Source organism: Ursus americanus, chromosome 20 (genome assembly GCF_024610735.1).
Source record: "Ursus americanus isolate L20-20 chromosome 20, mUrsAme1.1.p, whole genome shotgun sequence".
Lineage (NCBI taxonomy): Eukaryota > Metazoa > Chordata > Mammalia > Carnivora > Ursidae > Ursus > Ursus americanus.
In genome coordinates this window covers 45,390,812-45,462,900 of record NC_142146.1, presented here as the reverse complement: position 1 = coordinate 45,462,900, position 72,089 = coordinate 45,390,812, and the positions used below count along the sequence as shown (strand labels likewise).

The window sequence follows — 72,089 nt, the reverse complement described above, 5'->3', positions numbered from 1 at the left end:
TGAGCTCCTGTGGCCTTTTTAAAGCTCCCCAGGAGAGTCCCACATGCAGTTAGAGTAGAGAACCACTGATCTGGTCCAAACCCTCACCTTATTTTATTCTTCCCTTGTTTTATACCGCAGTTAAAATAAGTGAAGTGACCTACCAAGTATCATGAGAAGACTGTGGACTTTAGAGACTAAGCACATCAACATGTGGATCCTGATTCTGCCACTAATTTGCAGGGGGAGGCTTTTGGCAAATCACTAGCCTCCCTGGGCCTCAGCATCCACATTTACAAAACGGAGCTGACATCCACCTTCGAGGGTCACTGTGAGAAACTCATGCAAGGCCCAGAGGCAAGGAGTGTGTGCACGGCAGGACCCTGACCAATGGGGGCTTCTCCAACTGCCCGGCAGAGCACTAGGCCAGCAGGTGGCTGTGGGAGCAGCGAAGCACTGAAGCATCGAAATTCCTGCCCCCGGAGTCGTCTCCAAGTGTGCAGCCAATGTGTTAATATAACTTTTGTTAAGACTCTGATGAAAATGGGACGCCTGGGTGGCTCTGTTGGTGCAGTGTCTGCCTTCGGCTCAGGTTACGATCCCGGGGTCCCGGGACTGAGCCCCATGTAAGGCTCCCTGCTCAGTGGGGGAGACTGCTTCTCCCTCTCCCTCGGCCCCTCCCTCCCCTCTCATCCTCTCTCTCTCACTCCCTCTCTCAAATAAATAAGTAAATAATCTTTTAAAAAATACTGATGAAAAAGTGCAGGAAGAAGCAGATGAAAGTCCACAGTAAGTGAAAAGGGGTGTCCTCTTCCAAGTGCTCCCCACACCCCCAGCCCGCACCCCTCATCCCATCTGTTCCACCCAGCTGGTACCAGCAAAGATATCTCTTCTTTTAGTTAGTATTTTTCAAACATACAAACAAAAACCACTTTCCATACTGCTTGTTGACCTGTATTTACTAGAACAGGAAATAACACAGGTAGAAATAGCCCCTCTGGAGAAACCCCTTCACTGTGACGGAAACTAAGAAAACACAAAACATGGCTTTGCCTCTCTACCTGAGAAAGTACAAGGCTCAAAGAGTGTGGGAAAGGAAAGGTGCTCTCATTCCCGTGTTAGCAGTGGTTTTTTTTTCTTTTTAACTTTTTTTTGTGGTAAAATATACTTAACATAAAATTACCATGTTAACCATTTTTAAGGGTACCGTTCAGTGGTATTAAGTACATTCACATAACTGTGCATGTTTCCAACAGTTTTCTTCTTATACTTCCTTCCTTTTCTTCTTGCACACACCTACACAAACACACTATCTTCACGATATTGTGGCTTTGGAACGTTTCACATGTATAATTAGAAATGATCTGAAAAGGGGTCCCAGCGTGACATGCCTTTTCTTCTCATTGGAATGAAATGTATTTCGTGAGTGACAATCATCTGTCAGGTGCTTTCACATACTTTATTCACAACAACCTATAAGGGAGGGAGGGGTTACACCGATTTTTTACAGATCAGGTAACTGAGGCTCAAGGAGGCCGGTCAGCACGTACACAGCCACAGAGACGGAAAGGACTACGGCCAGCAGTCATACTCCTATCTGCAGGATTCCGAAGGCCAGGTTCTTTTTTCCTTTTTTTTAAAGAAATATTTTTTTATTGGGTGCCTGGGTGGTTTAGTCGGTTAAGCTCTGCCTTTGGCTCAGGTCATGGCCCCAGGGTCCTGGGATCAAGTGCCACATGGGGCTCCCTGCTCAGCGGGGAGCCTGCTTCTCCCTCTGCCTCTGCCTGCTCCCCCTGCTTATGTGCGCGCACGCTCTCAAATAAACAAATAAATAAATAACCTTTATTTAAAAATAAATATTTTTTATTATAGATTACCTCAGTTGTCTTAAAAAAAACTTTTTAATACAGAAAAATGTAAAAAAAAAATAAAAATAAAAATCACTAACAAACTCCTCTCCCAGAAATAATCACTGATCTGTATTGAGGTCTTCCTGTCCAATCCTTTCCGTATAGCAATACATTTACTTCCCTGGTGTTCCACTGAATGTGGGACAGGAGAGGGGGATGGCAGAGGGATGTGACAGGGAGGGATGAGAACTTCCATGTGTTTTTTCTCTGTATATGTATATGTTGCTTGAATCTTTTACAATTAGATGTATTCGCAAATGAATTGTGCAGTAAATGAATAGAAACTAATTGGAAGTAAAATCCAGAGGGGAAAAAAAAGAATATTGATCAACAAGGGAGACTTGTCAACCTAGAAACACTGAAAAAGAAAAGCCCAAGAGGCAAAGACTGGCTCAGAACCAAGAACTCCTCAGGGTAAACAATAAGGCTCAAGCTGATAGGTATGTTTCTAACATAAAGACAGACGCATCAGGCTTTCAAAGCAGGATGTCATTAAACCTCCCTACCACCTAGTAGTGCGGTAGTGTGGGTCTAATTCTGTGCCTGCCAGACAGCTTTCTGAATACAATTTAACTTCTCATGTAATTTGCTTACAGGGTGAGAATGTTCTGGGCAGATTATTATAAATTTTCCAACAACTTGATAGTTAAACCTTTCTGCCAATTAAATTAATTGGCTTTCAAATATTTCTTCATTCTCTGAGAACTCTGTTCATCAGTCAGCATCACTAAATTCTGTCAACCCAGGATAGTGATAGTTTGAACTTTCCAAATCCATAAGTCTGGACTTAATGGGAAAGGTCACCTGAAGGCCATTCCTTGGAGTACTTTCTAAGCTGAGGAGCAGGAGGACTGCCAACAGACATCTCTGGTCTTACACATCCAATATGTACCAGAAAATGCCATTATTAGCACCACTGTTACTATTCCTCAGGTCATGTGGTTAGACAGGGCCAATCTTAGGCCATTTAACAGCAGTGCAATGTGGTAGTAGGCCAGGGCAGGTTCTGGAGAGACAGACCCAGCCACGAACACTGGGGGAAAGCCCCATCCAGCAAGCACAGATGGTATCTGACTCAAGAGTTACCAGAAGTAACTACCAAATTCAACAAGCACTCGGCCTCAGGTAGTATAGGTAGGAGAGAGGTGACATAAGGGCTGAGAAGAGCAATGGGAGAAGGGAATCCAAGAGTAAGTGATAGGCAGGGATCCAGGCAGGTGTTGACCTCAGGTGAGCCCATCTGCAGGCATCAATAGCTGGTACCTATGCACAAGACTGGGTTTCCTTCCTTCATCCGTTCATTCAACAAATACTTGTGACATACCTCTTGGGGAGACACTCCTCTGTGGGACTCTCACGCTCCCGCATACCTTGTTCAGTATACCAGGGATATGAGGCCTGACTGCTCTTTACCTGGGCCATTTCTCAGGGTTGTGTTATCAGCAAGCAACCTTGAGGGATGAAGTAATGCCTTCCCTGGGGAGGGAGAGCAGGCTTGCTTACTGCTTGCTATAAAAGTCATGAATTCCCAAGTTCCGTGTTCCTCACCTGCAGCACAAACTCACTGCCCGGACAGTCTCCATCTGACCCCCATCATCTCTCCCGTGAGGACTGGAGGCCAGCATGCTGGTGCTATGCTGCTTGCTGTCCTGGCAGTAATAAACTCCCATGTTTCTGACCCTGGAGTCTCACGTCGCCTCCAACATCCAGGGACTAGTAAAAGGCTAACTTACTAGCTTGTAAATTGGGGAAAACCCAATTCCAGACTCTGCAGCACCTAGTGTGTGCTGGGCCCTACACTAGGTCTTGGGGATAAAGCAGCGTACAAAAACAGGCCCATGCCTGTTCTCAAGGAATGGACATTCAAGAGGGGGGACGAACAACAGATAACAAAATAAACAAGAAAACAGAGCGTTAAGAAGTGCTCTGCAGACACCATAAATGGAGTGATGTGCTGGAGATGACCAGGTGCCTACGCTAGACTGAGTGGCCACAGAAGGCCAAGGAAAAAGCACCTGGAGGGAAGCACCGAGGCAAGAAGAGAACGGCAAGTACAGAAGGCCTGCGGCAGAACCAGCCAGCGTGGCCGGAGCACAGTGGTCACGGGGGAGACAGTTTGAAGGCAGGTCAGTCAGGAGCTAGATTCTTGCCCTGTGAGGCCAAAGCTAGGGGTTTAGATTTCTTTCCAGGTGCAATGGGAAGCCATTGGAAAATTTTAAGAAGGAACATAAATGATCAGGTTTAGATTTTTAAAACTGGCTCTAGCTGCTCAGCAAAGAAAAAAATGGTTGCAATGGGCAAGAATGCACACATTTGGGTGCTAGTGCCTCAGTCCCGGTGAGATGTAATTATGGCTTGGACGAGGATGGCCAGGGGGGAGCTAAATAGAAGTGGGCAGATTTGGGCTGAGTTTTATTATTTTTTTAAAGATTTATTTATTTATTTATTTGAGACAGAAAGAGCAGGTACTGGGGTGGGGAGGGGCAGAGGGAGAGAGACAATTGTAAACAGACTCCCCACTGAGGACACAGCCCAATGTGGGGCTCAGTCCCACAGCCCTGAGATCATGACCCAAACCAAAACCAAGAGTCAGACGCTCCACTGACTGAGCCACGCAGGCGCCCCAGATTTGGGCTGAGTTTTAAAGGTAGAGTTGGCAGGAGTTGCTAATGGATTGGATGGGGAGACGGGGAACTGGGTTAGAATAGCAGTTACAGGAAGAAGAAAAAGAGAAGAGCCAAAGCTGATCATCCTAGGTTTCTCCCCTGAGAAACGAGGTGAGTTCCAGTTGCGGAGATGAACGAGACCAGGGAAAGAGGTGGTTTAAGGGAGAATCCAGAGTCAGGTGGGTGAAGGCAGCACCCAGACAGTCGCTTGAGTCTGGAGTTCTGAGAGGAGACCAGGCTGGAGGTATCATCTTGGGGGCCACTACCATGTGGATGGTGTTCAAGTTGTGAGGGGATGAGAAGACCGGGGGAGATAATCTGGATAGAGGAGAGTGAGACTCAGGCCTGTGTCGCTCAACCGCCACATGAGGAACCGAAGCCCAGAAATGGGACTTCTAAGAGTGGCTGCCAAGGTGGGGGAAACCCTTGAGGATTTGGTGTCACAAACCCCCCAGGAAAACAGCGGATTCAAGTAGAACAGAGGGGTCGGCGGTGGAACATCACTGAGAAGACTGTCCATCTCCAGTTCCCTGAGAGACAAGCCTTAAGTACCACCCACTTACTGCCTCCAGACCCTGTGACAGTGATACCGAGTAAGAGGCACGTTGCAGCTCCAAGGCAGAGTTTCCATTACACCAGACACACACGTGCGGCTACCGGAGTCCTAGAGTTACAGAGGCTTCTCCTGACAAGAAGAGATGTCCTATCCAGAGTGTGGCACACTTGCTGCCCCTTTCCCCAGCCAACCCACCCTTCTCCCCTGTCCCCTGAGGGACCGGAGGGCATACCTCCGGGTTTGTACTCTCTTATCTGTCCAGCTATGCTCATGCTACTCACTCTCCAAGGCCTAACGTGGTCCTCCTCATTCAAGACACACACATCAATCGTTCTGTGCTTCCTTCTGTGCTCTTTACATCCTTGATATAATGTAACTCTCATAAACACGCTAAGGTGAATATTATCATTTTCATGAACAAATGAAGAAAGTGAAGCTCAGAGAGGCTAAGTAACTTGCTTAAAGTCACACAGCTTGCAAGTGGTGAAAACAGGATTCAAGCCCAGGACTGTGGCCCTTGCAACAGACCTGCCTGCCTGCACATGTGGCGAGGATAGGGACCCTTAACAGTTTAGCTCCAGTCTGAAAGCAGAAGACAAAAAGGCAAATCACAATCACAAAATGTGCAACTACAGAAACTATGTCATTACAAAGTAAATGAGCGTCAGAGGACATACAAATTGCTATGGAGTTCAAAGGGAGATCAGAAATGCTTCCTGGAAGAGGCGGTGTGTGCAAGAGGCCTTGAAAGCTTGGCAGGATTTTGCAGGGCTGAGGCAGCTGGGAGGATGTGCGAAGAGAAAGGAGCAGCCTCTCCCTGCCCAACCCCAATGCAGTCAGTGCCTGAGTCCAGCCTTGTCCGCCTCACCATCCCCTTTACAGGGTTTTCCATCGCTCATATTTGCTTTATCCCTACACCCCAGCACCTAATCCAAGGTCATGCACACAGAAGGTGTCTAGTGAATATTTGTTGAGTTCAACAGTGTCCTGTCTGATCTCCTAATTCTAGTCTCTCCTTTATCTAATCCATCCCTATACCACATAAGTGTTGTCACTAACCCTGCCTACAATTAAACCTACTCCTTCTAGAGAATTTGCCTAGTTTCTGGAAAACTCCATAGGAACCCCCAATAACTCACACACCCACAAACTCACAAAGCTGGCCTCAGTTGCTATGACCTAACCCTAGGCCAGCCCAGTCGTTGACGGAGCAGCAACCAACCCGATTCTCTCGAGAGAGAGAGCAGAAGACTGTCTGTGGTGGGCACGGCACCCGCACAGTCCTGGGAAGTTGGGGTTGCACCAAGATGAGCCCAGCCAGAGAAGCAGAGACACGGGAGCAAGGGACCCTGAGAGGTGGAGGGAGCAGCCACACTGCCCACCCTTCCAGGTCCCAGTCCTCACCCCTCACCCACCAAGGCCCAGTGACACTCCTTTTCCTGTTTTTAGCTATCTGGGAGATGGCCCCTTATGTCTTCCCAATGAACTCCCCTAGTTACTTTTTTCCCTTTCTCAGTTTTAAATTGTTTTTATTGACTCTCACCCACTGTTACAGCAAGTAACACATGCTTTGTCTCTCTGATTTTCATTCTATGATTATTGTTGTCAAGATTTAAAATGTTTTTTAAACCTTTTATTATGTAAATTTTCTTTTTTTCCCTTCATTTTGTCTTTTTAAAATTAATTAACATATAATGTATTATTTGTTTCAGGGGTACAGGTCTGTGATTCATCAGTCTTACACAATACACAGGGCTCACAACAACACATACGCTCCCCAATGTCCATCACCCAGCCACCCCATCTCTCCCACCCCCTCCACTCCAGCAACTCAGTTTGTTTCCTGAGATTAAGAGTTTGTCTCCCTCTCTGGTTTCATCTTGTTTACGTAAATTTTCAAAAGAAGGAAGGGAGAACAATGTCATGAATTTGATGTACCATCACCAACTCCAACAATTATCCACCCTTGGCCAGTCTTGCTTCATCTATACCCTCACCTACATCCACGTACGGATTTTTTTTTTAAGATTTATTTATTTTAGAGAGAGAGAAAGAGAGTGGGGGGAAGGGCAGAGGGAGAGAGAGAAGCTTCGAGCAGACTCACTCCCTGCTGAGTGCCAAGCCCCATGAAGGGCTCAATCCGAAGACCCTGAGATCATGACCTGAGCTAAAATCAAAAGTCAGACATTCAACCGACTGAGCCACCTAGGCGCCCTCCACATGTGGATTTTTAAAATCAAATCCCAGGTATTTATATAGTTTCATCTCTCTGTATACCTCAGTCTAGAGTATCTAAAAATTATAATTTTATGTAACAATACTGTTATCATACCTATTAAAATGAATAACTCCTTAATATAATCAAATACCCAGTCAGATTTTCCTGGTTGATGTATTCTGTTTGAACCGGAATCCACGTGAGATCCTACGTCATTACTGATGAAATAGTTACATCACTCTTAATCTACAGATTCTCTCTCCATCTCTTTTCTTTCTCTGAAATTCTTTATTCAAGAACCCAGATTTCCTATAGCAGTTTCCTGTAGTTTCACTACATCTCCAGACGATCAGTTAATATAATCTTCTGCACCTTCTATTTCTTTTAAATCAGTGGTTAAGACAAGTAGCTTGATCAAAGTCAGATTTGATTCTTTCTTTTTTAAATGAGGCCGCTTCATAAGTGGCGGGGGTATTGTGTACTTCCATAACAGGAAGGACAAAATCAATCAATCGATCAATCTCTCTCTATTGGTTATGTTATCAGCCACTGATAGCCCACATCCACTTATTAGGGATTACAAAATGATGTTTCAAATCCATCATTCCATCTGTATTAGCCAAAAAACTTCTATAGTAAGAAACTTCCCCTTTTCAACTATTTGAAGGTACATTTCACAAGGGAAAGGTAAGATAAATGCTTATTTTCCTTCATGAGTTTACAAAACAGTGAGATGATTTCTTGGCATCGTCCAAAGTAACCAGTGAAGTAACATTTTAAAAAATATCCTTATGTATCATGGATTTAAACATTTTTTATGTATTTCAATCCATTGCAGTTATTATCCTTACTGACGCTGATGCCATTCCATCTTGGCCTGGTGAATGCTTATTCTGCGTAATTCCTGGGTCCTTTTGATATGAGCTAAATAGTAGTCTTTAATGTTCCAGACTCATCTCATTCTTTTCCTGCCTTCAACCTAGAATCAACTATGTCTCTGAGGGAATATCTTCAATTCTTTTAACGGGAAATTGTAATTCAAGATCACAGCCTAACGTCCACTGCAGCATTACAAGCACACCTCGGAGATACTGCAGGTTCAGTTCCAGACCACCACAATGAAGTGAGTTTCATGTTAAAACAAGAAGAATGAATTTTTAGTATCCCAGTGCATATAAAGGTTTACCCTATACTTTAGTCTATTAAATATGCAATAGCATTATGTTTTTTAAAAAAAGGCCATGTACGTAACTTAGTTAAAAAATAGTTTAGTGCTAAAAAATGCTAACCATTATCTGATCTTCCAGTATGTTGTAATCACTGATCACAGATCACCATAACAAATATAATAATAATGAAAAAGTTTTAAATATTGCAAGAATTACCAACCATAACACAGGGATACGAATGAGCAAATGCTATTGGAAAAATGGCACCAAAAGTGTTGCTTAACACAGGGTTACCACAAACCTTCAATTTGTAAAAAATGCAGTATCTTCAAAACACAATGAAATGAAGCCAATAAAATGAGGTATGCCTGTATTTACAATAGCTAAGACATGGAAACAATCTAAATGGCTATCGATGGATGAATGGATAAAGGAAATGGGGTATATATATACAATGGAATATTTATGCAGCCATAAAAAGGAATAAAATCTTGCCATTTGCAACACCATGGATGGAACTTGAAGGCATTATGCTAAATAAAATAAGTCATACAGAGAAAGACAAATACTATATGATCTCACTTATACGTAAAATCTAAAAAAAAAAAAAAAGCTCATTAATATAGAGAAAAAAATCAGTGGTTGCCAGAGGTGGGGGTAAAATGGGTGAAAAGGGTCAAAGGTATGCATTTCCAGTTATAAAATAAATAAGTCATGGGAATGTAATGTACAGCATGGTGACTATAGTTAACATGACTGTATTGCGCATTTGAAAGCTACTAAGAGAGTAGCTACTAAGAGAGTAAATCCTAAAAGTTCTGATCACAAGAAAAAATAATAATATCTAACTTCATATGGTGACAGATGTTAACTAGACACAGTGGTAATCATTTTGCAACATATACAAATATCAAAATACTACACTTTGCTCCTAAAACTAATATAATGTTATATGTCAATTATACCTCAATAATAATTTTTAAAAACTAAAATGTTTTTAAAAATCACAATCTAGGCAGTAGGAGCATTTCCTTTATTCTTGAACCAGTTTGTATGGATTTTATGCCAAATAGACTTTGACTAGAATTTTCAATGCTTCCACCAAAATAAATCACAAAAAAGCAAATTAGATCACACAAATCTGATTTAAAATCTTCCCCTGTTTTTAGACAATGATGCCAAGACAATTCAATAGGAATAGAATAGCTTTTCAACAAATGGTGCCAGGATGATTGGATATTTACATGCAAAAGAATGGTGCTGGATCCCTACCTCACACCACATGTTAAAATTAACTCAAAATGGATCAGAGACCTAAATGTAAGAGCTAAAACTGTAAAACTCTGGATATCAACAAACTGGACATCATCAAAGTTTAAAATGTGCTTCACAGGATACCATCAAGAGAGTGAAACACAGCTCACAATTTTTTTTTTTTTACAACTCTTACATCTAATAATGACCTGGTATTCAAAATACATAAATAATTCTTATAACTCAACAAAAAGACAACCCAAATTTAAAAATTGGCAAAGAATCTAAATAGACATTTCTCCAAAGAAGATATACAAATGGCCAATAAGCACATGAAAAGATGCTCAACATCATTAGCCATCAAGGAAATGCAAATCAAAGTCATGAAGAGGAATCATTTCACACTTCTTGGAAGGGCATAATAAAAAAGAGAAATACTAATAATCATTGGTAAGATTGTGGAGAAATTCAAAATCTCATACATTGCTGGTGGGCAGTTCTCCAAAATGTTAAACATAGAGTATCATATGATCCAGCAGTTCTACTCCTAGGTATATATCCAAGAGAAATGAAAACATACACCCACACAAAAACTTGTACATGAATGTTCATGGCAGCATTATTCATTATAGCCAAAAAGTACAAAAACTCAAATGTACATCAACTGATGAATGAATAAAATATGGTATATTCATATAATGGATTATTATTCACCAATATAAAGAAATAAAGCACGAATACATGCTATAACACAGATGGACCTTGAAAATGTCATGAAAGAGTGAAAGAGCCAGATATAAAAGGTCACATATTATATGACTCCATTTATATGAACTGTACAAGATAAGCAAGTCTACAGAGATAGAAAGTAAATGAATGGTTGCCTGGCACTGGGGATATTGGGAACCAGTGAAGAGTGACTGCTGATGGGCATGGGGTTCTTTTTAGAGTAATGAGAATGTTCTAAAATTTATATTAATGATGGTTACACAATTCTGAATACGCTAAAAACCACTGAATTGTATATTTCAGATGGGGAATTGTATGGCATATGAATTATATCTCAATGAAGCTGATATATATGTATATACATATATATATACACATACATACATACATATGCATACATATACGTACCTATATATACACATATATTTTTTTACATCTCCTCCTGGTAACTTTGTGCCTCCAGGACTTGAAGCAATATTCATTCATTCATCTGTTTATTCAATATGTATTTACTAGGCATCCACTATCGAATCATTCACTTATTCAACAAGTTTATATTCAACAAGTCTGAACTGTGCCAGGCACTGGTTCAGACACAGAGGATTCAGCAAAACATACAAAAAACCTAGCCTTTGTGTTGCTTCCATTTTCAAGGATAAAAACAGGCAATAAACAAAATACACAGGAGGATCTTAAACAGTGTAATACATGGAAAGTAACTGATGCTACAGAGGAAAATAAAGTGGGGAAGGCATAAAAGGAAAGCATGGTCAGTGGGGGACTAGCAGAGGGGAGGGGTTGCAGTTATAAATAGGGTGGTCAGGAAGGGCTTCACTGAGAGGATGAGACATTTGAGCAAAGATCTGAAGGAGATGAGGGAGTGAATCACCCAGACATCTAGAGGAAGAACATTCTAGGCAAGGAAAACAGCAAGTGCCAAGGTCCTGGGGTGGATGTGCCTGGTATGTTTGAGGAATATCTGGAGAGCAGAGTCAGTAAGAAGGAAAGTAGGCTATGAAGTTAGAGAAATAAGGAGAGGGACAAACTCTGCTATTCTTTTGAGGTAGAGCTGAGTAGAGTGTGTCCATCTAAGAAGAACAGAGATTATTCTGGAAACTGGTCCCATAAGGGGTGCATATGCAATCACTAAAGTTACAATCACTGGTGTACTGGAGGGGACACAAGTGTTGAGAGAATTTTTGAGGACTCCAGAGATTCAGTTGATAAACACAGCTATTATTAAAAATCAAATGTATAGGGGCGCCTGGGTGGCACAGCGGTTAAGCGTCTGCCTTCGGCTCAGGGCGTGGTCCCGGCGTTACGGGATCGAGCCCCACATCAGGCTCTTCCGCTATGAGCCTGCTTCTTCCTCCCCCACTCCCCCTGCTTGTGTTCCCTCTCTTACTGGCTGTTTCTATCTCTGTCAAATAAATAAATAAAATCTTTAAAAAAAAAAACAAATGTATAATAAATTTACAATTAAATAATGTTAAAAACAAAAGCATTAAGTCCTCCCACTTCCCCAATTATTTTGCTACATGTAACTATTATCTAGGCTGTATGGTAGAGACACTAGAAAGGGTTAACTGTGGTGCTCCCCATCTCAACTCTGCATTATGCTCCGTGATGGCACAGTAGCTCATTTGAAATGGGTCATAGCAGGAGCACTTATACCACAGAAGTCAGCAAATGCTCCACGTTGTGGCTTGATTTATTGTTTTGCTTTGTCTAGACTTTAGAAAGTGAGGGGAAAAAATGCTAGTAGTACAGCTTTAATGAAAAAGTATGTCATATTAGGAATCATGACATAGCAAACAGAAGAAAATAGTGAGGAAATATTTTTCCAGTATTTTGAAAACTGTTACACAGTTTAGCAAAGAAGTCACTCACACCATTAATGACCTAGATAAACTAGTGAAATTCTGACATGTGTCTTTGTTTCTTCACTCTGACCTTACTAGTAGCAACCCACACTTAATGTTGGAACTACACTTGTTCGTCAATTTCAACGTCAGGTTGGGGGGTAGGTGAGCTCAGCAAAGAGCAGTGAAAACATTGCGAGGGAATCCACTGACTGTATAGAATTACAGTAAAGAGTACTATACGCCGGGTGCCTGGGGGCTCAGCTGTTAAGCTTCTGCCTTTGGCTCAGGTCATGATCCCAGGGCCCTGCGTTGAGCTCCCTGCTAGGCGGAAGCCTGCTTCTCCCTCTCACACTCCCCTTGCTTGTGTTCCCTCTCTCGCTGTCTCTCTCTGTCAAATAAATAAAATCTTAAAAAAAAAAAAAAAGAGTACTATATGCTTTTCTTTGTAACTTGTGTGCTACAGGTCATTGCTATCAGTAAGATGTGTACTGTGTGTGTGTGTGTGTGTGTGTGTGTGTGTGTGTATTTTTGGAGAACTGGTTGTTAAGCATTTACCAGCTAGCTACCAGCACCGCTCTGGCTCCAATCCAATGTCATATCAGTGATTACAGATCTTAGGGACCCGACAAATAGAGCAAAGAGGGTCTTCTCAGGACAACCAACCGACTGAAAGGGATGGAGCTGTTTTGAAATCATTCTGTTCTGATATTCAGTCAGCCAGGCTGGAGGCCAAGAACTCTTTTACATTTCTAGGCATGGTTACCTTATTTACGGTAGGTGAGTATAGCTCTTCATTTATGGTAGTGATAGAGTTTGCTTTTCAAACAAAAACTGTTCAAAGTACCAGAAAAAAAGGGTCAGTTTCCAAAAGGAAAACATTCAGTAAGTGATACAGGTAAAACAGAGAAGGGACAAAAATTCATATGGCAGCCTGCAGTGACCACGCTTTGGGCAATGCTCAGTGCTGAAGAACCGAGGCTGTGAAGAGCGACACCCGGGCTCCCATTCGGGCATTCCTAACGACCCCTGACCCCCAGCTTCTTGAACTTACAGCCTCAGCGTCCTGGTCTGGACCACAGGGACCTGAGTCGGCGAGGGGAGGGAAGCCCAGAGCCTGGCACCCGTGCGGCTGACTACGGAGGGGCCCCGGGGAGGAGCCTGGGCTGGGCCGGGCCTCCTCCCTGACCCATGCCAGGCACCGCCTGCGACCTCCCATCCCCAGCATGTGTGATGTCCACATTCAAACACACGCAGCAGTTTTGCTCCGGTAATCGCCTGGGCGCAGCAGCCCCCGCCTTCTGGCCGTGACTCAGCACTCCCGGCCCCACGCCCCCTTTCTGCTCCGGTCTGCGGGGGGCCACTGCTGCTCTCTGGGGGCCGAGGGGGCCACTGCCCCCAAGGAGCACAGGAAACTCCCACTGACCCAGGGGCCTAAGTTTCCCTTTTTCATCTTCTGTGACTTCCCTAGGTGGGTGCTTAGACGGTAGTGTTTGAGTAGGTAAAATAAACTCTAATAGATAAATACAGTTGAACCCTGGTTGTAAGAGATTTCATCCCTCTGAATGGGCCGTAAGGGTGGGTCACATAGCTTGGGGTTTAAATAAAAAGGCCTAATGTTTCTCACAGGTTCCTTCAACCCTGGCCCGTCAGAGCCCTTGGTGACGCGGGCCTGGTCGTGTGCCAGGCACTGAGGCTATAAAGCCGAATGGCCTCAGTCCCTGCCCACAGAGTCTGGCCAGCCAGGGAGGGGACCAGCTGTCGACAGCCTAGTGCCTTCTGATTGCTGCCAGACCCGGTGCTCTCTGGTGGCTCTTCTCTGTGCTGTGCTGTTTGGTTTACAAGGAAGGGACAGCAGTCGAGCTCTGCGGTGACAGGCATTTATTGTCAACATCATGATGGCCGCAGCAGCTGCGTCAGTGGGCAATTGTGCCAGGTAGACTCCCCTGGCTGTCCATTCTCTCCCTGCCCTTCACCTCCCGCTTTGGGTGGCAGGTGGACTTCTGTGCTGTGTGTCCACCTCCCTGCCTTGTGCTTTCGCCTCCAATTGGGTTGGTCTTTGGGTGGCACGGGCAGGAGATGAGAGTGAGAAAGGAGAGGGCTTGGGGGTCTGTATGCCCTCCACTTCTTCCCTGCAGGGCCAACTGGCCCAGCCGCCCCCTTGTCCAGAGCCCACGGTTCCTGTCCCGCCACCCTCTCTAGAGACCAGGTGTCTGGTAACTGCTCCTTCCGTGCCCCCTCCAGCCAGGACCGGGAAAGGCTCCCTGCAGGCACAAGCCACGGGGGGCTCCACCATCCCTTGCCACTGTCCCTGCACCTCACCCACACCATTTGTCAAGGTCCCTTCCACTCTCCTCAATTACCCAACCGAGTGTCCTGCCCAGACCCACACTGCTCCCTGGTTACAGAGCGCTCCCTGTGCGCCTGGCTCCTCTCTGCATGTGCTGTGCTTTAACTCATGCAGTCGACACAGCAATACCACAAGGTGGACACCAATATTAGCCCGGTTTACAAAGGAGGAAACTGAGGCACAGAGAGGGCAATTAACCGCCCGTGTTCACACAGCAGTAGGCAGCAGGGCCAGCATACTGGCACCATTCTGTGTTGGGATGTGTGAGGGAATAGCAGCATAGGCGTCTGTCTCTGCTCCCGAGAGCACAGGCCCAGCCAGACGCATAGGCTGCTGGAGTCCGGGGCGTGGTTCAGAAACGGAAAGACCCCCCAGGCGACTCTGCAGAGCCGTCACTATCTCGCAGCTCCCAGTCATGCCGCATCACCGTGACTCAGCCACATTGCCTCTGCCTACCCTGCCGCCGGCACCCTGCTCCTCTCTGCTCTTCTCCTCTCTTGTTTAAGATGTTATTTATTTATTTATCTGAGAGAGAAAGTGCGTGGGGGGGGGGCAAGAGTGAGAGAGACAGAATCTCAATTTGCTCCACCCCGCCCCACCCCCACTGTGTGGAGCCCGATGCAGGGCCCAATCTCAGGACCCTGAGATCACTCGCTACCTGAGCCGACACCAAGAGGCAGATGCTCAATGGACTGAACCCGCAGGTGCCCTTCTGCTCTCCTTGTCTTGTCCCCATCGCTTCTGCCCAGGGCCTTCCCTGCGTGTCCTTGAATTCCTACCCTCCCCCAACTGCTGCTGACACCTGCAAGAGAGGGTCTGCTTGACTGGCCCAGTCACCAGTCAGCAGCTCCACTCTGAAAGTCACCGGCCTGGCCCGGGGTCAGAAACCGCGTGGTTACTACAAGGGGATGGGGGGCCGTGGAAAGCCACCAGCAGTTAGGAAGATTACTATATAATTACTATATAATTCTAACAACTCCCTTCTCCTCCAGAGGCGCGGGCTACATCCTGCCTCTCCTTGAGAGCACCAAACGGATGCCAAATAACCCTCGCGAAAAATGTACCATGAGCTAGGTGAGGCAAGACTTAGCTTCTGAGGAGCACCAGAGCCGACTGTGGCCCCAGGCCTGACCCAAGGGCATCCCTGTAGACATCCAACCCAGGAAGTGGCTACAGCCAGAGTGGGCCGGCCACCTAGTACAGAAGGACGAAACCAGGCTGGTCACACAGAAGAAGCCAGTCTGGGCCCCTTCTCAGAGCTCTCCGGGTGTAGCAAGCACCCAGATCCCGATAGACTCCTCTGTGTACTTTCCTCATGCTCCCTCCGCTCCAGTCTCCCCGAACTTTCCACAGATTCCAGACATAAAGCATTGATGACTTGAGGCGCCTGGGTGGCTCAGTCGGTGAAGCATCTGCCTTCAGCTCCGGTCATGATCTCAGGGTCCTGGGATTGAATCCCATGTAGGGCTTTCTGCTCAGTGGGGAGTCTGTATCTCCCTCTCCCTCTGTGCGCATTCTCTTTCTCTCAAATAAATAAATCTTATCTGCCCAAATCATTCCTTCAGCCCCAAAGGTCTCCACTTTCTTCCAGCAAATTACTTTCCATTCAAGAAAACCTCCCCAGAGACTCCAAACCGGATCAACTGTCCTATCGCCTGGGCCCCCACTTCTTGGTTCTCTGGAATAGCACTCACCATGTTCCACTGCCAGGTTTTAGCTGCCGGTCTCCTCTCTTAAACCACAAGCTCCTAAAGAACAAGGCTAGTGTCTGATTCACTTCTATATTTTAGGGCCCTTCCCCAGACCGGGAACATACTAGATGGCTCCCAAGTGGTATTAAAGAAATGAATAGATGAAGAGCCAGGAACAAAACCAGAAAGTAGCAAATAGGAGGGCGACTGTTGTTTCCCGCAGTGAATCTTGGTGAGGGATGGGGAAGAGGGGACCAGGCAAGGAGGGAAAGCCAGCACAGGGGTGCAAGGTCAGCTGGTCACCACGTGGGCGTCTGGGGTCTCATCCCGCGCTGGAGGCTTCTGAAGAGCCACTCAGAAGGACCTCAGAATTGCCCACCTAACAGACAGAAGTGGGGGTCTTCACCCTTCAGTCCCATTCCCCCATTGATCAAAGTCTGCCCCACAGCACAGCGGGTCCCTCACACATCCAGAAGGCAATCAGGAGACAAGGGTGTCCACACCGCGAGGTCAGGGAGACACCAGGCAGCAAATGAGTGATTCTCTGCGCTGCTTAAGTAAGAGCTGTGGGGCCGCAGGTGCAGAGAGCTGTCGGCCACAGCAGTGGCTAGAGCAGCAGCTGGGCCAAACGGATGCGAAACATCCCTGCGGGTGTCAAGAAGGCGTGGGTATTAGGGCTGGAAAAGCAGGGTGAAGGTTACACTGCAGAGCGCCCTGAAAATCAGCCCTTAAGCCTTAACTGGGTACACTTCCCAGAGCTGCTGCATGTTTCTGTGCACTGCAGAATGTAAATGGCAGCACCAAGGGTGGCTTGGCTTAGCTGTGGTCCCTTCCCTCGTAGGCCAATCTGCCCTCTCCCCAGACTTCTCCAAATAAACCTAGAATTCAATAAAAACCATACAACTGCTGGAGCCCTACTCCGATCAATTAATAGCCATGCCTGAGCCCCTCGAGACAGAAACACTAGGCCCCAGTTGGTGCTGCTGCCTCCCTCCTCTCCCATGAAGAAATCCCTCTATTTTTAAATTTTGACTTCTTTGCATATATCTTTAAGATCTAAAAAAAGAGGAGCTTGGGAACCTTTAAGAAAAAAGCCAGTCACAGGGGATTCCTTGTTGCACCCCATCGGGGTCTTTAGCTGCTAAGGAAGTCGTTCCATCCTAATTTCCAAAAAGGTTTAGAGAAATGACAGGTGAAAGGGAAAAAAAAAAAAACACTTTGATATTGGTAAAGAATCAAGAGGAATACACCTGGAAAATGCCACTACTTTTTCAACTTCTTAAACAATTCTATTAGGACCTATACAATGAGAGCTGGCCTTTGGGGTACCTAACGCTTATGCTCTGTAGTCCCTGCATTTCTCTCTTACCTCCGGACTCTGGGGGCACATTCATATGAATCTCCTCCAGAGTGGCTTTCTATGTCCTTTCGAGATAAATTGGATTTTCCCAAACAGTCCAAGATCAAAGGCAAGAGGAAAGATTAAGATTTATTTTCTTGTGTGAGTCATCGCCTGGATCACCAAACACAGAGTTCACCAAATGTTTTGAGAGGTGATGACGCTACGCAGACAAGATTACAGAGCTCTGGTGTGATGTTTAATTAAAACTTTTCATCTGATCAAGGGCACTGTCACTGTTGGTGACAGTGTAAATTACCCATCACCCAGAAATTCTGCTTCTGGGAATTTATCCTAAGGAACTAATAAAGAATGTGGAGTAAGATTTAGCTACAAGGATATTCACCAGACTGCTCTTGAAAAGAAAATTTAGAAATAATGTTAATTTCCCCAAAGAGGGGCATTAGCTAAAGATAGTACTATCATAGAGTGGAATTCTATGCTCCATGCTGCCATAAATGTAAACACTGTGTGTGTACACGCACGCACCGAGACACGTTTATGTATTATGCTCTGACATAAAGTGAAAAGAAATCTGTTGTATTCCGCAGGTTTGGGTAGATGGGATTGAGTATGTTAAATGCTCTCTTTGCTTGGTTTTTTCCATCCTGAGCATGAACTGCTTTTGTACTATAGAAAGAATAATTAAAGAACAGTCCTACTCAGGGGAGTCCCACTGCTCATGGACAAGATGGTCAGAATTTCCCTCTTTTTCCAGGCTCAGCTCATGGAATAGTTTAGTCCAATAGATATTTAACCAGCTTCACTAGGACATACCAAGCACTGCAAATTTCTGGGGACACACAGTAAAGGTGAGGTATGGTTCCTGGCCTTGAAGGACTCCTGTCAAGTGGGAGCACAGAATACCTCAACAGAAACTCAACAGGAACCTAAGGGGAGCTTAGGCTTTGAAGCGCAACTGCGCCCCCCACCCTCGAAGATCAGATACTACAGTAGAGTGCTTTGAAAGGCAGTGCTGTACTAACACAGGCTCCCAGACACCTCCCATCAGAGGGACCAGCTCACAGGGAAAGCTAAGTGTTCTCATGAGAGCCAGTATATAGAGTGTACAGAGCATGTGCAGAAATGGTTGTAAGCCTCTTTTTGGCAGGCATATATAGGCAGAATCTGAATAATGCTGCGGTCAGCCTTCTAGCAGCAATACCCTTCTGATATAGTAATATTTCCCTCCTATAGAAGAATACTACAAGACACAATATTAAAGAAAGAGGTTTCACTTTCCTTTATACTAGATGTTTTAGATCTGGTCTGAGTTTCAACTGTGCCATTTTTCTTTAAATTGCAGTTGCATGTCGCCCCCTCGTGTTCATCTATATTATTGCACCCTGTTGTAAGAAGGTGTGGATGAAGTGGAGGGAGGTCTGGGCCCTTGACCTCCCAGAAGGGGGAAAAAAACTTAGTAGATATGCGATAGGACTTGCAAAAGTACACAGATAATAGCCACTTAAATTGTAAAATATAAGCCATGGCTCTATTTTTTCTGTAACAATATAAAATCTTCTGGGTTTGGGTGGGAATAATAGTAGGTAATATTTAGTGTACACTTACCACCGTGTGACAGGCACAGTACTAAGTGCTTTGCGTTTGTTAACTCACTTAATGCTCACAACAATCCTGAGAGGGGAGAGCTATTAGTTGCTCTGAGCTCACAATTCCAGGGAGGAGATAGACATAAAATGTCACATCAAAACAAAGCAAACAAAGCCAAGGGGCCCATGCTCTGCAGAGAGAGCACTGGAATGAAGAGCCACATGCGATGGCAGGGGCTGTGTTACATTCATTGTCGTGGATTATATCTGGATGATGTGCTTTCAGTCTACCCTCAAAAGTCAACCATCCTGAGGCACCTGGGTGGCTCAGTCGGTTAAGTGACTGCCTTCAGCTCAGGTCATGATCCCAAGGCCCTGGGATCGAGTCCCACATCAGGCTCTCCTCTCTACTTCTCCCTCTTACCCCCTCCCCATGCTCACTCTCGCGTGCACGCTCTCTCTCAAATAAATAAATAAAATCTTTAAAATAATAAATCATCTTTTTCTGAACACCTTTACTCAGATATAATTCACTTACATAATTCACCCACTTAAAGGGGACAACTCAATGGCTTCTAGTATGTTCACAGAGATAGACGGCACCACAGTCAATTGTAGATCATTTTCATCACCCCTAGAACACCCCACATGTCCATTAGCAGTCACTCCTCATTTCCCCAAACCCCACTGATCCTAGACAACCACTAATCTACTTTTTGTCTCTATAAATTTGCCTGTTTTGCCTATTCTATATTTTATAACAATGGATCACATAATACAGGGTCCCTTGTGACTGGCTTCTTTCACTCAGCATGTTTTCAAGGTTTAGCCACGTCACAGCATGGGTAAGTACTTCATTTCTTTTTACTGCCAAATAATATTCCATTGAATGGATATACCACATTTTTATAGATTTTATTTATTTATTTGACACAGAGAGACAGAGAGAGAGAGAGAGAGCACAAGCAGGGGGAGTAGCAGAGGGAGAGGGAGAAGCAGGCTCCCTGCTGAGCAGGAAACCTGATGCAGGACTCGATCCCAGGACCCTGGGATCATGACCCAAGTCGAAGGCAGAGGCTTAACCGACTGAGCCCCCCAGACGCCCCAGATATACCACATTTTAATTATCAATTTACCAGTTTATAAACATTTGGATTACTTCCATGAATAACACTGATATGAACATTCACGTACAAGCTTTTGTGTAGACGTGTTTTCATATCTCTTAGGTATATTTCTGAGAGTGGAATTGCTGAGTCACATGGTGACTCCATATTTATCATATCAAGGACCCGCTAGACTGTTTTCCAAAATGACAGCACCATTTTGCATTTCCACCAGCAGTACATACAAGTTCCAATTTCTCCACACGTCTCCCAACACGTCTTTTTGACTACAGCCATCTTAGCGCAGGTGAAGTAGTAGCTATGGTGGTTCTGTTTTGTATGATGGCTAATGACGTTGAATGCATAAAACTATTTCTTTTTGATACTGGTAATATGGTAGCCACACAGGCCAAATTCACCGTAGCCTAGTCTGATTTTTATGAACAGTCTAAACATATTGATAAAATATGAATAAGGAACAATCAGAAGAGATGGAGTTGAAAATTCTAAAGGTGGCAAGTCATGAATTCATTCATGTATTGAGCCCCTGTGAGAGATGAGAGACTGTTCTGGGTGCTGAAACAGGGCAGGCAGCCACACAGGGATAGTTTCTGCCCTTGTGGAACTTAACATCCCATCAGGGGACACTGATCAAGCAAGTATCTACATAAGGAAGTAATTACAATCATGAACAGCTTGGCGAAGGAGAAGTAGCGGAGGCTCTGAGATATGACAGAGGGTCCTGACTTCGTCTGAGGGCTAAGGGAAGTGAAGTTTGAGTGGACATCTGCAGGATGAGCTCAGGGGCAGAAGAGGGGGTGGTGGCATAGGCACTGAAGTGGTGGGGGTCGTGCAGGGTGGGGAAGCTGAGCAAGCCAGAGGGACCAAAAGGTGTCCGGTGTGGCCTGTGGCCAGGGTACAGACCCCAAGGAAATGAAGCTGGAGACACAAGCCAGATCATAGGAGGTATTACAACTTGTGTTCTGGGTTTTGACCTTTCCCCCCAAAGCAGGAAGAAGCCACTGTTTGAAGGGCTTAATATGGGGAGCTGGATGATAGGATTGGGTTTGCACTTTTATTTTTTTAGAAACCTGAATTATTTTATTTTTTTTTATTTAAATTCAATTAACTCATCGAGCCTTACATCGGAAACCGGGGATGTACTGTATGGTGACTAACATAATATAATAAAAAATCATTAAAAATAAATAAAAATAAATAAAAAATAAATTCAATTAACTAACATATAATGTATTATTTGTTTCAGGGGTACAGGTCTGTGATTCATCAGTCTTCTATAACACCCAGTGCTCATTACATCACATGACCTCCTTAATGTCCATTCCCCAGTTACCCCATCTCCCACCCCTCTCCCCTCCAGCAACCCTCAGTATGTTTCCTGAGATTAAGAATCTCTTACAGTTTGTCTCCCTCTCTGGTTTCGTCTTGTTTCATTTTTTTCTCTCTTCCCCTATGATCCTTTGCCCTGTTTCTTAAATTCCGCATATCAGTGAGATCAGGTGATAACTGTCTTTCTCTGATTGACTTATTTCGCTTAGTATAATACCCTCTAGTTCCATCCACGTTGTTGCAAATGGCAAGATTCCATTTTTGCACTTTTAAATGTAATTTACTTTTGAGGGTAGACTCTGGCTGCAATTTGAAGAATGCAAAAATAAGAAGGAATGCAAGCAGACCTTTCAGGAAGGGATGTTAACTAATCCAGGCCAGAGACAAAGGTAACTGAAGTCTAGAATTGGGGACACTAGAGAGATTTGAGAGGCAACTACAAGATATTTTGAAGAAATTTAGCGAATGATTGGATTTGGGGGCTAGGAAGTGGAAGACGTCAAGGATGACTCTGCAGTTGGAGGGATGATGGCGCCACAGATTTGGTAATGGGAACCCAAGGGAAGGAGTAGGTTGGGGCTGGCGGAGCTCATGAGCTCATTCCAGAGAAGCTAAATTTAGGTGCCTAGGAAACACCGAGCGGAGAAGTGGCGTGGACAGTCGGATATACAAGTTCAGAACTCAGGGGATGCTCAAGGAGCAGGTTGTAAGTGTGGAGCCTTGGGTGAAGATGATCTGATTTAGGGAAAAGGTGTGGAATAGAAGAGGAGCCTAGTGATGAGGCGTGAGTCACTGCAATGTTTGAAGTCACACAGAAGAGGATTCGCCAGCAGAAGAGGTTGAGGAGAGATGAAAGAGGTAGGATGAGAACTGGGAAAGTTACTCGCGTCAATAGATAAGAGTTTCAAGGAGAGAGTGATCAACAATATTAGAAACAATACGACAACCACTGGATTTAGCAACAGAGAGGTCACTGGTGACCTTAGCAGGATCTGTTGTGCTGAACAGCAGCGGCTGAAGTCGGCTGGAGTGAGGTGAGGAAATCGAGAGGAGGTGAGTAGGCAACTCCTTTAAGAACACTGGAGGTAAAGGGCAGAAGAAGGGGAACAGCTAGAAGGAGATGTGTGGTCATGGGAGGGTGGCAGCTGAGGCATATTTAAATATGAAGAAGGACTCACCCTATTGAGAGAGACAGGAGGACGAGGTACAGAGGCGACAAAGCTGAGTGATAAAGAGCTCAGCTTCTGGAGCCAGACCACTTGGGTTCAATTCTATCTCCTCTATCTGCTGCCTGTGTGGCTTTGAGTGGGATGTTTCACATCTCTGTGCCTCCATTTCCTCATCTCTATAATGGAGGGAAAAGGGGCGCCTGGGTGGCTCAGTCGGTTGAGCGTCTGACTCTTGGTTTGGCTCAGGTCATGATCGCAGGGTCATGGGATAGAGCCCTGTATTGGGCTCCATGCTCGGTGGGGAGTCTGCTTGAGATTCTCTCCCTCTGCCCCCACCCCCGGCTCACACGTGTGCTCTCTCTCTCAAATTAAAAAAATAATTTTTTAAAAAAAATAAAATAAAATGGAGGGGGGAAAATGGAACTACTGTTGGAAGGGTTAAATAAGAGAACATATAGAAAGAGACGCGATTTGGAGAGAGTTACTTTGCCAATGCAGAACCACACTGATCTTCTTCACCAGTCTCCTGAGTTTTGCTCTTAGAGACCCCCACTAGCTCCCCCTTTAAATTCTGACAGGAACAACCAATTTCTGACTTAAAGGGGGCGATGGTCAACTATTTCTACCATTAAAAATAAAGCTCCAACAGAATGTGAATGTAGGCTCACCAGAAGTCATAGACTATAAAGTTCAGAGCAGCATGATTCATAATAGCTTCAAGTTGGAAGCTATTCAAATACCCATCAACAGAATATCAATAAATAAACTGGTATATTCAGACAATGAATACCGTATGGCAACAAGAATACACAATCTACAACCACCCACAGTAATACGCACGAAAGAAGCAAAAGAGTATATGTTGTGCGGTTCTATTTATATAAAGGACAAAAACAGACAACACTCATGGACACTGTTAGATAACAGGACAGGGATTTCCCTTGGGGGTGGGTAGTGACTAGAAGTGGGGGAGGTTTGGACAAAAGGGAGTTTCCTGGAGGGTTGCTAATAATAATAATTTTTAAGAAAACATTAAAGGACATATTTGGAAAAAATACTGCTTGATAACGCTCTATAGCCATCTTTCAAATTCAAGTTTATCGGGTAGGTGAAATAAATACATACATTTTGAAATGCAAAGCAACACAAGTTTTTGCATTGTTCCCACAAAGGCAATGACCCCAGACTCTATAAAAGGTTTTTAAAAGGCGCCCCTTTTCAGAGGAAAAAAACAACAACAAACCTCTCATGTTTTCTTAGGATTTGAGGTCATTTCCTCAGAACATTCCTGATGGGTAGCTTTAAAGGAAGCATCTTCCTGACTCAGCCTCAGGGACAGTCACTTTGTCTGACCAGGCAGTCTCACCCACGTGTTTGAACCAGCAACTAACTACTGACCTTCTTCTAGGACATGCTTGCCCAGAAAACTAGTTTTGACTGACAGTTACTTCTCATCTGACATCGAAATCCCTAGACCGTTCTGAGATAAAGCTGAGTTGCAGCCATAGTCCTACATGACCTTCTCCTTCCTGGGTCTCTTGACCTTATTCTTCTCTTCATTCAGAGTTTTTGCCTGGACTTCCGACAGAATGATTAGAGTGACCTAGCTCTGAAATTAGTATCAAGACGTTTACCAAATTTTCTCTGAAACCTATACCCTCAGCTCGTTTCCACCATATTGGATTCCCTATGATTTGAGAAAATAAGAACCGCATTGGATAAGTCACATGCTGCTTGGGACTTGACCTGAGTGGTGGCCTCTTCCCTGGGCCTTCTTTCTGTCTCTACTTGTCCTTCATTCCTTGTTCTCTTCATATGTGGGTTCTTTCCCCTTGTCCCCGGTGTGTCTGCTAATGTCCTGCTTGGGGCCAACTGTGATACTACAGGGTTAAAAATTTCCCCTTTCTGGGGCGCCTGGGTGGCACAGTGGTTGGGCGTCTGCCTTCGGCTCAGGGTGTGATCCCGGCGTTATGGGATTGAGCCCTACATCAGGCTCCTCCACTATGAGCCTGCTTCTTCCTCTCCCACTCCCCCTGCTTGTGTTCCCTCTCTCGCTGGCTGTCTCTATCTCTGTCGAATAAATAAATAAAATATTTTTTAAAAAAAATTTCCCCTTTCTCTTTCCCCTCACCTGCCTGCTCAGTGCCACTTGGAATCAGAAATAAAACCATCCAGACTTACCTAAGTTGTAGCTACCAATCATCAAAAATGAAGTCTACCAATAGATTCCTTCCAGTTTTTGTAATTTCCTCAGGAAACACAAATCTTTTTTCTTTCTTTTCTTTTCTTTTCTTTCTTTCTTTTTAGAGAGAGGAAGAGAGAGCATGCGGGCAGGTGCAGAAGAGGGAGAGAGTGAAAAGCCCCATGCAGGGCTCAATCTCACGACCTTGAGATCATGACCTGAGCAGAAATCAAGAGTCGGGTGCCTAACTGACTGAGTCACCCAGGTGCCCCAACATAATTATTTTCAAATTGATCTGCCTTTGTTTTGACTTCATTCTATAAATGAGTATATGGAAATTCAACTACCTCACTTAGCCGATTCAAGAAGGGAGGAAGCAACTAAATAAATCACATTCCATTTTGTCCTGAAGAACCAAGGCCTATATTCATAAAGTTCTCATTAAAATATGAATAAACAGCTATAAAAATAATACACTGCATATATCTTTGTGAAGTAAACACAGAGTGGAATCTGCTTATCAGAGATGCTTCAAGTGAAGGGATTTAAATGGCTTTGCACGACAAGGATGCCCACTCTCGCCACTATTATTCAACATAGTACTAGAAGTCCTTGCAACAGCAATCAGACAACAAAAAGGGATCAAAGGTATTCAAATCGGCAAAGAAGAAGTCAAAATGTCTCTCTTCGCAGACGACATGATACTCTATATGGAAAACCCAAAAGAAGCCACTCCCAAACTATTAGAAGTTATAGAGCAATTCAGTAACGTGGCGGGATACAAAATCAATGCTCAGAAATCAGTTGCATTTCTGTACACGAATAACGAGAACGAAGAAAGAGAAATCAGGGAATCCATCCCATTTACAATAGCACCAAAAACCATACGTTACCTTGGAATTAACTTAACCAGAGATGTAAAGGACCTTTATTCTAGAAACTATAAATCACTCTTAAATGGCTTTGCAAGATATTCTATCAGAATTCGGCTGGAGAGAAAAACAGAGCATTAGGAAAACAAAAGTAAAGTGGTTATGCTCATTTATGGTGAGGAGTTGATTTAGTCTAAACTGCTATCATCTCCTCAGTAATATAACAGTGAAGGATTCCAGAACGTCACAACTGAAAACTTGGGTTCAATTATATTATTATTGGTATACACACCTCTCTTTGTCGATTCCTACAAAACCAATCCAAGCATGTTGGCACAGACAGAGCACTCTCAATGTTTGATCCCCAGACCAGTAACATCAGCATCATCCACAAAATGTTAGAAACAAAAAAATCTCAGAAGCACCTCAGACCCACAGAATTAAAACCCTAGGGAATGATGCCCACCAACCTATATTTTGACAAACCTTCTAGGATATTCTGATGCATACTCAAGTTTGACTCGAATTCATCTTCCCCTAGCACACAGAAACACCAGGTACCCCTACTTTAGTGTGAAGTCATACTGGTGTCTCTCCTTGTCCCATTAGCCCACGTGCGTATGAGACTTCATTCTCTACCTCTCTTAACCAGGGCCATGATAGAGACTGCTGTCCTCAGGATCCATTCTTTCCTTATCCCTCTTACTGTTACAATCATTGGCCACCTCATTGCACCACAACTTTTAACAGGTCATTGGGCTTTCCAGCAAGAAATCACATATTCAATCGTCTCTTACCCCTGGAGATGACTATGCAAATAATTAGTTTGGATCAAGAACATATGAACAAAAGTGATGCGTTCAACTTCCAGATTATATCTTTTTAAAGATCCCAAACAACCTGGTTACCCTCCTCTTTCTCTCCCACCCCCCTCCGCAACCGAAAGCTAATACGGTTATTTGGCTCTGAGGATGAGGACCACGTTGCTCTAATGGAGCAGAAAGGTAGAGGACACCTGGGTCTGTGGATGCTCCTAGATCAGAGCTGCCCCAAGAACCTCAACTACATTCTTCTGGACGGTCATGCGAGAGAGAAATAAATACACTGTGATTTCACTTCAACTGCTATCTCTCTCTCTCTCTGTTACAACCTAACCTATACTTCTTTATCGGGCAGAGCTTCCCTTCTAGAGCTTCGATCCTATTTTCTTTCCTAAGGCTAAGATTTCATGCCTTGTTCCCATAAATCCACCTTTTATATATATTCCCATTCAAGACAATTGCCACTTGATATTAAGGACTTCTAGTCCTACCCAGGTTTGGTAATTTGGACCAACTTTCCCACTGAGGGCCTCTACAAAAGCCAGACACATCTCCTTAATTTTTGAAAAATCTACTTAAAGTCACTGAAGAGGTAACAAGGCAATTTAAATAAGCTAACAGAAAAGAGGGAAATCCAAAGTGGTCCATTTGGGCTTGCTCTTTCCCAGGGCATTTGCCAATTCTGGAAGAGGTGACTGAGAGGCTGAGCAAGATTTTTGACAGCCTTGAATGGGCTAAAGAAATTTTTAAAGAAAGAGAATCAGAGCCCACCTACTCTGGGAGAGAGGTGTTGCTAACCCCCACACTTGAGACTGGGACACTGAAGGCTGCATTCCAGCACAGGATGAAAGGAAGTAGAATAATCCTCACGGGGGATGCAATCTAGTTTTGAATCGGTAATCACCCAAAATTGGATTAAGGTAATCCTGGATTACGAGCTTTCCCAGGTTCCTTCTTAAAGCACATGTAATTCCTCTCCAGAGAAAGGTAATATTTTATAAACCTCAAATTACTTCTACAAATTTTTCAAATAACAATGTCTGGCACAAGATAAAAAAATAACCAGGTATCATGGTGACAGATACACTTCCGGTGAGCATAGCATGACATATAGTATGTTGAATCACTATGTTGTACACCTGAAACCAATGTAACGTGTGTGAACTATATAAAAAAAATCAAAAGGAAAAAAAAAACAGGTATTTAAAGAGACAAGACTACTTGAACAATAACAACAACTACAAAATAAGCAGAAAAAGAAACAACAGAAACAAACCTGGAGGGTTCTGGATATTGGAGCTACCGGACACAGGCTTAAAAATAACTGCGCTCACAAGGTTAAAAGAGACCAAAGACAAGACTGAATTTCAACAGGGGATCTGAAAATATTAAAAAGGACAGAACAGAGTCTATTTTTTTTCTAGAATTTCTAGAATTCTAGAATTTCCAAATAGAATTAGGAAACTGTGGGCTGACTCCTGATCATGGAGAGAGATTTTGGGATCATCCATGAAATGGGTTCTCCACAAGAAAGATGAGTAGAGAGAAGGAATGCTGGGCCACCATGAAAAATCACTACCCACCAGAGGGCTTTATAATGACAGTGACAGAGAGTGGATAGCTAATAAAATTAAACAAGGGAACATGTCAACTCTCAGAAGGTTCCCAAATTAAATTCATCCTTAGTAAAGAACTTTAGGGACCTACATCTTCCTCTATGCTCAGCCATGGTTTTTTTCCTGCACAGCCCCTGTCTTTTTTTTTTTTTTTTTTTTGTCTCTGGAAATCCCAGACCCCTACTGCTCTCCGCTGTTCTGCACTCAAAACCCGAGCTCCCACAACCTTCCCACTGAGTCATCCAGGGGAAGGAGCTTCTGAGTCAGCAAATGGGCTGATGGAACAAGCCCCTGGACACTGGCCCCCCAAGCCTTCCAAAGACCTGAAGTTACTTCTTCACCTCTGGAAACAACACAACACATTTCCACTTCTTCCTCCTCCTTCCCTTTCTCCCTCGGCTTCCCTCCACCACCCCACACCCACCAATGGACACAAGGAGTGAAAGGGGGCAGAGACCTTCCCAAGGCTGCTACGAGCCTCTAACATTTAGGCTTACAGAGAGGATCTTCTCCCATCTCCTGAGGGAAGGAAAGCGCCACAGGGCTGTTGAGAGGAAAGGGACTGGGTCCCCCAGGCCACGAGTTGGGGACATAATGGAAGTCCTCAGCATGACGTCAGTATTGATTTCACCAGTGATTAGGTCGAATCCATTAAGTAAAATCAGTTATTTGTGCAGTATCATCTGAATCTGCACGTATTTGAAATGTATTCAAATATTTTGTATTCTGGGGCGCCTGGGTGGCTCAGTCCGTTAAATGTCCAACTCTTGATTTCAGCTCAGGTCATGATCTCAGGGTCATGAGATCGAGCCCTGTGTCGGGCTCCATGCTGGACATGGAGGCTGCTTAAAATTCTCTCTCTCCTTCTCCCTCTGCCCCTCCCCCCTCCTTTCTCTCTCAAAAATGACTCTGGTGGTATTGTAAAAACATATCTATTGCAAAAACATCTATATAGAGGTATATACAGAGCTAAAATTAAAGGGCTTCTTCACACCCCCCCCCACCCCTCATGCCTATTCCCCAGAGGTATTTGTTTCTAAACTTTAAAAAAAAAAAAAGTCCTCTCCTCTATGTATGTGTATATACATGTGTGTATCTCCATCCGTACCTAGGATGCTACCGTCCCTGAAGGGTATCAAATGTTGTGTTTATTCATTTCTTTAGAGACGTTCCAGCTACTGCACTATCTAGGCTACAACAGAAAATCACTTTTAACTCCATTGTCATACAACAAACCACCGCATAACTTAGTGACTTCAAAAACAAACCAAAAAACTCACCATTTTATTTAGTTCACGATTCCGCAGTTCGGCTGCGCAGGTCTGATCCGGGCCAGCCGGTGGGTGAGCTGGAGCTCCCGTTCACATTCGGCTGACTGGTAGCTGGTGGGTGCCAGGGCCCTCAGCCGCACCAGCTTGTCCCGGCTCCCCGTGGCTTCACACCCTCCAGCAGGCTAGCCCGGCCTCATGCCACGGCGATCTCAGGGTCGGGGCCGCCACGCGCGTCGCGTTTGCTAATGCCCCATTGGCCAAAGCAAGTCACATGACCAACCCCAGATTCCGGCGCGGAGACGTGGACTCGCCTCTTGATTGGAGGCGGAAAATTACATTGCGAAGGAGTGTGTGGGCGGGGGAATTTGTAGCCTATTTAAGCCACCAGATTCCTTGAGGGCATGTGTAGGGCACCTGGGAATTCCTAGGGATGTCTCTCCTAGAAGCTGTGTCCTTTGGTCGGAAGGGCACGTAGCTCCACTGCCCTCTCGGGCCCTTTGTGCTCTGGCTGTTCAAGGGAAAAGGTCTTTCCTCAAGTGCACGACCTCAGAGGAGAAAGCTGACAGGAGTTCTGTGTTTGAGAGGTGGTGGATCCTAGAACCTGGTCTGGGGCGGCTATGATGGGAACAGAAGGGGCTAAGAGCTATATCTTTATGATCCTAAGAGAGGGGCACTTACCAACCAGAGGGTGGGTGATCCTCTCTGGAAAGCCCAGGGCAGCCGCCTCTGCAGGTGAGTTACTTTAAGGGCTTAAGTGATTAACTGGGAAAAGAAAATGCGACTGTTTTCACACCAAGTTGATGGAGTTTACACTAATTATATGTATTTTAGTTAATATCTAATCATTAAAACTTGTCCTAATGTGTTTGAGAAATTCCCCATGCTGTGCACTTAAAACTCATATACTTTTCTATGTGTATATTTTAATTAAAAGTTTGTATTTTCAAAAATTGGCTCAGGTTGATCATAACGGCTCGAAGGACACAGGGACCTTTTGTGGTGTTGGGAAGACAACATTGTCTGGGAGCCAGATGACTTGAGTTGTAGTCCCCACTAACTAGTTCTGGCCTGAGATAAACCACCAAGCTTCTCTGAGCCAGAGTTGTTCACCTGTGAAGTGAGGGATTCTCAATTATACCTAAAACCCATTTAATTTTCTGTGATCCACCTCCTTTTATTAAGTACCTACTAGGCCTTCAGGACACATTGAAGGACAAGATAGAAACATTTCCTGCCCTGGTGGGACTTCAAACCTAGTAAGTACAGACAGACAAATCGACAAGCAGGAACTGCCTGTGATCTGGGCCATCCCCTGAGAGGAGTAGCAGAGGGGGTAGCCTTGTGGAAATCATGAGGGATGAGCGTCAGCCAGGTGAGGCACAGGGGAAGAGTACATGGGGAGCAGGAACAGCATGCGGCAGGTCCTGAGGGGAGAGATGGCACGTGCGTTCAAGGAGCGCAAAGACCTCGGGTAGAACCGACACAGGAGTGGGTAAGGGTCTCACAAGATACAGCTGGAGAAGTAGGGCCTGCAGCTTATTAAATCAGCCTGCCTGAACCCTGGCTGACCCCTGCACCAACAGAAGTCCCTGACAGGGCAGAGTGAACATGGAAACAGTTTATAATCAACCTGCCACTTCCTTCTCAGGCCATAAATACACTTGAATATTTATTATCTATATGTTTAAGTCTCTCTTTTCCTGACCTCACTTATGTTTCGGATCACTGACAAGCTTTCAAAGAGACATCTACACGGCTGCCGCACCCACAAACTGTTACAGCATTCTGGCTAATTGCAAGACTGCAGACAATCACCAATGTAAATGGATAATGCGATACTTACAATGTGCCAGGAGCTGTTCTAAGATATTACATATATTAACGCATTGAACCCTTGTGAATGGCCTATAAAATCGGTACAAAGAGTATTAATGCCCACCTCATGGGCTTGTCAGGAGTATTAAATATTGCTCCTGTTTTACAGAGGTGGAGACTGAGGCATGGAGAAGTTAGGTGTCTCAGGTCATGCAGTGGGTCAGCTTCAAGGCCCGGATCTAAACCCAAGTAGACTTGCTCCTTGAATTCATGCCCTTAACCATGGTTTTTAGCCTCTTGGGGCTCCTTCTCCCCTTTTCTTCTCAGACTTTTCCCCATCTTGGTGATGTTACAGACTGAATGTTTGTGCCTTCCCCAAATTCCTAATGTTGAAGCCCTAATTCTGAGGCTGGTTATATTTGGAGATGAGGCCTCCTTTGAAGCAATGAAAGCTAAATGAGATAAAAGGGTGGGGCCTTGGTCCAATGGGATTAGTGTCCTTATAAGCAGAGACACCAGTGAGCCCACCCCCACTCCACTGGGCTCACGCAGCAAGGAAGAAAAGGCCAAGCAGCCATCTGCAAGCCAGGAAGAGGGCTCTCACCAGAAATCAAATTTGCTAGCTCCCTTGGTCATGACTTCTAGCCTCTACAACCATGAGAAAATTAGTTTCTGATTCAGTCTGTGGGATTGCGTTATGGCAGCCCTAGCTGACTGATAGAGTGGGAGAACCTAGTCCTCCACCTGCCCTCCACTGCTTCCGTCAGTTTTCCTTTCTCCTGTGGTCTGAAGTCTGCAATGAGTGCAGGGCTAAGTTCTGCATGTTGACAGGTCTGGTTCCTTCTAAAGGCTCTAGGGGAGAATTTGAAAAAAATAAAAGGTGATGATGTGTTGGAGGCCAGGGGGTGGTTCCCTGTGTGGAGGTGCCACTTGAGTTAAGACCCGCCTGAGGAGGAAGCAGACATGCGAGAGCTAAGGGGAGAGCGAGAGCCCGGAGGTGGAAACAGCATCATGTATTGGTTTCCTGTTGCCGCTATAATAAGTTACCACAAACTTGGTGGCTTAAAACTGCACAAATTTACTATCATACAGATAGAACTGCTTATTTATTTGTTTCCTTCTTTAACGCCTTCATGTAACTTTCTTCCAGAATATAAACTTCATGAAGGCGAGGGCCTTGTAGGTCTTACTCCCAGACGTATCCTCAGAGACTAGAGCACTGAGATCGAATATTTGCTGGATAATTCTCTAACTGAATGCGAAAATTATGGAATAAACTGAGGTAGGTCTGCTTGATGTGACAGAAAAATGATGAGAATGTTTATGATGTCATGTTCAAATGAAGAAAAGCATGGTACAAAGTTATATATATTCGCAAGATGTAAAACAAATAAATATGCAGAGAAGAATGACTGACAGGAAATACCTCAAATGTTAACAGTGTTTGTTTCAGGATGCTAGAAATATGGGTAGGCTTTTTTCCCCTTTTATCTTTACTTCCTACATTTCCAGATTTTCTGTAGTGAGCGTGTATTACTTTTTAAATGTCTGGGGCTCTGGGTTAGAAATAATCTACCAGGTCATACCAGGTAATGACCACCTTCTTCCTGAGTGTCTCTTGATTCCCCTCTCCTTGGTCCCTATCCAGGAGCAATCTCACAGAGCTCCAAGACATCCTCTGTGCCTGTCTGGCAGCCGGCCACACGTTTCATCTTCTGTTACAGTTATCTGAAAACTTGTCACATCTCCCCTCCCTCTCTGCTTCCTTATTCATCTCTGTATTCCCAACAGTATTTCTTTGGCCCTTGGGCTGCACTTCAAACATACTGCCCATTACCATAACCTTTCATCTCTATCCTGTCCTATCTATTCTCCCTGATCCTGCTCTCCAGTTGTCAAGCAGAGTCTAAATGTAACCACACCTTGCTCAAAGCCTCCAATGGCTCCCCATTTCCCCAGAGGAAAAGCCAAAGGCCTTCCACAATTGATCACTTGTTTCCTCCACTCCAGCCACACTGCCCCCCCCAACCCCCACACTCCCTCCCTGTGCCTGGAACACTCTTCCCCAGAGATCCCCCTGACCAGCTCCCTCATCCCCTCAGGCCTCTACCCAAATACTACCCTATTAGAGAGGTCTTCTGTGCCCACCTCTATCAACAATCAACTATTCCTGCCCACAGATCTGCACCCCTCCTACACACATTCACTTTATGTTTCTCCATAGCACTTATGACCTTCAGACACACTAATTATTGTGTGCTCCTCCTCCAATCCAAGCACCACGAGCGAGAGCAGAAACCGTGTATACCGCTACTTTCCCAGAGCCTGGAACGGTGCCTGCTATACAGCAGACTCTCGATAAATATTTTTTGAATGAACAAATTACTGAATTACTGAGTGGACTAAATGGATGGATGGATGAATGGAAGGGACGTCCTGTAGGAGGCAGGAAGGGGAGGGATAGCCCTCAGTGGTTAGTTTCATCAGGGATAAAGAGTATCTACTTCTCTGTAACTGTAGGGACAGTCCAGACACAAGAAACAATAAATAGAGTTAGGTTTACAGATTGAAAGAGATGGAAGCAAAAGGTCTATAAAGCCAGGCTTGACCTCAAAAGAACTGCTGAGAAGATACGAAACCAGGGAGAAGATAGCAGGAGGATTTAGGGACTTCGGGTAGAGAGAAGTGTTTGCTACAGCACCTTTCCCAAGGCAGTCTCTGCTGCATGCATAGCAATCAGGGGGGATAGCGTTTGATATAAAATATTAAAGGGAAAGATAAAGTGGATGTCACTGCTAATTAAGAGGCATTAAACATGCTTTCAGAAATCATCTTGTGAAAGGAGCTTGTGGGAAAGGAGGGAGAAGGTCTGACATTTACAAAGATTCTTCTCATAGCTAATTGTTACGGTCTGAATGTTTGTGTGCTCCCAAAAGTCTTACGCTGAAACACTAAATAAAGCCCAATGTGATGGTATTAGGAGGTCAGGACTTTGGGAAGTGCTTGGGCCCTGAGGGTAGAGCCCTTGTGAATGGAATTCCTGTTCTTATAAAAGACCTCACAGAGCCCCCTCCCCTTCCACCACCTGAGGACAGATCTGAAAAACAGAGGTCTATGAACCTGGAAGTAGGTTCTCACCAGACACCAAATCTGCCCCCACCTGGATCGTGGACTTCCAAGTTTTTAGAACTGTGAGAAATAAAGGCCTATTGTTTATAAATAAGCCACCAGTCTGTGGTATTTCATCATAGCAGCCCAAATGGACTAAGACACGAACACAGCCAGGCTCATTCTTCATCAGCCCTCATCAAGGCTGTGGTTCTCTGCTATTGTTCCTCCACTATGCATGAGAGCAATGCTTAGCCAAAGCATTCTGAAGGGACCCTGTGCTTTCCCTCTGAACCGAGAGCCATCTACCAAAATATTCTGCATGCAAATATTGTTTGCACTGGGCAAAAATTTTCTCTCTCGCCTTTCTCAAAGTGGATGTATTCATGTCAGTCTTCGGAAAGACAATGGTAAACAGAAAGAGAAACAACATACCAAATGATGACAACAGAGAACAATTATATAGAACTATATACTTCTGATAGGAAAAAAATTTTTAAATCGACTTAGCATTGGAAGCACCTAAAACATTTTACAGATTATAAAAGTAACCTCATTTTCTAAACAAAACTATGTGATTCTAAAAGTAAAACACAATGGGGCACCTAGGTGGCTTGGTCGGTTAAGGGACTGACTCTTGATTTTGGCTCAGGTCATGATCTCAGGGGCGTGGGATTGAGGCCCACATCAGGCTCCTCTACACCTCCATGCTCAGCGGGGGTAGTCTGCTTCTTTCCCTCTCCCTCTGCGCTCCCCTCCCACACACACACCCCCATGCTCTCTCTCTGATGGATAGATAAATCTTTTTTAAAAAATAAAATAAAAGATTAGTTCTCAATAAGAAAAAATTTTAATATGTATAATATAATAAAAAATAATAATCAAATTGTATCTCAAGACTGCCCTGTGAATTAGGCAGGTCAGAAATCTCAGACAGAGGGACTGAGGCTGACCAAGTTCAGAGTCCGTTAGTGGGGGATGGTGCCTGGTTCTCCAGTCCCAGGCTCCCAATTTCAGGGAGCACCTGGACCAGGGGAGAGGAACAACAATGGCCCAGTGCCATCTTGTCTCTGATTGGCCAAAACAGAGAATGATGTTCCACTAAGGGGAAATAAATTTCTTTGTAGAGTAAATGGATCCAAGGGAAGGGACTTTCAAAAAGGCCTTAACAAAAGTCCTAAATAAGGCTTACTTAGAAATAAATTCACGACACAACTGAGAAAATGCTTTAACAGTCACTGAACCGAGCGAGGGGCAGGGAACTCAGAATAAGCACAAGCACTTTCACCCTCGCTCTCTCCTTCCCACCCCTTCCCCCCCACACACACACCCTCATTTCCATTCTGCTCTCTGAGGATCCTGGGAACAAACAAGCTTCCCCCCTCCGGAACAAGTCACTTCCCCATGTACAAGTAGCTGGTGAATTGCATGACCTCCAAGGGCCCTTCCAGCATCAAAATGCTTTTATTGCCCAGAAAAGGGTTGGGTTGTTTTTTTTTTTAAATACCACTTATCTTATTTGTACCTCGACCTCTCTACCGCACTTCCCCGTGCCAGGGCCGTGCCAGGCCCCTTTCCGGCCCTGCGCCTGCTGGCATGCTTTTGAATGCTTTTCACCTCCTCTCCAGACACCCACGTTTTACCCTTCCTACCACAGCAGCTCCACTGTCTTCTCTCATCTTACCAACTGCTTTGTTAGCCTCCGAGAACTCTCCTTCCAACAATACTCCGAGTATCTTTCCCCCTGATTTCCCAGAGAGCACGGGCGGTTTTGTGCCCTGTCCTGCCCCAGTGCCCCATAGCTAGCCGGACTCCTGCCAGAGGTGTCGCTGTCAGTGCGCAGTGAGGGCGGGGACCATGCCTCTCCCCTTCGCGGCCACAGCCCAGCGCCCAGCAGAGGGCTAGCTCCTAGTGCTCATTAAATATTTGACGGTCATATTGCTTGTGATTCCAGATCCCTAACTTCTCACTTCCTGTTCCCTTGAGAGCCCTTTTTTAGTACAAGTCTTCTGGGCTGGAAAGCTCATCAGTGGTAGTCCCTGATGCCAGGAACTGACCTAATATTCACAGCTAGATCTCATTATTATTACAAGCTGGTCTGACCCTGCCAAGCCATTTTGTTTTCCTGTTGGACAGAAACATTCCGGAAGAATATCAACCTCAGACAAGATGCTAGAGACTGAATGTGTCCTCTTAAAATTCTTACGCTGAAACCTGATTTCCATTATGATGGTATTTGGAGGTGGGGCCTTTGGGAGGTGATTAGGTCACAAGGGGAGAGTCCTCATGAATGGGATTATGCTTTTGTAGAAGAGGCCCCAAGGAGTTCCCTTGTTCCTTCTGCCACATGAGGACAGAGCCAAAAGACAGAGGTGTAGGAACCGGAAGCAGATTCTCACTAGACATCAAGTCCGCCTGACCTCGTTCTTCCCAGCCTCTAGAACCGGAGAATAAATTTCTGCTGTTTATAAGCCACCCTGTTTAAATTTTGGCATAACAGCCCAAACTAAGTAAAACACAAGGTTACTCTGACACCATGATAAAGTGAAATAAAACAGAGCGACTTCATAATTTTGTCTAATCATAAAAATAAGGTCTCTGAGCCACGATCAAATACTCCATTATAGAATAGCCCCCTTTTTCTGACAGCATCCAATTCAAAGCAAAAGCCTGCTTGCTTATACCTTTTCCCAAATCGTCTAACCGAAGGCTACACCCTTTAGGTTCTTTCTACCATGCTATTACTAAGACACCTTACTGTAATCGGCAATAACATATTTAACTGCATGTGTGTTCCTAGCGTGGCCTTTGGCTGAAATGCACGGACAGTTATAGGCTGTCATTTCATATTCACTGATATCCACAAACATCTTAGGGGTAAAGTATTATTATTCCCAATTTATCCCCCAGGGAAACTGAAGCTGAACAAGGTCTAGTGATTTAACAGAGATCATATGAGGAGACTTCTAGACCTAACCCTGTTCACTTAATATAAGGGTCAGTCCAGGCCCTTTTACAACACCCAGATGTCCTCAGCCATGGAGAATCTGTTTGCTTCCTTTACCCCAGAGGTGAAGTCAAACAGTAAAAACACAATTCCTCTCACCAGGAATATTTCTCAGACTTGAGAGGCCTTTAAACGGAAGCTAAACTCTACAGTGAAGATGTATGTTCCAGTATGACTGGGTCTAAAGCAAGGCACCCATTTCGAGCACAAAATTTAAGGGGCACCCGAAATCTCATTAATCAAGATAAAATCAATTAAAAATCAAATCAGCAAACTACGACCCAAAGGCCGGTGCCTGTTTTTGTAATAAAGTTTTATCCTAAGTTCCAACAAGCATGTGTCTACTCAAAAACCAAGGTCCAGCATCAACAATACCAAGTGCGACTCCCCCTATTCCCCCTCAAAGAAACAAACAAACACGCTTCGAAGGAGCCGAGAGGAAAGGGAGGTCAGTTCGCCACAGGGTGCTAGGGGAAAGCAGGTGAGTAGGAAGCCTGCCCTGGTCCTGGCTCCTTAGCAGCTCTCTGCCCCGCCGCCCCCTCCCCGCAGCGCGGGTCCTGCCACTTTAAATCCCCGGGGCTTGGAGGCGGGCGGCGGGCCGTTGCCCAGGGAGACAGACGCACAATAGCAGGCACGACCCTAGGCCTGGACCCCCGGCCGCGCCGGCCACTGCGCTAGCGGCCACCCCGCTTCCCGCGCCCCATGGCCAACTTGTACTCGCGTCGCAGCTTCAGAAAGCCCGAGAAGGAGGAGGGCCGGCAGGAGGAAGAGGAGGAGGAGGAGGAAGAGGAGGTGTTGGTAGAGATGGAGGAGGAGGTGGAGGAAGAAGAGGTGGTGGAGGAAGAGGTGGAGGAGACCGGGGACGCGAAGGAGAAGACGCTGGAGGTCCATGGGGCGTTCAGCGATGAGTACTTCTGGAAGTCTGTGGAAGTCGGTGACAGCAATGGAGAAAATTCAGAGCCCTTCCTTCCCCGCTTAGCCAGCGTCGTCAGCCCCAGCCTAAGCCCGACCCCGCCGCTCAGCCAGACGTCCAGCTCGTCGCGGAGCGAGACCCCAAGCTGGAGCTCACAGTGGAGCACCTCCTCCCAGAAAAGTACAGCCCCTGCCAGCCCCTTCCTTTAAGGCTTCCCGGGCCCTAGGGGCCGCCGGTCCCGCGACTCCAGAGCCTTGGTCTCCTCGCGCATCTGGTTTCCAAATACATGCACTACTCCACACACAACCCCGTCTATCTCGGGCCCTTCTGTCAAAGGCACTGAAATCTTGGCTGAGCCTTTGCGATGGCTCACAATTTAGGACATCGTTGAAACGTTTGGTGAAACTGGAAGCTTGGGTAGTGCCCTACGGAGCCCGTTTGTAGTACTCCCCTGTGCGTTCAGGTCCTGATCGTGTTCTCTCTCTCTCTCTCTCTCTCTCTCTCTCTCTCCCTCTCCCTCTCCCTCTCCCTCTCCCTCTCTCCCTCCTTCCCTCTTTCCCCCCCTTCCCCTCCCTCTCTCCTACTCTCTCTCTCTTCTCCTCTTTCACACACACACACACACACACACACACACACACACACTGGAAGACTAGTGCCTTCGGAGTATTGTGCTACTAAGACAATCCTCTAAAAAGCTCATTTTTGTGGTTAAGTTCCTGTGCTAAACCCACTCTAGTCACTTCCTTAAAAAGAGAGGCAGAGCATTTATTTAGAGGAGGATGCCCAACCTCCCAGTATTGACATTTCTGTCAGGATCCTTCTTTGTTGGGCCAAGGGTGGGAGGGGGCTGTCCTCTGCATTATAGATGTTTAGAAGCATCCCTGACCTCTAGCGGGGACTATGCCATTAGCCCCCACTCTGTGATAATCAAAAACGTCTTTAGATGTTGCCAAAGATTGGGGGGGGGGGGCAAAAATTGTCCTTTTGAGAACCACTGATTTAGAAGGAGTGGCTAAGTTTTTAAATGTTTCATTCAACAGGTTTTCCTAAAATATTTCAGACATTTAGGAAAGACTTGTCTGGAATGAATTTAGATAGGTAAGAAAATGTTTTGTTTTCATATTATTTTTGTTTTCATATTATTTTTGGAAGCTGCTGATGTTTACCTCTTGGGTAAACATGTCTGGAAATAGAGTGAAATAATCCAGGGCACTTACAGCTAATTTATTCAAAAGGTGTTTTTTTTTTTTTTTAATCATACTTGTTAGACACTTTGGAGATAGAAACAAGGTCCCTGTCCATCTACCTGCAGAGATGGCATGTCCACTTAATATAATATGAAATAATAACACTGTGCCGGGTGGGCAATAGCAAGGGCTCTGAAAGTCTGTATTGGCTAAATGAGACCGTGATTACAGACACCTGTGAAGGAGACTGGAAATTACAGTCTTTTTTTCCCTCTCTCTTTTTCTCTTTGTTGTTATTGCTACTAGCTTTCAAGCACAGGAAGACACCAGAGAAATACCTTCTGGAACATCTTTATAAATCTTCCCTGAAATCTCACACCAAACCTGAGTCCACAATCTTGAATTACTGCTCACCTAAGCTTTGCTTTTACAAGCAACTTTTAAATTCCTAAGCATCAGGAGGATTGTTCTGTCCCACTTTTATGTTTTTATTTATCCTTTTAGTTCAACTTTTTAAGAAAAAAATAGTATGTGGTTAAAAAATATTTAAGTATACACAGGTATAAAATAAAAAATCTCCATGCCCGTCTTCATTCCCACACTCCCACTCGCCAGTTAATGTATTGTTAACAGTTTGTTTCTAATATAATTTTATTTTTATTTATTTAAGATTTTATTTTTAAGTAATCTCTTCACCCAATATGGGGCCCAAACTCACAACCCTGAGATCAAGAGTTGCATGCTATACTGACTTTGGCCAGCCAGGTGCCCCTCCAATATAATTTTAAATAGCATATTTTCATTCCCTGATTTATCCATTTTTGACATAATTACAGGCTTCCCACCCATGAAAGATGAGGAATATAACTCATACTATTTCTCTCCTCTTCATTTTTGGTAGTTATGTTATTTTTAGTTTTTCCAGCCTTTAGGATTTTAAGGTATTTAAACCTCTACAATCTGATTTATCAACTTTAGTGACTACTTATTAACTCTTATTATGAAAAGTTAACACACTAATGCACTTCTACTTTCTTCTATCTCTCCTCTCACCCCTTCCTCCCCCAATTAACAAGTTATATACATTTTATAACAAACTATGTTAATGTGTAATATATATTCATATAAAGTCATTTTACTTTGCCAAGTTTTGTTACGTTCATATTATGTTTTCTAATCATAATTAACTCAGTACAGGTTAATTCTAAAAATTGAAAACCAATCAACAATATAATTTCATGCTAAGAACCCAATAATGTGATTGGATTCGTGCACAAAAAACCCCCAAAATCCTGTCAGCAAAACTTGGCTCCTAAAAGGAGAACTTTTCAACTTTCAGTTGTTTTTAATTATCTTCCGGTTTCCTGAGTTGGGTTCAGTGGCTGCACTTTTTTGATTCCCATATTGCTTGCTTGCTTCTGTTCCTTTTCTCTTGGCTGGAGAAACTCCACAGGTAATTATCTCATGAAGATCTCATGGGCAGTCAGATTTCTGAGTTCTTGCCTGTCTGGAGATGTTTTCATTTTACCTTTATACTTAATTAATAATATAACCTGGCATAAAAGAAGACATTTAAAACCCTTTTCCTGGGGCACCTGGGTGGCACAGCGGTTAAGAATCTGCCTTCCGCTCAGGGTGTGATCCCGGCGTTATGGGATTGAGACCCACATCAAGCTCTTCCGCTATGAGCCTGCTTCTTCCTCTCCCACTCCCCCTGCTTGTGTTCCCTCTCTCGCTCGCTGTCTCTATCTCTGTCAAATAAATAAATAAAATCTTTAAAAAAATAAAATTAAAAAAAAATAAAACCCTTTTCCTCAGAGCTCTGAAGACATTGCTTCTTTGCCTTCCAGTACCCAGTATTGCTGACCATTCTGATTCTCGGACGCTAGTGATATGTGATTACCTCCTTCATTTGTCTCTGTGCTGTCCTTTAGAACTCCCACTGGATAGCTGTTGGCCCTCTTGGATATCTAAGATTTGAGGTGTTTATATGATAATATGCAGCCCTTGAACAAAAATTTTTATTTTGGTATTCATATTTGTCATTTCCAAGAACCGGATCTTGTTCTCTCTTGCTGTTCAAATAGTTGTTGCTTCTTAACAACTTAAATCTCTTTTGAGAGTACTCTTATTATTAAAGTTCTTTTTTGTTCTTTGAAGTTCTTTTTTTTTTCCTTCAGGATTAGTTCCGTTAATCTTTGTGCTTCTCTTCCATACTATTGATGGCCCTTAGGTGACAGGTAATCCTTGGTTATCAGTTTGTATTGATAAATGAATGGCCAGTAGGTAGCTAGAATGGAGTCCTTCTGCGGCGGAGCTTTCCTGGAAGGGTGGCTGTGAGTCCTATGTGGGTGGATGGGGGATGGCAGAGCCAGCCTCTTGTGGAGTGTCGGCAGGAAGCGCGCAAGCTGGAGTCCCCACTATGACTAGAGTTAGGATAAGGATACCTCACTGTGTGGTCAGAGTTCTTCATGCATTTCATTTCCGGGTGGAATGTCCCTCCCTCCTTTCTCATCCAGGCCTATTGGGCAGGGCCTGTGGAACCTCATACTGTGCTCTGCTTCTCTTTCAGACCTAAAACCTCCCTGGAGAGGCTGCCCGCTCTTTGTAGGAAGCAGTTCTTTGGGCTTCCTCTGGAAACAAATACAACTGCTCTGTATAAGGGCAGAAGAAGGGGGTTGCCTGCCTGGCCAGCTGCTTTGAGTTGACTTCTTGAACCTCTCCGATGGCAGTCCCCAGCTCCCTCCGCTCTGCATTCAGTTGACTCTGAGCTTGGAACTTCCCAGAAGAACTTTACTTACCTCTCTTGTCTTGAGCTGTGGTGGTCTCCATGCTGGTTTTCCATCAAATGAAAGCATTGATTTTCATTCTTTAAGGACTTCAATATTACTTGTCTACTGGTGACACCTTTCTTATTTTAAAGGGCTGTTTTTGTATTTGTTTGTTTGTCTTTGTTATTTCAGTAAGATCTTGGGAAGGAAGGAAATTGGGTGCTCAACTGCCATCTTGACCTGAACTTCCTGTTATATATAACATCTCTTTACTTGATCAAATTCTTAATTTCTCCTCATAAATCTTCCTAAGAAGATGCTTATTTTATATTTCCAAGCATTCTCTGGTAAATTTGGTAAGATTGTGTTTTTAAGGAAATCCATCCTTAAAAAGTCATAAAATGCAACCAATATTGGCTTACCTTCTATTTTCAATTGCCCTGTTATTATTCTAAATGAAAATGGGGCCAACTGTAGATGACAGATGAATGTGGAGAAACACAGGTTTTGAAGCCAAACAGGTCTGAGCCCCATCTCCATGTGCCCTATAGAATGTTTCAGAAGTTCCCTAGAGCCTCCATTTCCTTGCCTGTAGAAAGGGAATATTAATACATGCCTTGATTAGTTTTTGTTAATATAAATGAAATAACCAGAGTAAGGCAACTACTGTGAAGGTACGACTACATAGTAAGTTCTCAGTAAATGTTAATTTTGTTATCCTCAGTCACCTGCCATCTTTACACGGAATTTCAGAAACAATCTTTGGCATCAGTTTAAGGAAGGCAGAGAGACCTTGATGAATAATGTATTGATTTTGCTAACCACTGAATTGGGGGAAAAAAAAAAAGCCAAACATTAAATGTTGTCTAGAGATTGCTCTTTCATATGCCTTTACCCTTGGTCCCTATAACTTGTTTCTCTGGGAGGTGAGATAAACAGGATTCCCCCAGAGACTTGTACAGTGGCTTTGGCAGAGTTATTCTTCACTTATTACAAGACACAGTCATTTCAGAATTAAAACACCCCGCTGATGCAATGTGTCAAGGAACCAAGCATCCAAAGAGGAAGGTGGACACTTTATGAGAACTAAAAATGGTTAAAAAAAAAAAGTGACAACGTAAAATTGACTAAATTATTTGAAAAAGATTTGATAATTTTAGAAGAACCAGCAAATTATTACAAAAAATTGAAATTCAAAGAGACAAAGGAACTTGAAGGAGTAGTTATTACTTACTTGTGACTGGTAACAGTCATTTTAACTAGTAAAAATCAATACATTTCTGTCTTCCTATCGTGTTAATGATAAGTAACTGACCTACTTGTAGAAAGAATAAAAATTGTTTGATTACAATGCATTTAACTTCAAACCTTTAAAAAAAAAAGTTTGGATTATTTTTAAGCTATTTGATTGGGGCACCTGGCTGGCTCGGTCAGAGGAGCATAGGACTCTTGATCTCAGGGTTGGGAGTTCGAGCCCCATGTTAGATGTAGAAATTACTTAAATAAATACAATGAACAACATGTCTCATTTAAATAAAAGTAAATGTTTAAGCACACACACCATCACTGCCACCACCAACACACATGCATAGATACAGTGGTGGTAATTTACTCCCCGGGGGGAAAAATATGGTATTGGGAGCCTCTGGGATTTAGGAGCACTTTCCCTATGATGCAAACACACTGTGCCTGACTTTACTGAGAGATAAGTATGCAAGAAAATATTTCAAAGAAAATAGAAACCAGGATCTTCTATGTACATGCATTATTTGACTGTTAAAATGTGCTATATTTGGAAGAACTGCTGACAGCTATATGGGTATGCTGAAAACTAACACTCTGTCTAAACTTCAGGACTATGTATCACACGTTGTATCCAGGAATTCCAACATCAGTACAAACAGAAGAAAGCTGGCTTCAAGAATTCTCTGGCAGAAGGCAGAGGAGTGAGTAGTTTGATTTCTTAGCATTTGCTGGGCGATAGGCTTGCCCGTTGGAAAAAGCGTGACCGGAGGTGGCGGGAGAGCCAGGTTTGAATCCCAGCCCAAGACAAAGTGACATGGAGATGCCGAGGCAGGTGCCCTTCGCCCCACAGAGCCTCAGGGTCACCATGTGCCGCTAATAAGAATCATACTCCAGTCCCAGAATTGTTAGGAAGAGCAACATGAGATTAAATATTTAAATTCTTTGGCACCTCGTCTGTAATAAATGCCAATGTTTACGTTCACATCAAGAAGTAATCTGCTCTTATGTTTTGCTACAGATCTTCATTTTTTATGAAGAAGTAACATGCACGCGGTTTCTAAATGCCAACCATTAAGAAATATATAATATAAAAATGAATATTTAAATTTATCCCAGTATAAGGAATTATGAATAGCCTTTCCTTTGAACTTTTCTATTTGTTTTCATCACACGCTTCCTGAGCACCTACCGCATGCCAAGCACCCATCAGAGTCCAAACCCTGTTCTAGGGAAATGGCAGTGAATAAAACCAAAACCCCTGTCTCAGTGATCTGGTGTTAAAGTGTGGAAGGTGGAGGTGATGGTGAGATAGAGAATACACAAAAGAAGCAAGTATGTAGTACATTAGGCGATAGACGTGCTAAGGAGAAAAAGCAGAAGAAGGGACGGGAGATGTTGGGTGTGAGGGGTGTCAGGAAGTTTACATGGGGTGCTGAGGGAAATCTTCACTGGGAAGCTAAAATACTTGAGCAAAGACCTCAAGGATGAGAGAGAGTGAGCCAGAATGATCTCCTGGGAAAGGATTCCAGGCACGTGGACTAGCACATGCCTCCTCCCAGAACAAGCGGCAGTCGGTGTGGCTGCGGTGAAGTAAATAGGAGGAGAATCTGAGGGGAGAGGGTCAGAGGGACAATCGAGGACCAGATCTTTTTCAACGGGAATGAAGTGGTAAGACACTAGTGGGTTTGCACAGAGGAGTGACAAAATCAAACATAAAAATGGACTAAATACAAAAAAGATGTTAATAATTCCCAAATTAATCTGCACAGTCAATGTAATTCTCATGGGATTTTTCAACGGAATTTGACAAGCTGATTTGTCGCCCTGGCTTAGCAGTGTGAAAAGACAAACCGAGGCATTTTCAGATTTCTAAGTTTGAGCAAACATAGATTGAAACAGAGCAGTGCTCAACAGGAGATAGTTAGGAGGGCTCTCCAGATAAGAGCGAGGGAGAAGTTTTTACAGAGAAGACACTGGAGCAAAACAAGGACACGTTTTGATTGGCTATTGCTTAAGGGCTTGAGTTATTCGGGCAGCCTGGTTGGCTGTTCCCGAGTGGCTGTTCTTAACCTTGAGGCATTTACAGGAATTGACAGGCGCAGATTGCAGTTTGCTTACCTAGGCTACCAGGGAAGGCATTAGGGCCACCTCATCGGATGGCCGCTCTGTCTGAACCAAGCAGGAACCTCGTGAGTCTAGGTGTGCCTCTCCATTTCTTTCAGATCTTCTTTTTTTTTCCCCCATAAAGGACTCATGCAGCTCTTCCTAGTTTATTCCTAGGTGTTTCATAGTCCTGTATTGATGTAGCAAATGGACACTTTTTTCCTATTACATTTTCTAATCATTGTCAATGCATTGGAAAATTATTGATTTCTATATTTTAATCTTGTATCTGACCCCCCCTTAGTGAATTTTCTTATTAATTCTCATAGTTCGTGAGTTGAAAGTCTATGAAACAATTAACATTTCCCATGAGTAATGGCAACTTTATCTCTTCTTTAACTTTTTTACTTAGCCGTGTATCATGGACATCCTTCCATGTCATGAAAGATCGATCTAATTCATTGAAACAGCATAGCATTCCCTTATATACAGTTGTTGTGGCTTATGTAATAAAACTGATTGCTAGATATTTCAGAGTTGGTTTGGTTTGATGTTTTCAGCTCTTCCCTTTAACAAGTAATGCCTTAATAAAAAATCTTTGTGCATTCATTTTTTTATCCCTGTACCGGCATCTCTGTTGGACAAAATGCCTAAAACAGATTTAAAATTTTTTTTCATATTCTCCACATAGGAAGTGCATCATTTTCTGAAGCCCACTTCTTCCTCCAGGAGCAGTCCTTGCTGGCCCTGGCTCTGTGAGCAAACGGGCCAGCTCCCTCCCCTTACCTCTGTCCCATTGCAGGTTAATCCAGTTGGTTTTCATCATTCCAGTTCTCTCTGTTTAAATCTTCTACACATTCATTCAAAGTTGCTGATGGTCACCTTCCCCATTTCCAGTACTGCCCTGGAATCTGTGGAGGGAATAATCCTCATGGTTGAGTTCAATGTCTTAAACAAGAACCCCCAGCACCCTTCAACCTGAGAAATCTTTTACAGAATGACAGACATAAGGTAGACAAAGTAGTACTTTAAAAAAGTAGAAAACAAAAGTGTCTGGAAACAAGGTTTATAATCAAATAAAGTGTGCAGCTCTGTAGTAGTCTAGGACCGGAAAGGAACGGGGAAACATTTTTAAATATGATCCGTCTGTTCCCCACTGTCCATAAGAAGTTATTTGGAAAAGGTAAAAAAAAAAAAAAAAAAAAAGGTAAAACAAACACAAGGGTATTTATTTTGCTAAAAGGCATATTTTCTTTTTACATTAAACTTCTTTCCTACTTTGTCAGGATTGATGACAAACGTACACTCATTTTCCAGGGAAGAAACCATCCGCGGTAACTAAAGAAACTGAACACGAAAACCTGGCTTCTAAGTTAAGAGGTAAATGGATGTGTGGAGTTCTTCCCTCTGCCTGCGAAGGCAAACTGCCATTGGGGAACCAGCCTTAACTGGGACAGTGCCCCCCCCTCTGGAAAACCTCCCCTAAGAATATACTCAAGGAGGTGGTGAAGAGGTTTCAGGGCATTGTAACTGTGTGTGTGTGTGTGTGTGTGTGTGTGTGTGTGTGTGTGTGTGTGTGTGTGTTTGAGATGGGTAGCGGGTGAGGAGAAAGTAGAAGACAGTTTTAAACTTTCTTCCTAAATCGATGCTTTTCTCTTCAGAAAAATGGGTAATTAATCCGAAAGAGCGAAGACTGGGTATTTTATGTGAGCTGGAGGTAAGAAATGTTATCAGTCCAATAGTACACAGTGTTCATGGTAAATATCACTTATCCCAACATCAATTCTCTCTCTCTCTCTCTAAAAATGTAGTTTAAAGACGACTTCATGACGCTGTTTGAGCCTTCTCTGAGAACGCTGCCTAGCATCGGGCCGCCGTCCATTCTGGCATTCAAACAAGAGAGTTGCAATTTAGGCATTAACTTCAAGGTAATTTTCATTCCTATTATTTTAAAATTTTAAAATTTTGTTTATTAGCACATGATGTAATAAGCCACACGATGATTTGCACAGAAGACATGAACATACTTCAAAATGAGAAACAGGCAACGAGCTCTTTCACCTGGAACAGCACCTGGGTGGCTGTGTTCGTCCGCTTGGGCTGCTGGAACAACGTACCGCCAACCGGGTGCCTGAAAAGCACAGCAATTTATCGTCTCTCGGCTCTGAAGGCTACAAGTTCAAAATCCATGTGTCAGCCAGTCCAGCCTCTAGGGGAGCATCCTTCTTGCCTCTTCCTAGCTTCCTGGCCATCGAACCCTGGCCTGCCATGGCTTGCGGCTGCTCCACTCCTATGGCCGCCTCAGCTGTGCCGGCATTCTCTGTGTGTCTGTGTGCCAGTGTCCCTCTTCTCCAAGGACACCAGTCATGTTGGATTATGACCTAATGACCTCATCCTCACTTGAATAGCTCTGCAAAGAGCCCATTTCTACAGAAGGCCCTATTCCCAGGTACCACCGGTTGGGACTTCAAAATATCTTTTCAGGGGACATGATTCATTCCATAACAGTGGCCGCAAGGCCTGGAAACGAAGGTGAATGTTTAGCATTCTTGATCGTGCCTCTGCCTGATGCGCAAGGGCAAGGCCGCCTTCATAATTCCCACAGGACTGCACCCCAGCCGTGAGCGACTGATTGGTGGTATGATTGCTTCCAAACTCGAATGGGCTGGCGGTGTGGAGAGAGCCGCACCGTCCCCAGATCGGAACCCCCTACATTATTTCCCGTGGGGTACGCTAAAGGCGCAGGCTTCCTCCCTGGGAGTAAGAGCCGGCGGCCTAGGAGGCGGCATGCCGCAGACGTGTGTGCGAGTTGATGGCGATGCCGGGTGCGCAGGCTCACGTGAAGCTCGCGGCCACTCTGGGCCGCGCATTCAACTGTACGAGCCTAGTGAGGGGGGCCCGTTAAATATGTCATGTACTGTAATACCAGTCGTATTTGCTGTTTATGTTTGTCCAGGTTTTTCTGAACTTTAGGGTCACCCTTTAGACTCTTCAGGCTGAAACTCTTGTTCAAACCTAGCTCCTTCCTCTTTCTGAACCCCAAAAGCTTTCTGAACCCGAGGAGATGGCTGAAGTTTTCTTCTGCTGACACCCAGAGATGGTCCTGAACATGAGGAAAGCCTGGTGGTCTTTCTTCCAGGGGAGTTGTCCCTGCACTGGCCCCCGGATCTTGGGCAGATCTTTCAGGCCCGCTTGCCTGGGGCTTTGACAGGGGCGGCCACAGCTGGCCTGCCAGCTCTCCTCTCCAGCTGCACCCTCTTCAGGGGCAGATTCCAGCCCCACTCGTGGTCTTTGGAAGCATCTCCTACTTGCTTCCCTTGCAGATGAAAGGGTAAAGGGACTATGGGCTGAGGAGCTAATTACCAAGACCCTGGTAGGGAAATGGCCTGGCGTCGCCACACACTCTTTCTCCCTGCCCTGTCACCTGGGAGACAAACTAGATGTTTTACCACCGTCTCTCCATGGCGGGGCGTTACCCCCCAAGGGTTCTGCTTTCAGCCATGTGCAGTACTTATTATCAGGTAGTTTCAACAGCCTCAAGATAGTGGCCATCACCCCAGAGTGGTGACTGTCTGGCTGCACTGGCCACCTCAGCCACCATTTGGCCGCACAGTGGCCATTTTGTCAGTCCCAGAGAACGGCAGAGACAGCTGGCCTGGTAGTGTTCGTGACCTGCAAGTCTCGCACGCTGTGGGTTTCTCCTGGAGGCCTGTGCTGAGGCTTGGCTGCTTGCCTGCCCAGGAGCCCCCTAACTCCAAGTCTCCTGTGGCTTCCCCTGGCCTCCCACACCCCTTCTGAATTAACCTCCTAGCACAGACAGGAGATTTCAGAGTCCCAACCTGGGGCTAATGTGTATTATCCTTTGTCTCCTGCATCTAGTCACACACTGTAGCCCTCCCTCTGATGACTCCAATGTCAGCAGTAAAGCCATTTGTGCAACTTTCTTCTCGCACTGAGGAGGCATCCTAAGGATCCACCAGCTCCTGATGGGCTCAGCTGCGCTCTGGTGAACCAGACAGAGGCCCTCAAAACACCACCTCAGCCTCTTCAGGCCTCAGCAGCCCTTGAATAGAAATAAGGTTTCATTACTGGAATATACAGATCTTGCTGGCTTGGCACCTTCTGGTATAGGATCTCAGCCCCCTGCAAATTCACCCCCAGCTATTTCAGCCCCCAGGGATTCGGACTGGTTGGCACATCCCCCCACCCCCATCCCTCTTGCTCCCCTACTGGACATTTGCTGGTCCTGCCCAGAGCCCTGGCTCCTACTGCTCTCAGAGGCTCTGGGCTTCCTTGTGCACACCGATTCATTTTTGTTTTTCCCTCACTGAAGGAAGAAGAGGAGGAAGTATCACCCCGGTGTGAATTTTGTGGGGGCGATCTAAGAACATTTCTTTCCAATGTGGATATTTTCTCTGATGATGATAGCGCGGAATCAATAGAAGAAGTAAGTTCTAAAGCAGGTTTACGGAGGAAATGGTGTTATTTTTAAATCTATGAAGTATTTTCTCCTGCATCTTCCCCCGCACTGAAATGCTTAAAAGAGTTACCTGTTAGCTGGTGGGGAAACGCACATCATAATCACGACGGGATACCATCTCATACCCACTCTGATGGCTATAATCAAAAAGACGGATGATACTAATAAGTGTCGACAAGGTTGTAGAGAAACTAGAAGATAATATGGTGCAGCCACTTCGAGAAACAGTCTGGCAATTCCTTGAAAAGTTAAATATGTGGGTACATATAGCTCAGCAATTACACTTCTAGGTTTATGCCCAAGAGAAGTGACACCCTCTATCTACACAAAAACTTGAACACAAATGTTCGTAGTAACATGATTCATAACAGCTGAAAAGTGAAAACAACCCAAATATCTATCAGCTGACAAACAGGTGAATAAATGTGGTGTGTCCATACAATGGAATATTATTCAACCATAAAAAGAACTGAAGTACTGATACATGCTACAACAAGACGAACCTTGAAAACGTTATGCTGAGCAAAAGCCGATCACGAAGTACAACAAGTGTCTGATTCCACTTACATGAATGTACCGAACAGGAAATCTAGGCAGACAGAATGCAGGTTAGTTCCTTCCAGGAGCTGAGAGAAGAGGATGGGGAGGGCGTGTTAAGGGATAAGGGTTCATGTTCTAAAAGTTTGCTGCAGTGATGGTTTTGCACAACTCTGTGAATTCACTAAAAACCACTGACTCATCCACTTGAAATGGATGCAAATTACGGTATATGAATTCTATCTCAAGAAAGCTGTTACCAGAAAAAAGTTACCATAGATCATTATCTAAAGTTCATTAGCCATTTGGGGTTTTTTCCCCTAAGTATCTTCATCGAAGACTAGTGAGATGAAAAATGACCTTTCTGTTTTTCAGGCCTCCTGTTGTAGGTATTTTCAAAATCTGGTTGACTACATCTATGAGGAAAAAAAAAAAACCCAGGGCCCTAAAGCGGAATTAATCTGTATTGACCCTCACGCAGCCCATGGCACTGAAGTTGATAGACTCAAAGCAAAGGAAAAAGCCCTGCAGAGGTAACACTGAGCCTTTGATGTTGAAACTCAGGCCCACTGAAGTAGAGAGCTTTTTGTCAATGAACTTAGTTTTTTAAAAATATATAATTTTGAAGAGGTGTTCCAGGTAAGAAATAAAAATTGGCCGATGCAAACTCATTAAACTTCTTGGTGGATGTTGTTGAAATTCAGAAGCTCCCAGAAACTCCGTGAACTCACCAATTTAAAGTCGAAATCTACCAACTGCAAATTCTCAGCTCAATTTAGAATTCCCGTGTTGGAGAAATTTGTCGACTAAAGAGAGTAGAGACCCATGTGAACTGATTAAATGCCTGGATTCACAAGTAATGATAGATAAAAATAATAAGGGATGGCATTTAAACAGTTGAAATTTGTACTAAAATTCGTTTTTAAACTTCAAACACATTTCAGACTTTTGCATCATATTTTTCAATCTTACAGAAAACAAGAGCGACAAATGGCCAGACAATTTGCAATAATGACAAACGGACAGACTAATTTTCCTGAAGAAGGTGAGTTCCTCAGCACTGATGCTATCAATCAGTTGTACATCAGAAAGCTCAGATGTTTGACCAAGAGCTGAAATTGGTGTATTTAAAAAATAATATTTAAAATGTTCATTCCAGGGGTGCCTGGGTGGCTTAGTCATTATGCATCTGCCTTTGGCTCAGGTCATGATCCCAGGGTTCTGGGGCTCTGTGCTCTGTGGGGGACCTGCTTCTCCCTCCCTCTCTGCCCCTCCCCCTGCTCCTTCTCTCTTGCTCTCTCTCAAGTAAATAAAATCTAAAAAAATAATAATAATAATACATAAATAAAATGTTCATTCCGGTCAATGCATCAGTGAAAATGGTTCAGAAAAAATGGCGTTTCAGTTATGTGGCTTTTGAAGTTTTTAGTCTTCCGCTTACAGTTGTTACTCATCGACATAAATTAGCAACATCTATAGAGCACTTTACAGGTAGTTGCAAAGAGTTCCGAGTTGCTATAGTATGGGTGAAACTGAAGGAGCACTGATTTTTAGAATCAGAAGTTCTTGATTTATAGCCTTGCTTTTCTCCCTGTAGGCTGGCTGATTTGGGGTAAATTACTTAATCTTTCCGAGCATCAGGCAGCTCCTGTACCACTCAGAGCTATTGAAAAGATACGTAGACAAGATAAACGTTTGTTGTGGTTTAAACTAAATCCCTAATACAAAGTTCCTTGATAGTCAACTATTCCTTACTAAACATAAGGCCAGAAAATTCCACTTAATAAAAATCATCTTTCTTTTAACAAAGGAACGTTTTCATTTTTTAACAAAAGAAGGCACTCACTTTAATTTAATGAAGGACCTCATTTGTCTTCCATTAAAAAAAAAGTCTGATGAATCAATGCATTTGTAATAGGGTTTGAAATTTCATTTTAGAAGAGAAGTTTTGGATTATTTTAAACAAATACCTACTTTCATGTGATTCTTTTCTCATTAGATTCAAAGCACTTAAAAACAATTTCTTATCAACTTTCCGTGGATATTCCAGAAAAAGAGCTAGTTGCTGACACACTACTTGATTTCCAGCTAGAAAATAGAAACATTTCCATGGTTTGCTGTGATGCTAGAACAGCATGTGGAAAGGTAATTCTTTTTTAATTTTTTTACTCAGACTCTTTAAAATCAGTTTTTCCTAAAATTGTAAAAGCTATGATAATGAATGTAACAGGTTGGCTACATAACACTTTTAACTCTTTGTCAAGAACAAATGGTACAGACTGGCTTCTTCCACTAGACTTTATAACAATGCTTTTACATATATTATATGGCAGGCTATTTTGGTTAAAGCCTTTTGATTTTAAAATGTGATCATTGGAACATTTGGAACCCATAAAAAACTAGAGAAAAAGGGGGAGAAAATCACCTAAAGCCTCAAGCACTTCCCCAAAATCATTGTTAATATTTCAATATTTTCTAGATCCACACTGCCCAATAGGGTAGCAACAACTACTTATGCCTATCTAAATTTAAAATACCTAAAATTAGGGGCACCTGGGTGGCACAGCGGTTAAGCGTCTGCCTTCGGCTCAGGGCGTGATCCCGGGGTCCTGGGATCGAGCCCCACATCAGGCTCCTCCACTATGAGCCTGCTTCTTCCTCTCCCACTCCCCCTGCTTGTGTTCCCTCTCTCGCTGGCTGTCTCTATCTCTGTCAAATAAATAAAATCTTTTAAAAAAATAAAATAAAATACCTAAAATTAAATTAAATTTAAAATGAAACTATTCAGTCACACTAGGGAACTATTCAGTCACACTAGTCACATTTCTTTTTTTTTTTAAAGACATTTTATTTTTATTTTTTTAAAGATTTTATTTATTTAATCGACAGAGATAGAGACAGCCAGCAAGAGAGGGAACACAAGCAGGGGGAGTGGGAGAGGAAGAAGCAGGCTCCTAGCGGAGGAGCCTGATGTGGGGCTTGATCCCACAACGCCGGGATCACGCCCTGAGCCGAAGGCAGACGCTTAACCGCTGTGCCACCCAGGTGCCCCACACTAGTCACATTTCTAATACTGAACAGCTGTGTGTGACTAAGGGCTACCATATTGCAGTGCTGATACAGAACATTCTTACGGTCACCGAAAGTTCTATCAGACAGCACTGTTCTAGACTTTTTACCCATTGGTTTTGGTTAACATACTTGTAATTATATTACATGTGTAATTTTTATCTCTTTTTAAAATTTATTAGAGAAAATATTTCCATGATATTATATAGCTTACATTAACAGCATTTTAATATCTATGTGCTTCTTTATGTAATTTATTTAACCATTCCCCTGTTATTGGACATACAGGTTAGCAGGGGTTTTTTTGCTATACTAAATAACATTGCTTTGAATATCTTTGTGTATAAATGTATTTTTATATAAGTATATTATTTCAGAATAGATTTCTAGAAATTAAATTATGGAGACCAGATTTGTTTCTCTTCGGTGATATAGAATTTAAGGCATGGCAGTGAACTGAAGTGACAGAATCAAATCCAAATAGTGTCTGGAGGAAAGTCACCTGTCCCTCAGATTTCTCCTGCAAATTATCTTTCGGTTTCAGTTACTAGCACACAGTGAAAAAGAACCAAGAATGCAAGAAAACTCAACACCACAGTTGAAAACCCAGAGGAATAATATTTAATTTTAAAAAGACCTGCAAAGACTTTGGAAATTAAACTATGCTTAAGAAAATAAAATATCAGCTTGAAGATATACAGGGGGAACAGAAAATTATAGCAACATAATCAGTGTGTAAAGAAAACAATGGAACTTACAGAAATGAAAAATATAATAACTGAAGTTTAAAAACTTAAAAGATGACAGTTAAACACAGGTTAGACCCAACTAAAGAGAGAACTAATGACCTGGAAAAAAGTTAAAAAAAAATTATAAAATTCTCCATGGTAACAAACTTAAGTAAAGAATATAGAATAAAGTGTATGATATATGAAAATGAGGTGTCCAAAACATATTTATTCAAAATCCCAAAAGGAGAGGAGAAAGAAAATCTGACAGAGACAGTATCTGAAGAGATAATGGATAATTTTCTACAGATGTAAGAAGCCCAATGAATTCCAATCAAGATGAAATAAAGAAAAAAAAAATCCTAGACATGTCAGAGCAAAACCGTAGAACACAGAGGGAAAAAATATCTTAAAAGCAGCAGAGAACAAGTAGTCCTATTTATATTCAAAGAAGAGTTAGACTGTCAGATAATCTCCCAAAAGCAACAATGGAAGACAGAAGGCAGTGGAATGTCTTTAGTGTGCTTAAAGAAAGTATCAGTCTAGAAGTCTATAACTGGTTAAAATATTTTTCAAGAAAATGTGCCCAAAAAAGACATTGTCTAGTAAAGTGAAAGATCATTTGTCACTAGTAGCCCCTCATTAAAGGATATTCTAAAGAATGTGCTTTGTGTAATTTAGATGATCTGAGATTCAAGAAAGATGAAGAGAAAAAGTGGTACATTAGACTTTTTTTTCATGTTGATTTATAAAAATTCCTTATACTAGGATGCAAGCCCGTTGTGTGTCGTATTGCTGCAACTACTTTTCCCTTCTTGTCTTGTCTTTCACCATTTTAATTGTAATTTATCAAATCCTTCATGGATACTGCTTTTTTTCATTGGTTGGTTAATCCTTCTCTGACCTGATATAATAAAGCTATTCTCCTATGTTAAAAAAATCTCTGTAGGTCTGCATTTCACATTTAGGTCTTTATTCCACTTGGAAGTGATTTTTACATATAATGTGAGGTAGTGGTTCTAATTTCATTTAAACAATATGGAGGGGCACTTGGGTGGGTCAGTCGGTTAAGCGTCTGCCTTTGGCTCAGCTCATGATCCCGTTATGATTATGGAATTTTTCATTTTTCCTTTTCCTTTTGTGGAATTTTGCTTTACATATATTGAAACTGTCTTAATATGGGAAAAGTCTTTTGTAATGTTACATCTTCCTGGTGGATTAAAACTTTTATCATTCTGAAGTAATCTTTATCTCTAGTAATACTCTTTAGTATTTTCATATATCATTTATATTTATAATCTTTTTGTATTCTTATATTTTAGATTTGTCTCTTGTAAATAATATATGGTTGGAATTTTTCCTTAAAAAAAGAACTAATATGACATTCTTTGTCTATTAACTGGAGCATTTAGTCTATTTACATATAATTACTGACATTCTTTAATATTTTCTATTTGTTCCTTGTTACGTATTTTTCTTTTCCTTTATCCTTCCTGGTCTTTTGGGTAGGTATTTAAAATATGTCATTCTATTTTTTGTTTTACCTCTACAAGCTTGGAAGTTAGACTCTCTGTCTCTATTGTTTCTCTGGCTACCCTAGAAATTTCAGCAAGTAAATTTAATTTATCCAAGTCTGAAGTTAAGGTATATTATTTGCCCTTCTCTCAGATATTATACCCAGAGATGGAATTGCTGAATCCCAAGATATGTCTTTCACTTTACTAGATGAAGCCAAAATGATTTCCAAGTTGTTGGACCAAATTACATTGATCCACTAGAGGCAAACATAGTGACTCTTTGTTCTTCATCCTTTCCAATAGTCAGTACTAGCAGACTTTTCATTTTCTTTGCCAGTATGATAGGTATGAACTGATCTCTAATTGTGGTTTTAATTTCCCTTTCCCAGATTACTAATGATGTTGAGCACCTCTTCATTTATTGACTGTTTGAGATTTCTCCTTTGAGAAGTGCTCAAGAGTTTTTTTGGCCCATTTTTCTCAAATGGTCATAATATCCAAGAGGAACTGGGTACCAGCATACATGCATAACCACGTTTGCTGTATCACTGTTTACAATAGTCAAAAACTGGGAATGACCCAAATATCCATTAAATAAACAGTGATAAATTCATACCATGAAACACTATACACAAATCAAAGTTAATGGACCAGGGGCGCCTGGGTGGCTCAGTCGTTAAGCATCTGCCTTTGGCTCAGGGTGTGATCCCGGGGTCCTGGGATCGAGCCCCACATCAGGCTCCTCCACTGGGAGCCTGCTTCTTCCTCTCCCACTCCCCCTGGCTGTGTTCCCTCTCTTGCTAGCTGTCTCTCTCCCTGTCAAATAAATAAATAAAATCTTAAAAAAAAAAAGTTAATGGACCACAGCTACACACTGGAACATGCGTGAAACTCACATACATAACATTGAAAATATTAAAGATTACATGATGTATATTTCTACTTATGTAAAATTCAAAATGAGAAAAATTAAAGCTATTTGTTTAGAAATTATAAAAGTGCAAAGAAATGACCATGAAATCAGAGTAGTGGTTATGTCTAGGAAAGAAAGTTACCAACTTTGAGATAGACACACAGAAGGGGCTCCTAGAGTATTGGCATTGTTCTATTTCTTGACCCAGATGGCGATAACAATGGGTGAACACTTTATAATTACTCACTAACAAAACAGCATGTTTTAGCACTTTTCTGAATGTATTTCATATTTCATAACTTTTAAAATGAAAAAATGTGTTATCTTCCAAAATAAATGGCAACATTTATAGGAATATTTAGGTGGTTTCATTGTTTAGCCCTAGAAATTCTTGAATCGATTTTACTATAATACAAGATTAGGAATACAAAGAATCTTTGATTAGAAAATGTTACTGGGCACAAATTCATTTCCCTATTGAGTATTACATATAAAATAGTTAAAGTTGGAGATATAATAAGGATTATCTCCCTGTATTTCTTTCTTCAATTTCTCATACACCATTAGTGTTTTGCTCAAATAACTTCAAGAGCAACCTTGAAGAGACACCAGATGCTAATAGCTTATACATGAGTTTAAAGTCACTCTGTTGAGGGGCACCTGGGTGGCTTGGTTGTTAAGTGTCTGCCTTCAGCTCAGGTCATGATTCCAAGGTCCTGAGATCAAGCCCCGCATCGGGGTTCCCTGCTCAGTGGGAAGCCTGCTTCTCCCTCTCCCACTCCCCCTGCTTGTGTTCCTCTCTTGCTGTGTCTCTCTCTGTCAAATAAATAAAATCTTAAAAAAAAAATAAAAATAAAAAAATATAGTCACTCTGTTGAAATATAATTTATATACAGAATTCACCTTTTTTAGATGTACAGCTCTATGAATTTTGGCAGTTATGTAACCACTACTACAATTAGCTTATAGAATATTTCCATTGTGCTAGGGCTGCCATTTAATCTTCTGTTTTGTTTCTATAGTAAATTGTGAACAAAGTAAAAAATTAAAAAAAAAAAAAAGCCCTTTCAAAAAGATATGAAATGTCAGATTCCTGCCTGAAAGCTTTCATCAAGTTATCTGCAAGGGTTAGGAACAATCTTTAATGATTCCTAAGGATTGTTCCCTGTCACTGTTGCAGGGCCGAAAATTTAAATTAAGAAATGGTTTGTATCACTGCCTAGCGAGCAAGGAATGCCTATTACTATCATAATTAGTATGTTGTATCTGGAACAATTAGCAGTTAAGGGTCCTTTCATTTTCTGTGGTGCGTATATAGATCATGAGGAATGAGCTCTTAGAGAAACACTACAAACATGGGAGCAAGTTTCTGACTTCATTTCCAGATGGAACAACACAAATATTGTATCCTTTCAACAAGTTATTCATATTAGCTTTAGTTCTTCACAAAAAAGATAGGAAAAAAATATAGAAAACTATAAAGAAAAGATAGATATTATCCCAAACCCTGCCACCCAGAGAAAAGCTGTTAACATCTTTTTTATGTATCTTTCCTTTTTTATTTGAGCATATATATAATTCTTTAGAAATCAATTCTTCAACTTGTTATTCATACCTTTCAACTTGCCCTCTTTGTATAATAATATTAAATAATAATGTTATGAGTATATAATATGCAATAAAGATAGAAATACACCACCATTTTTATGACCACAAGGTATTTCATTATAGGGATGTACTGTAATTACAAAGGCGGCTTCACAATTTTTTGCTATTATATACAACAGCTAAATGAACAGCTTTGGCAGACTTCATTGCATATTATCACTTATTTCCTTGAATTGAATGTCTAGGAGTAGAAACTATGGCTAAGAAATTACAGACATTTTAAAGCTTTGATAGATTTTGTCCCCCAGAAAATGTGTACCAATTTACACATCTGCGAGCAGCACATTGTTTTTTAATACAAAAGTTCGATATCCATTTTATGGAACACTAAGTTACTCGTCTCTTGCACTTCCACCTGATGGCCAAGCCATTTGCTATGTGGACATAAAGGCCATTTAATACATCAAGGAAAGTAAAAAACAGACAAAACTATGAAGTGAGGAGAGCTTTTTGGTGAATGCAGGTCCCACTTTAATAGGAGAAAGTCATGTTTAGTAATAGTTTCCTAAAAGTTTAGGACCATATATATATATATATAAAAGTTTAGTCAAACCCAGTTAATCAACCAGAAGATTGACTTTCAAGGCGTAGGAAGTATAATGAAGTTTTAGCTCAGGCCCCATGAAAGAAAGTGTAGGTTTTGTTTTATCAACAAATTTTACATAACTTCCCCCAACTTTTATCATTAGTTATCATTTCATGCCCTGGCTTTAATTCTTCATTCTCGTGAAGGCCATGGCTGCTTTTCACAATGACTCAGAGTCAGTCTTGTGTACCTCTGGGCTTCTCTGATCAGCTTAGATAGGACTGAGTATTATTAACCTAAATTATCCTCAGTAAACTTTATTCTTTTTGATGCTATTATAGATGGAATTATTTTCTTAATTACATTTTCAGAATGTTCACTTCTAGTACACAGAAGTACAATTTAATTTTTGTACATTGGTCTTGTTGCCTACAACCCTGCTGGACTTGTTTGTTAGTTCTAATATATTGTTTCATGGATTCCTTAGGATTTTCTATATATAAGAGCAGGTCTCTGCAAATAGAGATAGTTTCACATCTTTCATTTCCAATCTGGATGACTTTTTTTCTTTTTCTTTCATAAAATTTCCCTAGTTAGACCTTTCAGTGCAATGTTGAATAGAAGTGGGGAGAGTGAACATTTTTGATTGGTTCCTGATCTAAGCGGGAAGTCACTCAGTCTTTGACCATTAAGTATGATGTCAGCGGTGGGTTTTTGTTAGACACTGTCAGGTTGAGGAGTTTCCCTTTTATTCTTAGTTCATTGAGTTGTTTATCATGAAAAGGCATTGGATTTTATCAAATGCTTTTTCTGTGTATATTGAAAGGATCATTTTTTTGTTCTTTATTCTATCAATATAATATATTTCATTGATTAATTTTTAGATGTCAAGCCAACCTTGCATTCCTGGGATAAACTCCACTTTGTCATAGTATATAATTCTTTTTATACATTGCTAGATTCCATTTGCTGGTATTTTGGTTGAGGCTTTTTGCATCTTGTAAATATATTTTGATCCCATAAAAAGCATAAAATTCTTTTTGTAATAACAGTAGCTCCTATTCCACAATCGTTTCAAAGTCTCTCTCATAAATTGAATTTATTCCCAGAATAGTCAAGGACCATTAGAACAACTCAAATGACCTTATCTGATCTCAGCTACCCATCTGGAAACCTAGCCATCATCCGAGTGCCCAACAAAATAAATGGTTTCACTTGTATAGTCCAAGAAGACATGCCAACTGACCCTGCAATCCTGGCATTGCTAGATTCTTCTGGCAGAAGTTCATGCTATCATCCCAATGGAAATGTCTGGTAGGCTTCTAGGTTTCTCCTGCTGCCATTTTGGTGGGGGGGGGGGGCGGCGGGTGGTGGTGGTTGTGAAATTTTATTTTTTCTAACTTTATTGAGATATAATTGACATATAACATTGTGTAAGTTGAAGACATAAAATGTGTTGATTTGATACACTTACATATTGCAAAATGAGTATCACATTGCATTAGCTAACACCTCCATCATGTCACATAATTACCCTTCTTTTTTGTGTTGAGAACGTTTAAGATATACCTCTTAGCAACTTTCAAATATATATATACAGTATTATTAACTATTATCTCTATGCAGTATATTAAATCCCTAGAATTTAACCCTCTTATGGCTGGAAGTTTTCTTTTACCTTTCAAATTATAAAAATAAAAATAATTTAAGAATTATTTAAGTTAGTGGTCTTTAGATAGTCATGTTCAACTCAGAGGAATTTTTTAATTTATGTTATTCCATATCTTCTCGGAAAAATCCCAGGCAACTATGTAAAACAAAGCTCATCATATTCTTTCTATAAACAGTAAGAAAATATAAACTATGTTATTTTAATATTAGAAAAAGATCTCTAAACAAATTATATGGTCACCTGAGGGATTTGGGATATGAACCCAGGTGGTCTCTCTATGCCTGATGTCATACTACCACCTCTATGGAAATAATTCACAATGGATAGCTGCTACACTATGTTGTTATAGTTGTATGTGTGTGTTATATTTTGAGATATATCTATAACTATTCCAATATCCCTATAGCCACAACCAACAGTAATATACAAAGTCTCTAGAGATCCCCATCCCATTTTGATCTAGAACTTATCTACACTGTGACTTCACATTATTTCATTTAGCCTGAGGAAGTGAAATTTGGGTTCTAATTTCAAATGCAGTTCCAACTTCCTGAGCTTTTCAGAAAGAGATACTCTTTCCCTTTAAATTATTTACAGGAATGACAATCTCATCTTGAGAAACTCCTTTCATAACTGACAAAGTCTGGACATTCTGCCAGTACTTGAGAAAGTTAAGACATTTGTGGTTTTTTTAGGCCTAATGCAGTAGTCAGTCCATTACCCCTATGTGTACTGAAGAATTTCTACTTATCCTTCAGGGTTCAATAGCAATCCTGGGGCGCCTGGGTGGCTCAGGCATTGGGCGTCTGCCTTTGTCTCGGGTCGTGATCCCAGGGTCCTGGGATCGAGTCCCACATCATTGGGCTCCCTGCTCGGCGGGAAGCCTGCTTCTCCCTCTCCCACTCGCCCTGCTTGTGTTCCCTCTCTTGCTGTCTCTGTCAAATAAATAAATAAATAAAATCTTTAAAATTAAAAAAAAAAGCAATCCTATATTACATCTGATGGGGGTACTGTATTAATTGTCACCAGATATTCATTGGTTTCTAGGACTTTCCCCTGTCTGTGAAGTCTCTGACCCACTAGCTGAACTCCTGGCCCTCTGATGGGCCTTCTGCATACTCTCACAGCCCCTTCTAGCTGCCTCTGCCTTTCGTGTAGCAAGCCCATCTCCCCTGCTGGACTGATGTTGTTTGAAGGCACACTCTGATCTTTGCCACTACAAGCATGTATCTGTACGTGATATAGACTCAAATTATTCATTTAATAAACATTCTTTATCTACATAGTTTTAGCCAAGTATTATTTTCATCCACATTTCCAGATGAAAGGAAACTTCTTCCTCCCGCATACAATAAGATCATCACCTCAATTTCTCACTTGCACTTTTGTTATTAGATTACTGCCACTAATCAGCAGTGGGGAAATAAGATGTTATCTTGCTCTAGGGACCCTCATGGCCAATTCATCTAGTTTTTTTTTTTTAAAGATTTTATTTATTTATTTGACAGAGATAGAGGCAGCCAGCGAGAGAGGGAACACAAGCAGGGGGAGTGGGAGAGGAAGAAGCAGGCTCATAGCGGAGGAGCCTGATGTGGGGCTCGATCCCGGAACGCCGGGATCACGCCCTGAGCCGAAGGCAGACGCCTAACCGCTATGCCATCCAGGCGCCCCCAATTCATCTAGTTTTAAAAAAATAATTTATTATCAAATTCAGCCAACTTTCTAAGTACCCAGAACTATACCTATTCCCTCTCCTCAAGGAAGGGATGGGCGATCCAAGTTGGAAGAAGGTGAGAGAGCACGAGGAGGAGATAACTAAGTAGAATGGCAGTCCTTACTGCACTGGAACTCAGACTGTGCTAATATGTATGTAATGCAGTGAAACGTGGCATCAGCTACGCCAAGAGACTGGGGAGGCCCCATTAGTCTAAACTCCACCTTGTGCTCTGTCACAAGGCTCTTCGCCGGCACTCTGAGCCATCTCAGAGATGTTCCCTGAGCCTCTCCTGCCCACACCCAGCCCTGACAAGAGCCATCCTAGAAGAACCCCTGGCTCCCAGTTGCTGGACACTATTAGAACACAGCTGTCCTGACTGAGGCCAATGGGGCCTTCCCCGGGATTATAGTCACTGGTCTTCATTTCATCCTGGGGAAAATCTAAGCACTGGTCTTCTCCCCTCTTCAGGCACAGCCTGCCCGCCTCGCCTGCATGTCTTCTTGTCCAGACTAAACCTTCCGTGCTCCCCCTTCATTCTTCCCAGCACACAGTTTTCCAGATCCTTTTACCATCCTGGTTCCGTCTTTGGGACCCAGTTTGGTTTGTCAGTAGGTCTTGGGTTGGATCCGCTACTTCAAATTAGCATAAAATTCAGTCCCAGTATTACCACTCCCAAGATTACCTGAGGTTTTGCACCACGTGGAGGCTACCGGCCAGCATAAACTGGGGCTCCCCTTGGCTAGCAAGCGACAGGGCTAATTTCAAGGTTGAATTATAATGTTCCTGTTTATAATTTTTGATTTCCTTTGTGCCCAGGGTATACATCAATATCTTGGGAGGTCAATACTCAGATCAAGCTGGCAACAGAATAAGGGCTTGGAATTGGTCCAGTTCTGTTGCTTCCTCACCCTTTGTTTCATTTAAACCTGTCTTCCTGGCTTTGAACCATTACATTGGAATTCGCATCTTAGAACAAGACAAGATTTCAATCACTTTTCTAGCAATGGGCCAACAGGCAAGAATCAGTGTTGGGACCAAAGTGAAGGTATGTACATTTTTGAAAACAGTTCAAAGCATTTAGAATAATAAGAGTAAAATGACTTTTGTTAGTGTGTACCAACAGATTATAATTGTGTGCAATCTACTGTCCACTAAGAGTTTTGGAATTCATTGGAAAAATCACATAGTGAAAATTTCATATTAATTGTTTGTTCTTCAGAAATTCCTCTTAGTTCAGGGTGGATAATACTAACACCGTGTTTACTCTGTGACCAAGTAGTGTTACTTTGGGAGTTTGGTTTTAGGATTTTGTATTGTGTTTGTTTTTGCTTCGTGTTATAGCAGAAAGTCCTGGGCTGAGTCAGGAGACCTGGGTTCCAACCATGTTCAAGACTAAGCATAAGTCCCGTCTCCTTGGAGACACTTCCCAGACCTTCCAGCCCTTTGCCCAATCAGGGTCCAATTCATGGCCTTCCCTGGGGTGTCCATGTACTCACCTCTGTCCTTGTGCTTGCTGGACCATGCTGCCTTACTTGCCCCTATGGCTGCCTTTCCTACCAGATGGTGTCCTTCTAGAGCTAGAAGGACAAAATCTCTGCCTTACTGATTCCTCTGCCCCACCCAGGGCATGGCCTAGAATACACTCTCAGGACTGGCAATGGTTAAGAACATGGCCTTCAGGTTACAGGGACATAGTTTCTTACCTCAACTTTGCTACTTAGCTAAGTGGGTGAACTTGAACTTCAGTTCCCTCATCTATAAGATGAGGAAATGATTCCTACCAAACAGATTGCTGTGAAGATTCAATGAGAATGCAAAGTACCTAGCATGGTGCTTGATACCATGGTTGGTGGTACTAAGTACTCAGTAAATGAAAGCTCCATATACACTTTGTCAGTTATATCTCAATAATGTTGAAATATATATACAGATAGAGAGGTAGAGATAAATAAAGGTCTATGTAGCATATCTGGTGTGTGGCTCTGAACAAGTCCCTTAAACTCATAGGCCCTTTGTTTCATCAATTATTAAAGGCAGAGACTGCTCCAGACTTCAAAGGTATTGTCAACCCCGAAAAATTCTATGCTTAAATAAGTGGAAATATGACCTCAATATTCAGCACAGGCAGAAATATCTCATAAAGACCCAACAGAGGGGACACTTCAGAGTCAGCCAACAGGGAGTGAGGGTCTACAGTGGGCTCAGCGCTATTCCGGCCACTTTCGGTCTGTCTGGCTACCGCGCTCAGCTGCTCAGGCTCCAGACAAGCTGCTTTATTTGTTAGAAATTTATAAGATAGGCTTCTTTTGACACATTACATTCATGGTAAATGCGTTCTTACCAAAAACGTAAAAAATGTTCTCTCTCTCTCTCTCTCCCCCCTCACTCCTTAGAAATGAATTTTAATCAGAAAGAGAGTCATTTTGATCCAAAAAAACAATGTGATGTTAAAATTTTTTCCATTTCTCATTATCCTCATGATCACCCTTTCTTTAGGTTTTTAAAAATTACGAAAGTGATAGGTTAAATACATTCTCATATTTGAAGATTCAAATAATATAGAAATAGGGTAAAAAATTGAGATTCCACTTTCATCCTTTCATCTATTCTCATCCCTTTCCCAAAGGTAATCACCACCCCAAAGCTAGTATTTCTTTGTTCAGTGGATTTATAAGTTATTCATACACATCTTTTTTACAATAAAAATTGGATCGTATTGCTTTTATTGTTGGGGGGATTTTCTGTTTTTGTTTTCCAGTTAAGGAGTACTAGAGGTTTTTCCATGTCTACATTTCCAAGCATATTTGTCTATTTTGTTTTTAATCGCTCTATAATGTTTCATATGCATTATAGTTAATTTATGCCACATGGAGTGGCCTCCCAGTGGCATCAGCCAGTTCTTCACTTCCTCCTCCTGGAAGCATTTCTTGCCTTGCTTCCGGGGCACTGCTCTCCCTTGATTTTCCTTCCATCTTGGGGACTGTTCCTTCTCATTTTTCTTTGCTGACTCTCTTCATTTCCCCATTTTCTACATATTGAGGGCTCCAGGCCTCCCCCGGGGCTCTTCTTCATCTCCCTAGTGAATCACTCCCTAGGTGGTCTCATGGAGTCTCCTGTCCTTAAATACCACCTCATCTTGATAACCATTTTCTCTTCCACGAACTTTTAGCTTGCACATCCCGGATTCCAACCCTGCATCTCCGTTTGTGTGTCTAAGAGGGCATTAAAAACTTAGCGAAATTAGATCGCAGAGCTTGGCGCGCCCTCAGTCTTCTCCACCTCAGCGATGACGACTGCATTCCTTCAGTGCTCAGTACTCCCCCTCTCCGCGTCACAGCCTCAATTCTGCTCCCTGCAGGTCCTATAAACCCTGCCTCCCTCCGGAACAGCTCTGGTCTCCAAACCTTGGTCTCGAACCTTCTTAAGTCCTCTAATACCATCCTTCTTGTCTGCCTCTTGGGCCGGGTCCATCTCTTGTTTAAATCATTATAAGAGCTTCGTAATGAGTCTCCCTGCTTCTGGTCTTCCCCAAGGTGACTCTTAAGGCTCTGTGGTCAGGAAATTCAACACGTTGACTGTCTTCTTGGTGCATTGTACCTTCTGCCTTGGGCCAGCCTGATCTTTCACCTCCCGTATTAGCTCTTCAGCTCCGCCCATTATAGGACTCAGCGTTATCAGTGAAGTTCTTTGTTTTAATTTTAACAAAAAGATTATATTATCAATATGTATTATTCCCAATGTCCCTACCAGTGACCTTTGCCTTAAATTCTATTCTGTATGATGTTAAATTGCTACACCTGCTTTCTTTTTAGTTAGCATTTGCTTGGTACATTTTTTACATCCTTTGATTTTCAATGTTTTCATACAGTTTTAAGTTAGATGTGTCTCTTGCAAACAGTATGTAACTTGATTTCGTTGCTTTCCTCAACCTAATAGACTCAATCTTTTCATACATTTTATTTTAATGATCATTCTAAAATTGTTAACACATCTTTCTATATGCATAGCATTTCCAAGTCCTCTAGTTATTTCTTCTCTTCGACAACCATAATTCTCTCCAATCCCTCAGAAAATATTAACTATATATATTCCAGAGTCTTCCTCTGGCTACTAATTCTGTCTCCTTGAATATTGGTATCTCCGATAGGTAAATCTGGCCTCTCCCTCGTGGCCTCAAATTTCCTCAGATATTTGGTGATTCCTGACTGTGTGTTCATTTTGTATCTGAGAATCCCTGCTTTCCTGCGTGTTCTGCTTACTGAAGTTTGTTCGCGGGGACTGTGGGAAAGCAGCCGTTGAGGGGTGGAAGGCTCGCCCCAGTGCCAGACTTCCAGCTCCAGCCTGTGCAGCCTGGGGCACCACAGTTGAAAAAACAGGAGCATCCCCACCCAACCCCACCCAGACCCACGGAAGGGCTGCCTCCCAACTGATCAACTGATCATTCTAATATTTACCCCAGGGCCTGTCCTCCTCCTCGCTTCTGTTAACTTTGATCTCAGGACGTGTGTTTTGGGTTAGCGGTCTCATTTGGTCCTTTCTCTCTCGATGGGGATGGCCCCATCTGCTTTCTGATACTCAGGAATTCCGTAAGACTATTCCTGCTGATCAAAATCTTTTCTAGTTCCTAGAACCATTGTTGATTTACTCTCTTAAAAAGTTTTCTGTGATTCTCTGGAATTTGGGATTGAAGCGAAGTTAAAAACGCTGGTCTATTCTTTGTTATTCATCCGTCTCGCACTCCCCGTCCCTCCCTCCCTCGCTCGCTCGCTCCCTACCTTCCGATGCAGAGGGGAGCGCGGCGTTCTCTCCTCTCCTGCAGGTCGGTGGCCGCTGTGCTCGCGGCAGGCAGTCGTTCCGCTTGCATTTAGGCCGCCGCACCCGGGGCGAAACGCTGGTCCTGAATCCCCACACGGGAAACACACACAGGCAGGACTGTGCGGACAGGCCCCGTCCCCTTCCTGCAGCGGCAAGGAGACGTCAGCCTCGATCACCAACGGCTGTGAGGAAGGGGAAGCGCAGAGGCCACGGGAGGGTCACGGACAGGTTAAGGTGGATGGCTTCCTGGAGGTAGGGGCACATTTTAGAAGGAAAGGAGTGTCAGCCGTCGGGTCCTACTTGAACCCTCAGCTGAGGCGCCGCCTTCTGGGAGGAGGCTGCCCGCTCGGTGCCTTCCTAGCCTCCAGCCCAGCCCTGACCCTGCTCTCCCCACGGGGCTCTCCCAGCGAAGGGACCGTGCTTGCGGCCTCGGGGTGCTCCCGTCACTATATGCCGATACACTACTTGAACCAATTGTCAGCGTTTGAAAGTATCCAAATTCTATGCGGTCAGGCCTGCTCTGGCTCTCAGATCTCGCCAGCATTTTAGCACATTCCCCCTTCAGATTCCATGAACGCCGCTGACCCCCCATGTGTAGATAATGAGACTCAGGGACTCCAGCCCCGAATGACTGCCACCTGCTCGCCTCCTCCCGCCTCCCCGCTGCCACAGGTGGACCCTGAGGTTCCCTTCTCTTTCTCTTTGCTGAAAAGCTCCCTAACCCCGAGGAGATTCCCGTCCTCCGGTACCTGAATGCGGATGACCTGCTGCTGCTGGCCAACTTAATAAAGATTCGACGCCTGTTTCACAAACTTGAAGGATGTGCGAATTTTCCCTCCAGCCAGGTTTGGGAAAAATTAAAGCAACCTTCCTACCTTTCTGCACTTTCTGTAAAACTAATTGCCCTTTGTCACAATTCCGGTATAAAGAAAGATACAATAAAAACAATATCAGCTATAATAAATGAAAACACGTAACAAATGACGGTGCCTTCTTTTTTTGTTAGTTTGGGAGGGGGCGTGAGAGATTTCAAGGGAAGTGTAATAACCTGGAAATACCAAGAAATATGCTTTATTATAAATTTAGAGCACATCCCGAGTCACCAGTAGCTTACTATGTAGTGGGAAAACGAAACAACTCACTTTCGGGAGACTGAGCGTACCCCTTCCTAAGCGTCCGTTACCAGAGCTCTACCGGGAAAGCAGGAAGCAGGGAGGATTAGACGCTCGCGAACCCCGGAAAGGCTCTGGAAGTGAAGGTCAAGGGAAACCCCTGCGGGCTCTCGGGAAATCTGGAGGAGAAGGCGTCTCCGGAGCCGGAGCTCTGGCAGGATCACAGAGCGCCCCTGGGCCGGCGGTGCTGCCTGGTGCCCCCGCCGCGGCCGCGGCTCGCCCACCTGGCCCAGGTCAGGCCTCTCGCTCGCAGCGGACAGACGTTGCTACTCACGTCTTGACCAATGTTAAACGTCTCTGTTTTTTTTATTTTTGCCTTTTCCTCTCCTCCTTTACACTGATGAATGAACTTGCAGTTTCTGTCAAGTGAGGCAAATACTAAACTCATTGAACTAATACGTATCTGTATAGCTCTAAAACTAGCACATGGTACAACGCGTAACAATCACAACAAAGCCTTAACCTGTTCTGTGTACATCGGTAAGAATTATTTTGGGAGGCGAAACCCACAGTGGATACTGAATGAGGCCTCGATTAATCGGAAGTCGACAGGATAATGAAATGACATCTTTCATCACCCCGTGATATCGCCCAGTGACTGGGTGTTATTTAAAATTATCTTCACTTTGGTACTCTGGTTTTTCTTCAGATCGATAAAGCTTTCACCTTTTACAATTAACTTTGGGGCACCTGGGTGCCTCAGTCGGTTGGGCGTCTGCCTTCAGCTTGGGTCATGATCCCAGGGTCCTGGGATCAAGACCAGCATTGGACTCCTTGCTCAGCCGGGAGTCTGCTTCTCCCTCAACTTCTGCCTGCTGCTCCCCCTGCTTGTGCTCTCTCTCTCTGTCAAGTAAGTAAATAAAATCTTTAAAAGACGAATAAAGTTATCTTAACTTTAAAAATAATTACATGTAATAAAGAAATTGATGTTGCTTCTTTAAAAATGTATTAAAAATAAAAATGTTTCCAAGTGAAAAATATATCTATTACTCTATGAGGGTCATATTTCAAGGCAGTTTTATTTATTTAAAGGATTGGGTTGTTAAAAATAACAATGATACATCTTATTTTGAGTATATTTTCAAAAAGTGGATTGGGGTATGCCAGAGATTTTACGTATCAATGTCTGCTTTTCCATATGGTTGTTTTAGGCAATCTCAATTTTGAATAATCCACTCTGTTAATTCATGGGTGGCTTTTTCTTTTTTTCCACAGTAACAACCTCTTCAAAAAAATTAAACTCTTACGGCCATAAAGTTGTTGTATACTAATACTACATAAATTGAGAGAGAAGAAAACACTTTAAATGTGCAGGCTTTTCCAGATTAAATGTTGAAGGAATCACTGAGGTACTCAGTGCTTAAAGGGGTACTACAAATCTTTGTCTCTCTTTATTTCTGATCTCACGATTGTAACTTTGATTTTTATGTTGTTTATGCATATTTTAGATTTTATGTATACATTTTTGACGGATAAAATCATATTTTAAGAAGACACGTACATGCACTTCAGTGTAACTGATAAGTAAAGAAATTACAACTCTTTGCTCCAGGTAAAGTTGGCCACAAAATGTGCTCAGCAAAGCCCTGCCCGGATCAAGATGTAAAAAACATGTCCAGTGTATGAGCCTACGCAAACTTTTTACGATAAACGAGCCAAACATTTTAAAGTACATTTCAATGGTGGCCTTTTCTGCTAACAAAAGTAGTACCAACTCATTGTAGAAAATTTGGGGCATTACAGAAGAGTATAAAGATTTTAAAAGTACTCATAATCCCACCACAGGGAGATAACCATCTTGAATATTATGCTCTATTTCTTTCTAGTCCCTTAGCTATATTTACATATAGATATTTTTTCAAAGATTTTTTAAAAATTTATTTGACAGAGAGAGAGAGAGCACAAGCAGAGGGAGAGCCAGAAGGAGAGGGAGAAGCAGGCTCTCCACTGAGCAGGGAGTCCAGACTCTGGGCTGGGATCATGACCTGAGCCAAAGGCAGACACTTAACCAACTGAGCCACCCAGGCACCCCTGGATATGTTTTTAAAAAAATTTTTTTTCAGGCAGGGAAATCAGTCATTGCCATAAGCATTTTGAAAGATAGGAAGAAAACTATATTTCTACTCTCGAAAGAAAGTTGTAGAAAATTAATCTCTATTAAATGGAGAGCTACCAAATAAGCCAAATAAATTAAATGCACATTATTTGTTAGTAAAGAAACAAATGCCTTCTGGGACTGTTAGTATTTCCATTTGCACTGGTAAATTCACCACCAGTTTATAAAAAATAATGAATAAATAAGGTGAAATCTTTTCGAGTCTAAGTTTTAATGGAGGTACTAAGTAAAATTGGAAATATTTGGGATGCCAATCACATATTCAGAAGCAAATATTATATTTTAATAATAGTAATCTTTAAAACACAGAAACGAACTGTGCTTTTCTCCAGCTATGTTAGATAATACACAAAGGGTGATTTAAAAATATATTTTACTTCAAATAATTTATTATGATCATTCTATTGTTTCATTTTCCTACAACAAATATTATGTATGCATATTTTATGCTCTACCTTATTCCGGAAACAATGTAAGGACGCTTTTAGGAATAGATTCAATTTAGAAAAACAAAATAATTTAAAGCATGTAAATATAATTGAGGCACTATGAAATGAGTTAAACTGTTTCAAAAACACATCCCCAAGTCCTCTTGCTGAAAGTGGCACAAGACAATCTATGATGAAAAGATGACTCTCCTCAGATTACACACTTCCCTGCAGGGAGTGTCTTATCAAGTGTCTTACACTTGATCTTAGCTAAAAGGCTGGGAAGCGATGGGGAGCAATGGGGCTTATCATTTTCTCCCCTATGACGCCGAGTGAAATCCAGGAATGAGGAATACCCTGATTGGAGCCAAACTGGCAAATCAAAAGCTGGTGATAAAGAGACTGTATGTGTGTCCGCAGGCGGAAAGAGAACCTCTGAACTTCCGCTGTCATACCTCGTGGTGGTAGAGGGCGCACAGAGGAGTCTGGGTGCAAACCAGCATTGCTAGTCGCACCCACTGTTTACACACAGCTCTACAGCGCTGGCACTGGGAAATGAGAACAACGGCGTAATGTCCATCCAGATTCTTCACAGATGGTGCTCAACTGAGTCATCTTCCGAATACCCCAGATGCTTCCTCTGTGTGAAACTATTAAGCCAAGTGACAACACAGTGGGGAAAGAATCCGCCTCTTGCTCCCTTGTTCATGTGAAAACATACAAACACCTGACAAATGCTGAATGAATAAACAAAGTGAATTCTCTACCAGGGTCATGCACGGCATGGAGCGGAATTCTGGATGTCTCGTTGCTGCTCCAGCCGTGCTTGATATTGTGCGTTGAGGACAGACTGACAGTGCCC

General features: G+C 42.9%; 1 protein-coding gene across 1 annotated transcript; it reads left to right on the top strand.

Annotated features, from left to right (window-relative positions):
* The first annotated feature begins 38,352 nt into the window (after positions 1-38,352).
* Positions 38,353-68,488, top strand: ERICH6 (glutamate rich 6). The gene is made up of 14 exons (XM_045811085.2): positions 38,353-38,743; positions 39,604-39,661; positions 44,376-44,467; positions 47,187-47,249; positions 47,531-47,586; positions 47,681-47,797; positions 50,203-50,316; positions 51,262-51,419; positions 51,861-51,931; positions 52,886-53,031; positions 58,432-58,517; positions 60,466-60,621; positions 63,513-63,741; positions 68,225-68,488. The coding sequence occupies exons 1-14, from the start codon at positions 38,353-38,355 to the stop codon at positions 68,486-68,488; spliced, it is 2,001 nt and encodes a 666-aa protein (XP_045667041.1).
* Positions 68,489-72,089: the final 3,601 nt, after the last annotated feature.

Coding starts and splice junctions, on each gene's coding strand:
- ERICH6 (XM_045811085.2), top strand. CDS start 38,353: ATGGCCAACTTGTACTCGCGTCGCAGCTTCAGAAAGCCCGAGAAGGAG. Junction 47,250..47,530: donor CCTGGCTTCTAAGTTAAGAG/GTAAATGGATGT, acceptor TTTTCTCTTCAG/AAAAATGGGTAATTAATCCG. Junction 51,420..51,860: donor AAGGAAAAAGCCCTGCAGAG/GTAACACTGAGC, acceptor TCAATCTTACAG/AAAACAAGAGCGACAAATGG.